General features: G+C 27.5%; 1 protein-coding gene and 3 long non-coding RNA genes across 4 annotated transcripts; 3 read left to right on the forward strand and 1 right to left on the reverse strand.

Annotated features, from left to right (window-relative positions):
* The first annotated feature begins 10,912 nt into the window (after nucleotides 1–10,912).
* On the forward strand, nucleotides 10,913–14,432 carry LOC136086521 (uncharacterized). The gene is made up of 3 exons (XR_010641391.1): nucleotides 10,913–11,174; nucleotides 11,384–11,537; nucleotides 12,360–14,432. It is a non-coding gene; the product is annotated as an uncharacterized LOC136086521 (long non-coding RNA).
* Nucleotides 14,433–35,928: 21,496 nt separating this feature from the next.
* LOC136085821 (uncharacterized) lies at nucleotides 35,929–39,860 on the forward strand. Its single transcript, XR_010641207.1, has 3 exons — nucleotides 35,929–37,453; nucleotides 37,725–37,821; nucleotides 39,663–39,860. It is a non-coding gene; the product is annotated as an uncharacterized LOC136085821 (long non-coding RNA).
* Nucleotides 39,861–52,957: 13,097 nt separating this feature from the next.
* LOC136086182 (THAP domain-containing protein 2-like) lies at nucleotides 52,958–53,269 on the forward strand. The gene has a single exon (XM_065808462.1). The coding sequence runs from the start codon at nucleotides 52,958–52,960 to the stop codon at nucleotides 53,267–53,269; it is 312 nt and encodes a 103-aa protein (XP_065664534.1).
* Nucleotides 53,270–62,107: 8,838 nt separating this feature from the next.
* Nucleotides 62,108–62,838, reverse strand: LOC136085823 (uncharacterized). The gene is made up of 2 exons (XR_010641208.1): nucleotides 62,727–62,838; nucleotides 62,108–62,464 (listed from the first exon to the last, which is right to left on the reverse strand). It is a non-coding gene; the product is annotated as an uncharacterized LOC136085823 (long non-coding RNA).
* Nucleotides 62,839–72,089: the final 9,251 nt, after the last annotated feature.

The raw sequence follows: 72,089 nt of genomic DNA on the forward strand, positions 1-72,089 counted from the left end.
AGGGAGGAGTAGATTTAGTAGATGCACAGCTCTATGTGTATCTGTCAGAGCGTAAGACAAAAAAGTGGACTACAAAAGTTGTCTTTTTTTATTTAGCAATTCTAAGCAGCTACTTGTTGTATAAGCTTAACACTAATGAACGTACCAATGTCTAGGATAAGTTTTATGATGGCAATTTCGGAAAGTTTAGTCGGAGAATATCTTAAAGTAGTTACAAAAAGACAAACATTTACATAAATGGAGATGGCTAGAAGTACAATTGTACCATATCCACTTCCTTAAAAAACAATTGTTAAAAAGGATTGTTAATCCTTTATATGGTCACGTTGTGACCATATAAAGGATTAACAATCCTTTATATGGTCACAACGTTGTCAAAATTGATGCAAAAAAAAAAAAATGTGTCGCTGGGCACTAAACCTGTGTCCGCACCAGTTGGCAGTGTCAATCATGTTTTGTTTGACTTTGTCCTGGATGCTTTTCTAATTATCACACAACAATTACGAATTAAACTCATTGAATTTCTAACCAATAAGTTAACCAATTATTTTTTATTACCAGGTTATAATTCTCCTTACCGTCTTGAAATTTCTAATCTAAGTGAAGGTCTTTTTGTATATATTAATGAAAACATCCCTTCAAGAAGGTTGAATAAAGTAGTTATTCTTTATGGTGTGCAAATCATCACTTTTGAAATTTTATTAAAAAATCGAAAATGGCTAATATTAGCTATTTATAAGTCTCTATCTCAGATAAATGATCATTTCTTCATTCACCTTAAAGAAGTGCTTGACTTTTATTTGCAATTCTTTAATGATTTTATTATATTAGGATTTATTTATTATATTAGATTTTATTATATTTAGAACAGCATACTAGTTCAATGAATGAATTCTTAGAACTCTACCACTGCAGTAATTTTAAACAATCACCAACTTGTTTTAAATCGGTTATAAACCCATCTTGTATCGATTTATGCATATGATTAGTATGTTGGAAACAAACAGAAAGTTTTGTTTCCAACATACTAATGCCGTTTGTATAGGTGTGAGCGATCATCATCAGCTTGTCTATACTATATTAAGATCTACTTTTTACAAGTTACCACCCAAAAACTATTATATAAATCCTTCAAAAACTTCTTAAGAGATATTTTTTCTGAAAAACTTAATAATTATTCAAAATCTTGTCAAGGTATTTGTAAATTTAATGAGATATTTATAAAAATTTTGAACTTACATGCATCATTAAAGACTAACATCCTCAGAGGCAATGAGAAGCCATTTGTCACTAAACTATTTAGAAAAACAGTAATGCTTCGTTCATACTTAAAAAATAAATACCAGGCTGATAAATCTAAAATTTCTTCTTCATTATGTAAAAAACAAAGAAATATTGTAGCTAACCTTATTCGGAAAATTAAGCGAACGTATTTTGGATGCATCAATTTGCACGCGACAAACAATATCTCACTTTGGATATTACGTAAACCATTTCTTTCAAGTAAGTCTGGTAATTCCAATGAACGCATAACTTTGGTGGAAAATGGTGAAGTGATTTTTGACAACAGTTCAATTTCAAATATTTTTAACGATTTTTTCATAAACGTCTCTTCCTCTGTTAATAATGAAGGCGAGATCTCTCAACATTTGATAATTTCGCAACACTCTGTTATAACGGCTGTTGAGAGATATTTAAAGCATCCGAGTATCGAAATCATAAAGAACAAATTTAAAATGATATCTCCGAGTTTTAAATTTCATAAAATTACACCGAACGATATTTCCAAAATTATCGATTCAATGAAAATTAATAAGAAAACTAGCGGCGACATAAGTTTTTTAGAGAAAGTCTCGCAAAATATATAAATAAAAGCATTTCTGATGGGATATTACCTTCAAAAGTATTTGAGTTTATTATATTTGAGAAAATACGGGCATTTATTAAGCTTAGATTGAACATTCTGTTGTGTGGTTTTCGTAGAGGTTATGACACTCAGCATAAGCTTTTTATTTTACTGAAAAAATGGCAGAAATGCTTGCATAAAGGAAATATTATTGGGTCCTTATGGATTTTTTAAAAGCTTACAACCTGATCCCTCATGATTTATTAATAGCTAAATTGGAAACATATGGTTTTTCTCATGAAAGCCTTAAACTTTCACTATCATATCTAAGCGACGGTAAACAAAAAGTTAAATTGGGTTCATTATTTTCTGAGTGGTTAGGAGTTTCATTAGGAGTGTCTCAAGGTTCAATCCTTGGGCCAATATTCTTTAATATATTTATAAATGACCTTTTTCGATTTATTAAAGTCTCTGAAATTTGCAATTTTGCCGACGATAATACTCTCTATGATTTTGATTATAACTTAGAGAGTGTTGTTGTTCGATTGCAAAAAGATACACTAAACGCCATAAAATGGTTTAATTTTAACTATATGATCGTAAATCCCAAAATATTTCAATTTCTTACAGTTGGTATAAAAATATTCAAGCAGTCAATTTATAATGGTTGGCGACGGCAAGATTTTTGCTTCAGATAAAGTTCAGCTACTTGGGGTTACAATTTATAAGGATTTAAAATTTGGTGATCACATTAATGCTCTATGCGGTAAAGCTAATAGTAAGTGCTTTGCACTTTCTCGAATAAGAAGTTTTCTACCTTAAAAACAACCAACTCTATTATTTAACGCTTATATTTTATCAAATTTTTCATACTGCCCTTTGATTTGGATGTTTTGCTCAAAATACAATTACAACCTTATTAATAAAATTCATAAAAAAGCACTCCACATAGTCCAAAAAAGATTTGATTTGTCTTTGGATGAAATGTTAAAATTAGATAACCCAAGAATCCATCTTTGAAATTTGCGATTAATGATTGAAGTTTTTAAATCCCTTTATGGTCTAAACCCTAAATATATGAAGGGCTTATTTATATTGAAAACTTTACCATTTCAACTTAGATGTTGCAATAAATTGATGCTACCGCCCAAAGGCTCTAATCATAAAAATACCAATGTCTTATACCTTGCTCTGGAACTTCCTTGACAACAAAACCATGTGCTCAAAAAGTCTCCAGGTGTTCAAAAATAATATTTTACATTGGAATAGATAAAAAAAATTTTTGCACAATTTCTAAAACTTAAATTTATGTATTATTATTACTAATCATAAGTCATTTTTTTCTGTTTAATATTTTTTATGCATGATATTTTATTTAAGCACGTTGCTACGCTTGTTGCTGCTGATATTTAATGGATATTTTACAATATTTTAATATTTTTGTATTGTCAATACAGTTTATTGTGTTGATTTTAATTAGTTTATTTATAAAAATTACTGTATGCAATCAACTATAAATAAAGTTTCAAGATAAAATAAAATATTCCTTTACACAGTGGTTAATTACGAAAATTATATTAGTTAACACTTACCGTTTATGGAAAAAAATTTTCGGACGAGTTTTATTTTGTGAAGTTTTCTCTCTAAAAAACATTTAAGTTAAACTAAATTACCAATTAAAGGTAATTTAACCCTAGGGAGTATTTATTTGTATAATCTTTTTTATACTTTATTTATTATGTGAAATGAATTCGATTAGAAAGATGCAAGGTTCAAAAAAGAAAAAAATACTCGAAAAAAGCTATTGTGTTCCGAAGAACAACTGCATGCAGCACTTTTTTTTTTTTTTTGGTTTACATTTGTTAATCGTTGCACAGCTTTAGATAACCCATAATAAAAATGATAATTTAAACTTACAATGATAGAAAATATAACAAAGATAAACAAGATACTTTGAGCTTTAAATAAATGTGAAAAAATTTTGTGTCAGCAAAAAGTTTAATGTCCCTGAAAGTACGTTACGCGATAAATTATCTGGTGAAAGCTAACCAAAACGGTAATATTCTGGCTTTAAATCGTATCTTGGAGAAGAAATAGAGAATGAATTGGTTGCTTGGTTAATGCCGTGCACAAACATGGGTTTTGCGATAACAAAAAATTTACTAAGACATTACAAAAAATAGTTAAAGGGCGAGGTATAAAAACATTATTTAAAGATGATATCCTAAGTAAAAACTGGTTTTATAAATTTATCCGCTGTCATAAGGATTTATCGCAAAAACGAGCAGAGCATATTAGTAGAGCCAGAGTTCTTATAACTGAAGCATCGATAAGAAAATGGTTTAATATGGTGTATGAATTATTAGGCGATGATATGTAATACCTTAATGTTAATGATAGTGCAAATGGTGAATTTGCACTATCATTAACATTGAGCAAATATGCTCGAATGCCAAAAACTGTTGCTGCTGCTTCACCACCAGGTTAGGGTCTTATTGCCTTGCAATACAATACATATAAAAGTTTAAGGTAAGCGAACGGTTAAACTTCTACAATCCTTTTAATTTGATGCTTGCATGAACTAACGTTTGGTATTATTCGATATCCATATTTTTCTTTTTGTCAAGCTAATAGATTTAGCAATTACAACCAAGTCATCCAAAATTAGCCAAAAGTAAAGAAATTGAAAAATAAGTAAAAAATTGTAACCAAAATAGCTAAAAGTAAAGTAGATGTAAAATAAACTACAAAAGTTAGTTATAAGATTAAATAAGAAAGTAATAGATTTATCTCTTCTGGATTAATTAAGTAATACATATTTTTATAAGGAATACAAAAAAAAAAGAAGTATGATAAATAAAAGAAAGTAACAGCAAAAAACTCATTAAGTGCATATATATATATATACACTTGATGAGTTTTTTGTTGCTGTTTTCTTTTATTTTATATATTAATTTCTATATCAACAAAATTTTTTGCGATTCAATATAAAAAGAATATCTTATGTTGTTTATCCAATAAAACAGAACTCCTTGACTCCATGATAACATTTGATGATCGTGTTGTTTTTGAAAAATTACTCTCAATGAAATATTACATATAAAAATTATAAAAAATATTCCAATTATCTTAAAACTATAAATACATTGTGATCTTCACAAATGTAACTATAAATATTCTTTATTTCAATAAAAGATTTCAATACATTAAACACGTTTAACTTGCAAAGAAATAAAGCAATAGCATAAAGGAAGATCACCATTACTATTTGATGTCTTTATGTGCTAACGCTTGATACTACTCGACCTCTGATTTTACTGCAATCTTTTTCTCCTGACGATGTGCCAGGTGATTTAAAAGTCATTTAAACAGTTTTGCACCTAATTTCTAATAATAAACAGATATTCAAGCAACAAACTTACATTAAAAAGTAGCGATATATTTATATATTATAACTTATCTATAGATTAAAAAACTAATTTACCCACAATATTGTGTTATCTTCATTTTACCTTTTTACATTATTAGTTTTCATCATTCTTGAATACATGGTTAAGCTAACATCATTATTCAATATAATTCTAACAATTAACTCAGTCTCGTTGCTTTTTTTGTATGTAAAAATATTTTAAAAAACCGAACAAATGATAATAATGATGATGAGAACAAGTATGATTCTACACTTATTGGCATAATTAAAAGGAAATGTTTAATCTACATATGATTTAAACACAGCCACGCAAAATAAATGTCAGGTTATTAAATAAAAACAAGCAAAGTAAACAAAGAAATAAAATCTAAAATAAACTGTAAAAATGAGTATAAACTATAAAAATTAGTATATAACTATAAAATCCAATACTCTGACTAATACAATAAAAGCATTATATTTCAAGAAAAATATATAAAATATCAAAGAAAAGTTAAAACAAATAAAAAAACCATCAAGTATTTTTAGCTTACACTTTTAAGGCACAACCACCATTTTTGCACAACCATCGTTTCTGTCAGGAGCTTGCATTAGCCATCGCTTTATGGATCTCTTGACATCTGTATTACATGCTCCTTTTTTATGTTTTTGAATTGCAACTGTTAAATTTAAAACAAGGTATTTAGATGTGATCCACTTAATTACCATAAAATAATTGTCTATTAATAAACTTACAGTTGATTATGCCAGGAATTTGTTTCAACTACAAGGGAGTCCTGCTACATCGACTATCTTATAGGCTGCTGCTACAAGGACTGCTGCAACATCGACTGAGGGTTTGGTTGGGGCAGACAGTTTAATAAATTAAAAAAAATTAAAAGGATATTTAAATACTCCCTATGTTTATATTAAAAAGTCACCATTTTGGGCAAGTTTCACAATAATCGAAAAAATAAAAATATTTTTATGCCACTAAACTGCAGATTAACCCGTTTATATAAGCAAATGATATAAATATTTATCTATCTATTTACATATATACATTTATTATATATATATATATATATATATATATATATATATATATATATATATATATATATATATATATATATATATATATATATATATATATGTATATATATATATATATATGTATATATATATATATATATATATATATATATATATATATATATATATATATATATATATATATATATATATATATATATATATATATATATATATATATATATATATATATATATATATATATATGTATATTTATACAATTCGCTTTGCTATAAAAGATTTCTTATCATTCGCTAATGAATTCCAATTAAATTATAACAAACAGAAATCAATAAAAAGTAATAAGGAAACTGACATTTCCTTAAAAATTGAAGATTCTTATCTTTGTTTATTTTTTAATTCATTGCAAACTCTTGAAGATTTTATTTAAAAATTCTTTATAAAAATAACGCATGCGCAAACTCAATTTTTTTAAAATTACAAACATGGTTTAAGACTGGAACAAGATCGGCTTGATCGGCACAGTTGGCCGATCGTAAAACGAACATGGCAAACCATTGGAATATGAACGGCATCACCAGCGCAGTGGTACCGGTCATCAGCCAATGAATCCCATGCATGGACCAAGCATCTAGAGTTTGCTGGGGGTTGAGGGTTGAATTATTTAATTTTTGGAAAAAACTAATTTAACGATAGCTCCAAACAAACCAGTAACTTAATACAAGCCAACAACGAAATCGATAAAGAATCGTATTTAGATATTAGCAGTACACAAAATGAAAATGTATCTAATAATGTTAGCGAATTCGGAAAAAGCGTAATAATTGATGAATCCGGTGAAAGTAAATCAGCAACAGTTCCACCACATTCAAATACACAAATAACAAAATATGTAAATCCATTACACGACTTTTTTTATGGCCAAAACAATCAATCACAAAAAAAAGGTTGAAACAAGTTGAACAATTATCGAGCGTTGTTACTTCATCCAAATGGTTAGAGATTCAAATAATTAAAGAAAATGTGAAGGAAGAAGAAGATATCAAAAAAGTTGAACGTAAAAATAAAGCTGCTGAAAAAAAAGAATTGAAAGAAAAAGAAAAATAGGAAATATCTAAAAGAAAACAAGTTCTTACAAAAAAAAAAAAAAATTAAAAACAAAAAAAAAAAAACTTTTTAAAAAAGAATTTAAAAAAAAAAGCTTAAATTCAGAAAAAAGCTTTGGTGGATAATTTTAGAACCAATGTCTTCTTTGTTTTATTATCATATTAAATTTGTTTCTTGATTTAAATAAAACTAAAATTAAATATACGATTTTTTTCATACACGTTAAGAAGAGAATTGATTACGGTAGGTGGTGCTTTATCACGGTAGGTGAAGAAACGTACTAGATTTTACAAAAAATTAAAAATAACATTAAGAAAATAAATTTACTCAAATTTGAATAATATAAATTAGTTATTAATTGAGTATAAATTATTAATTCGAAAACCCTAAATAAAAATCTGTTACAGTTTTGGAGTTAAAAAGTTTTGAAAATATAAGTTTTCCAAAAATTGGGGTAGGGGAAGCCATGACCTTAGTTGATTTTGCAATCAATTTTTTTGATATTACTGTTTTATTTTATTAACATTCGGCTGATTGCGCGTGTAAAAAAACAAAAAAGTTCAGGAAGATTCGGATCTCGAACCTCAGACATTCCGCTTCCAAAGTCAACACCTTATCCAAATATGCTAAACGCACATATGTCAGAAGAAAATCCAAATATGCTAAACGCACAAGATGTCAGAAGAAAATCCACAGTCAGTTTTAAAAGACATTCCTGTAGAAGCAGTTGAATCTTTTTCTCTAAGAGAACGCTCACATTACCAACTAAGTACGAGTACGTCAAGTTCACCATCTTCATTTAAGGTTTGTGCTTGATTTTGAATTTGTTAGTTTATATGTATTTTGTTGAATAAAAAAAAAATTATATACAGATACAGTCAAAGGCCTTCGAAAGTACCAAGTCTTGTTTTAAAATATAAACTTTAACTTCGACTCCTCTCCAACAAAATCTATTTTGAATTTAGTTAAAAAAATCTGCTGCAAATTCCGCTTACAAAGTCAACACCTTATCCAAATATGCTAAACGCACATAAGTATGAAAAACAATTAACATACTTATTTTAAAAGTTATTACTCATTTTTCCATATCGAGGGTATACTGCCAAAATCCACTAAGTCATTTTTTGTTGGTTTTGAGTTAAGTCAACATAAACACTCGTATTCGTATAATTATTTTATATATAGGGGAGAGTGGGGTAATGGCGAACGCGGGGTAACTCCGAACATGGTCAAAACAGCATTGTAAAAAAATAAATTCGACAATTTTTTTTTACCTGCTGAGAAGGGATCCTATGCTCAGTTCCAGACGTGCAGTAGTGTAATGAAGCTGCGGATGTTGTTCACTATAATTTGATTTTAAATTTTTCTGATAATTTTATGCAACTTTTTTCTTGAGTAACACTCTGTTGTAGCTTCTATGGAAATAAAGTCACTCCTTTTTTTTGTTTTTGTTGCATAATATAGTTTTTAGACTTAGTTATTACAATTAGCTTTTTATTCGCTATTACACAACAGTGCTTGTGATTGCCCCCCAATGTGTTCGGAATTACCCCACGTAGGCAGGGTAATTCCGAACACCAATGGTTTTATTTCTGGCATAAATTTTTATTTTATAATAAGATTTTTAAAAATTCTTTTTGAGGGTTTGTGACTGAGTAGTTAAACTAATTGATAAGCAATAAATATGATCAATTTTGTATAACTGGTGTCTTTAATTCGCATTCCCGCTTAGGTGTTCGCCAATACCCCACTCTCCCCTATATATATATATATATATATATATATATATATATATATATATATATATATATATATATATATATATATATATATATATATATATATATATATATATATATATATATATATATATATATATATGTATATATATATATATATATATATATATATATATATATATATATATATATATATATATATATATATATATATATATATATATATATATATATATATATATATATTTAAAAACATTTTGACCAGATTATTTACTCATTTGCGCGGTGATATTCGTAATAGCGCAAATTGCGAAATGAACAAAAAGTTAATCAGGAAATGAGCAAAAAGTTGCGCATTTCGTAAAAAGCGCAACATCACGACCTAAGTCACGTGCTTAACATATACAAGATATACAACTGATTGTTTTTTTTTTACATTTGTACATTCATTTATTGATTCTTACATCTATGATTGATTGTTTTCAGTGCTTTGTTTTTTACATCAGTTTTTTGTTGTTTAGAAGATTTTTTCGTATTGCGGATGTTGCGTTTTTTTACATCTTTTATGCATTTCGAAGGTTGCAACTTTTCTTGGATGACGTAAAACGATGCTTTACAAATCAAGTTTTAAAAATTCGAAAGTAATCATAGGCCTATAACACTTAACATGTAATTACCATAGCTACATTAACATAATAACAAGTGCAAGAAAATTTGTGCTATCAAACTTAATAAATACTTTTAATTTTCGCCAAAATATTTAAATAAAAAGTTATTGCTAAACAAATATTGTACGCAGGTATAGTTCATAATATTTTTTTCGTATGTTTTTTTAAAAATGTTTCGGTTCAACAACTCATACTTTTAAGTTTGCAATGTATCACAAAAGTTTATCAGAGACTAAAATAAATTAAAATATTCTTTTTGTTTGTTTGTTCTATAATTACAATTCAACATTAAAATACACATACTTACTATTGAGTTATAAAATACATTTTCAAAATAAAAGAAATTAGTTTTAAAAACTTGCAATAAAAATAAGCGATAAAAAATGGTTCGAAGCTTCTTTTTGGGTACATAACGTGTGTCATGATTTTTTTGTTTATAATCATTACAGAAGTAAAGCCTGCATTTCGTGGGAAAAATCCATAGTCGTCTCTCTATCTGTCCACTCTCTCTCTCTCTCTATCTCTCTCTCTCTCTCTCTCTCTCTCTCTCTCTCTCTCTCTCTCTCTCTCTCTCTCTCTCTCTCTCTCGCTCTCTCTCTCTGTATATATATATATATATATATATATATATATATATATATATATATATATATATATATATATATATATATATATATATATATATATACAGGGCCGGTGCAAGGGCTATACGAAATATGTGGTCGCATAGGGCGCCGGCTTTTCTCGGGCGCCGCGCTGGCGTAGCTAACGTTTTTTTTTCGTTTTTTTTTTTAAGTTATAATTTGGATTTAAAAAAGTAAAAGTTAAAAATAATATTTGGCGTCTTTAATGTGTACAAGTAGTGAGTTGTTTACATATTAGGGGCGCCAAAGTTGATATGCTAGACAATTGATTTTGTAAATATTTGCTCAGCACTTCAATGAAAAAAACAATTTAATCAAAATGTAGTCGTTAGGTGATTGTTTGAAAGAATAAGTTTGTTAGTTTATTGTTTATTTAAATCGTGTTTTTGTGTGTTAAATATTTATTGTAAATGTATATTTATATATTACGGGCGCCAAAGTTTATATTTTAAACTATTGATTTTGTAAGTATTTGCTCAGCACTTAAATTAAAAAAAATTGCTGCTAAAAGTAATCGTTAGTTAAATATTTGAAAAAATAAGTGGGTAAGTTATTATGGAAGAAAAAAAGAAACCTTCGGGTTTCTTTTATAGAAAACACAAATCAGATATGGAGAGAGAAGACAAAAAACAAGCAAAGTCATTGAGTAAATTTTTCTCTATATTAGAAAAACAAGATGTAAACAATAATCAGCATCAATTTCAGGTAAGAAATAATACAAGAGTGCATTTATTATTATCAAGTTAGTTAATAAATACAGTAATGATAATGTAGAGAGATAACAGACCGTTATTTAAGGCTTAATAACCATTGTGTGCTATTTTCGCAACATTTTTTTTTATTGATATTGGGTGTTGGGTGTACTTTCAACCATATTTGTAAGTCAAAAAAAAAAAAATTAACTTGTACTCTAGGAGCAGAAAATGTCACAGTCAGAAGATGTCAGAAGAAAATCCACAGTCAGTTTTAAAAGACATTCCTGTAGAAGCAGTTGAATCTTTTTCTCTAAGAGAACGCTCACATTACCAACTAAGTACGAGTACGTCAAGTTCACCATCTTCATTTAAGGTTTGTGCTTGATTTTGAATTTGTTAGTTTATATGTATTTTGTTGAATAAAAAAAAAAATTATATACAGATACAGTCAAAGGCCTTCGAAAGTACCAAGTCTTGTTTTAAAATATAAACTTTAATTTCGACTCCTCTCCAACAAAATCTATTTTGAATTTAGTTAAAAAAATCTGCTGCAAATTTAAAAATGTTCTCAAAAATATATGTAAATAATGCCAAGGTATTTTTTCTTTTTTTCCATTTATTTATGTTTATCGCTTAAACAAGCGTAAATTGTATAAGATTACAAAGAATTTAACCGGGCTTTTCCACCACGTTAGTCTTTATTTATTTAAAAACTTTATTTTTAGTTGAATGTTTACAATAGTTTTATAAAATATATAAAAGCTAAATAAAATCAACAAATTAAACTCTTCACACAAATAAGTGAGTTAAAAAAAACTAAATCAAAATACAGTTGTATATTTGTATGCATAAAAATATATATTACAATTCTGGAAATTAGTAAACAGAATAAAATAAATGATAATAAATACGGCAAATTAATTTTTTTTGGTGTAAAAATAAAAAACAAACAAAATAAATAAGAATACAAAAATAAAAGATAAAATATAAAAAAATACTTTTAACAAGTCTTACAAACAAAAAATTTTTATGCCATTTTAAAAAAGGGAAGAAAGCAGGGTTATGTAGTTGGAAAAAATCATCTAAAAACCTTTGAAATGAGCATCCTTTATCCACTATTAAAAATGAACTTTAAAAATAATGTTGTTTTTGTATAAAACCTTATTTAGTAAAATAATCATCGTTATTGTTTCAGAACTCTGGTGCCGAGGAAAATGCGGTCACTTCGTCACTATTATGGGACTCGCTTGAAGACTGCGGAATGTGGCCAGCCAAAATCACAGATGACATTCGTCAAGTGCTTGTTGTAAAAGGACCAGTGTAGGTTAAAATAATAATTTTCCTATTGAGTAGTTCAGGCAGACGATTCACAGTTGTCAATTACAAAACAAAGTTGCCAAATGGAGAAGACATTGACAGGGATTGGCTAGTGTATTTAATGTCTAAAAATTAAGTATTTTGTTTTTTTTGCAAGCTATTTAGTACTGATAAACTATATCTTTCTGGAACAGAGAGGTAATCTGATTGGCAAAACATGTCAAATGTTTTACGTATACATGAAAGGTCAACCTCTCACGGAAATGCGACCATTTCTTATCGAGAACTTGCCACGATATTGCAATTAGGCAACACTATTGATTCCCAACATCAACGTATGATTCAAGCTGAAACTGACCATTGGTATGCAGTTTTAAAACAACTTGTTTGTATTGTGCAATTCTTTGGCACTCAAGTATCAGGTTTTTGTAGAACAAGTGAAACAGTTTTCAAAGAAAACAATGGAAACTTTTCAAAACTTGTTGAACACATTTCAAAACTTGACACTGTCTTTTCTGAACATCTTCGTCGGATAACTGCCAAATAAACTCACGAGCATTATTTAAGCAAACAAATTCAAAATGAGTTATTGTACTTCTTTCCTGTAAAGTTACAGAGCATATCGTGTGAAGAAGTAAACGTAAGGGAACATTTTTTTGGATTTGTTCAGGTCTTAGATACATCTGGGCAAGGGTTGACAGCTTGCTTGTTAGACGAGTTTTCAAAAAAAGGAATATCTTTACAGAATATGTGTGGCCAAGGTTATGATAATGGATCAAATATGAAGGGAAGAATGTAGAAGTACAAAAAAGGATCCTTGAGCTTAACCCACGAGCTTTTTTTGTTCCTTGTGGAAGTCATTCATTAAACCTTGTTGTCAATGATGCAGCACTTTCCTGCACTTTAGGTGTTAACTTTTTCAACAATATACAGAAACTTTATAACTTTTTTCTGGATCAAACCATAGATGGAATATATTAACAAACCACATAACTAAATTGACAGTAAAACCTTTAAGTGAAATCCGTTGGGAAAGCAGGATAGACGCCCTCGAACCTTTGCGATACCACATTGATGAGATTTATAACGCTGTCTATGAATCAACGTTAGATTTTAAGATTAATGCTTTTGGAAAATGTACCGCTATGGGAATTGCCAAAAAAATTACAGATTTCAAATTCCTCTGCTGTTTGGTCACTGGGTATGATGTTTTGTTCAAAATTAATTTAGTAAGCAAAACACTTCAGATGAAAACTGTTGATTTGCAGAGTGCTTTGAAACTAATTGAAAGTGTTAAGTATTTTTTGGAGAACTTGAGATCAGAAAATGAACTGAATAACTTTATTACAGATGCAAAGGAACTAGCCGAAAAACTGGACATCGATCCAAATTTCTCTGATGAAGTAGTGGTTAGGCCAAGAAAGGTCAAAAGGCAATTTTCCTATGAAAGCAAAGAAATACCTGTGAAGTCGGCAAAAGAGTCTTTCAAAGTATATTTACTTTTTGTAGTTTTAGACACTGCAATTAATTCATTGTCAGAAAGATTTGAACTGATGGAAAATCACAGCAAACATTTCGAATTCCTCTATAACTTGAAAAAAATAGAAAAATGTGAAACATATGCAATTAAAGAAAACTGCAAAAACCTGCAATCCATTTTGACAGCTGATGGCAAGAGTGACATCAATGGGAATGAACTGTTTTGTGAAATTGTAAATTTAGCTTTAATCTTGCTAAACGATAGCTGCCCCAAAACAACACTGTCTTATATTACAAAAAAACGCTTGATTGACATCATGATTGACTAGGGGTTTTAATAAGTATGCGCAATTTACCGAAAATACATTTTATGATAAGTTAATGATACGCATACCATTGTTTTTTGATTTTTTTATTTCAACTGTCATGAAAAATAATTGGTTTATTTATATAACCTACTCACATAAAAATATACTCATCTTATTATTTAAAAACTTAAAAAAATATTAAACCCTAAAAATACTTTTCAGAGTGACTACACTTTTTTTTATTACAAGGGGCACCAAACCTTCATCTCGCATATACAAATAAAAATCGTTAAACCGGCCCTGTATATATATATATATATATATATATATATATATATATATATATATATATATATATATATATATATATATATATATATATATATATATATATATATATATATATATATTTAATAAAACTACATAGTTTTTACAAATAAAAAGGGGCACAAAACCTTCATCTCGCATATACAAATAAAAATCGTTAAACCGGCCCTGTATATATATATATATATATATATATATATATATATATATATATATATATATATATATATATATATATATATATATATATATATATATATATATTTAATAAATAGTTTTTACAAATAAAAAGGGTAGTTATTAATAATCAACTTTAAAATATTTTGAAAAATTCAGCTCCATTACCTAAATGGTTTCCAGAAGGCATTGTTGGTAAATTGACCAGTGCCAGTATGCTTGTTAATTTATTATTTTTAAATTAAATTTTTTCTGATGCTATCAGAAGAAAACTTGAAACTTTGCTATTTGAAGAGTTTCTACTTCTTTTGTTGTTTTATTTAGAATCACTTTCAAAGATGACATTATTACTTATGGAAAATGGGAGTGTTAGTGCAGACTGTGTTGTTTTAATTGATGAAATGTATTTACAAAAAGGTGTCCAATACCACGGAGGAAGTTTGATTGGTGCTGATAATGATGGTAATTTGCCTATAACTACTTCGCGCTCATGCCAATTCGCACTTATGCCAATTTTTTCAAATTCTATTGGCGCAATTATGCCAATTCGTACTAATGACAGTTCGCACTTGTGCCAGTTTTTGCAACTGCCTCGCACTTATGCCAGTTCACACTAATGCCAATACGCACTTTTGCGGGCTCACACTTACGCCATTTGCACTTATGAAATTCGCGCTTATTCAGTTGTCGTTATTATATAATTGTTGTTGTTATTATACAGATCAGCGGTTAATGCGCGTATTGCAAATTTTTTATTTTATACTAATTATATACAATATATAATCAAAATATATAATCAAAAGTTACTTAAATAGGAAATTGCGCAGTGGAGTGTGCATACATCGAATGACTACATATATTAAAATACGCAAAATATATATTAAAAAAATAAAAAATATAAATATTATTTAAACTTAATAAAGATAAATTTAATAAAAAAAGATATATATATTATTTAAACTTAATATAAATATTATTTATCAAGCAGAATACAGAGGGGCCTTGCAGGAAAAGATAAGTCTCAAAAAAAAAAAAGTTTTTGTGACAACCATATCTGAAAAGAAAAAAGAAAAATCTACAAAATAAAAATAAAAATCACATTAAATTCTCCATAATGGCGGATTTAAAGAGTTTTTAGCAAACTTTTGGTTGAAACATGTTTCATTTACCGAATAAAAAAATATCGCCGTTCATTTAAACTTTTTTCTGTCTTTTGGTATATTGTTTGTGTATATTTTGAATTGAAGATGAGCGAAGAAAGTTTTATAGAAGAAGAAAGATGTACAAGCAAAGAATTTTTAATTAGCAGCTAATATAGCTTATTTGATTAAGGAACGATATTTTTTATTGAAAAATTCTATGCAATATTATTTAATTTAAATGAGTGACAGGAATAGTGTCGAAAAATGAACTTCTTTTTTTTCTGTAAAAGCCGTAAGCTATAAAGATAGGCAAAACGAGTATGCAATTGCTGAAATTTACTATTTGCGACACTGAACTGTTTCTACTATTTGCGACACTATTCCTTTTTTTTGTTTTCGACACTATTCATTAAATTTATTTGCAACACTATTCCTTCTTTTGTTTGTTTTCGACATTATTTATTAAACTTCTTTGCGAAATTATTCCTTTTTTTATTTTTTGATACTACAGTGGAGAAAATTAGTCTCACCATGTACTGATCCAATATTTTGTAAATCTGTAAGCAAGTTTGGTGCATCTTTTGTATCCACACACATATAATTATTGTTACAAACAACAACTTTTTAAATGATAATATAGCATAATCAAGTTGCGATACATTTGATAAAACCATAAAATGTATAATACTTGATATTTGCGGTAACAGATGGAATTAACCTCATCAGTAATTATTTTCAGTTAACTTGTATATTTTGATCTGGTGATACGCATTTGTGAGTTTGTTTTTTATTATTATCTGTAAGTTAACAAAGACTGTGAAATCAGTGCTCATAAAGTTTTTAACATTTGGTTTTTGATACCTTAATTTGAAATGGGATATGGAAAGCGTTTAACGAATGAAGAATTAGCAGTAATCAAAGCATACAAAGATGCAGGCTCATCTAATCGGTAAATTGCAAAGAAAATTAAAAGATCTCCAAAAGTGATTAATAATTACTTCAAGATCGGCGTTATATATATTATTATGGAGATTAAAAGGACAGTGGTGGCAAACGTATAATCGTACTAAACGAGTTATTGTACGTCGTGCTGCTGCTCAGCACATGACTGCATCTCAAATTCGTGCTGATTTACAATTACATGTATCATTTGTACAATGTGTGAGACAAAACTTACATGAAGATCTAAACACAGTTTTGAAAAAGCGTAAACCAAAACTTACTGCTCGTCATAAAAAAGTTTAATAACAATTCGCAAAAGAACACGTGTCTTTGCAGGAACAGTGGCATCAAGTTCTCTTTAGTGATGAAAAAAATTTCAATCTATATGGTCCTGGTGGCTATCAATATTACTGGCACGATCTTCGAAAAGAGAAAGAAACTCGGATGAGTCGTAACTTTTATGGTGAAACTACTATGGTTTTGGGGGCTTTTTCCTTTGCTGGAAAACCTCCACAGGCACGGATTTCAACAAAATTAAATTCACAGGACTACATCGATTTATTAGAAATAAGTTTGCTTGAACATGGCGAGGAATTGATGGGTGAAAAATTCACTTTCCAACAAGATAATGATGCTATCCATAACTCAAAGCTTACAAAAGCTTGGTTTAGAGAAAAAAATATTTACGTAAAGGAATGGCCTGCATCTAGTCCAGATTTTAACCCAATTGAAAATCTATGAAGAAGACTTTCTAGAAAAGTTTATGAAAATAGAAAGCAGTTTTAATCCACCAAGGAGCTAAAAACTCGTATCAGAGAAGCTTGGAATGAAATATCTATAGAAACTATCCAAAATCTTGTGACTAGTATGTCAAACCGCATATTTGAAGTCATTTAAAATTTAGGAAGCAATACTAAATATTAAATGAGCGTAAAAACAAAATTTTTTGTGTATTTTCTTGTATATAACGTAAATGAGGCTAATTCTATTTTCTCCACAAATTGAATACTTTTAATTTTTTTCCATTTGTAATTAATTAAACATACCAATTTATAAACTTTTTAGTTGTAGTAGAAGATAATAAGAAAAAAAGTAGACTAATTTAGCACGAAAAATAAAGGTGAGGCTAATTCTATTTTCTCCGCTGTATTTATTAAATTCATTTGAGACATTATTCCTTATTCCGTTATTTGACAATCGAAAAATGCGACAATTTGCAATGCTATCTTATTTTTTACATTGTTACAATCAAATTTGCGACAAGAAAAATTGCGATAATCAAAATTTTGCGACACTATTCCGCCACACCATTCAAATAAATCACCAAATCTAAGCATTTAAAATTTTTATTTTTATGTAGACTCCGGTTCTAATAGTGATGCTGGTGTTGATGATGTTTTAGCTTTTTGGCTCCTTGTTGTAGGAGATGTACCGTGGTCCTTATCTATATAATAAATTAATATCAAAAAATACTCAACTGGAAAAATCGAATAACTTAAATACCCTGAAAACGTTATTAAAAGGTCTCATTTTAAACACTAACAACTTAATGAACTTTTATTAACCCAAAAACATTTAAAATTATGTATAAAACGAACTTTGTTCCGAAACTAATGTAAACTCTAATAACTCAAAAAACTCTAAATAACTCAAAAACAACAGCAATAACAAAAACACAAAAGCAAATAATAGGCTTATTTATCAACACTCGAACAACTATATATTACCTATTTAGCAATTTACCTATTTAGCAAATCGTGTACCTACTTATATTAATGTGTATTGAAATAAAATTAAAAACTTCTTTTTGCCTGCATTCTTTGTTTTTTGCATTTTGGATTTTTATTCTCATTCTGCCGAAAACCGATAACATTTTTTTGTTTTTTTTAAAAATATATATATATATATATATATATATATATATATATATATATATATATATATATATATATATATATATATATATATATATATATATAAACTTATTTTAAATAAAAGCATCCAAAAAAATTAGTAACGCATAGCGGTTTCTTGATGACAAGACCGTCGGTCTTCTGCAAGTTTTCCGCGTTCTTTGAAGTAATTTCTAATACTTTACAGTTTTTACTTTATATATTTTTTTGTACAACGTAACTTTGTAAATTATTATTATTTTTTTTTTAAATTTTACTTACTCTGTAAAGATTCTATTACATTTTACGAATTTGTGAGGATTAAAGAACAAAAAAAATTGAATAAAAAAAAATAAAATAAAAAAAAAGATGAAAATAGCCCTGATCTTTTTCTTTTAATGGTGTACCCAAACACTATTTACCAGAGTCAAAGCCCATTATGCTTACTTATTTTTTAAAACATAATTTTTGTAACTTAGTAATTATACCAACCAGTATGTTGATGCATGGATACAAAGTAATTAACAATATTTGAGGTCCTATCTATTGTCAATAGGTCATGTATGGGTAAAACATAGAAAAACAAATCTTTTAGAAATAATGGCATGGTCAACGCCAAGTTGTTGACCCATATTGGTAACAACTTGGCGTTGTTACCAATATGAGTCTCATCGAGAAGGCTAATATTAAACTTTAATATTAGTCTAACTTAGCCATCCTTGTGCTTTCACTACCCGCACAGTAGTTAAAAATGCTTGAAAAAGCGAAGTAATTCAAAAATACTAATTTTTAAGAGCAAACTCACTTTTAAGACTCAATAGTTTTCAAACCTTCAAGAAATTATGCTTGGAGTAATTTTTTTCTAGTGCGCTGAATTATTGCACTTTGTCCCATTAAAGTAACCACGGTAGATATTTCCAATTCTGTAAAAACTTCAAAGTATTGATTAAAAATCACTTAACCATTTATGCTTAAAATCATACCCCCACGTCCCCCTTTCAAAGTTAAAACAATTCGTTGTCAATCCTGACAACCCTGCGGCAAATCCTTTGTTCCAAATTCGTTGTCAATCCTGAAACCATCCTGACATCCTGACGCGAATCCTGACAAAAATGACGTCAAACCGTTAACTCGTTGTCAATCCTGACAATCCTGTCAACCCTGCGGCAAATTTACGTACATTGCTGCATTTTTTTCGCGGCTAAATTTTCACGAAAAAATTAAAAACCAAGATAAAAATTTGCAAGGACATAACTTTTGATTAGGATATTGCACAAAAAGAGTTGGGTATACAAAAAAAGTTGGGTACTCTTGTCCAAAATTGTTTTTAAAAATGCAAAATTTTGGAAAACATTTTGTAAAAATGAGCATGTTAATTGCATAGCTAAAGGGTATATCTTCCAGAGAAAGTAGTTACAAAAAGAATTCGAAACAAGGTTCAAAAAAGAAAAAAAAAATTCGAAAAAAGCTATTGTCTTCTGAACAACAACTGCATGCAGCACTTTTTTTTTCTTTTTTTTTTTGGAATACATTTGTTAATCGTTGTACAGCTTTAAATAACCCATAATAAGAATAATATAAACTTACAATGATAGAAAATATAACAAATATAAACTAAGTAAAATATAAACTAGATACTTTGAGCTTTAAATAAATGTGAAAAATTTTATGTGTCAGCAAAAAGTTTAATGTTCCTGAAAGTACCTTACGGGACAATGATTCATCTCGTGTTTTTAATTTAGACGAAACTGGTTTTGAGTTAGCGCCAAAAACTGGAAAACTAATTGGCATTAGAGGAAGAAATGTTTATGAAGAATACAATAACAACTCTATTTTGCGTAAATGCAAATGGTGAATTTGCACCATCATTAACATTGTACAAGTATGCTCGAATGCCAAAAACTGTTGCTGCTGCACCACCAGGTTAGGGTCTCGGTAAAAGCGACAGCGGCTGGATGACCGGCGAATGCTTATATGAGTACTTAAAAAATGTATTAATACCATATTTGAAATCACTTAATACACAATTATCAATATATATGTTCATGGATAGACATCGCTCGCATCTGTCTTGAGAGCTCAGCATGTATTGCTCTTCGGAAAGAATTCATTTAATTTCGTTGTTTCCTAATGCTACACACATCTTACAACCATTAGACGTGTCAGTTTTAGGACTAATGAAAAAAAAATAGCAGAACCCAGCTAGCACACTTACGTTGGGCCAACGTATGTAAAACCATTGCAAACGTCGGCTGTTTTTTCCAATGCAAAACCAACGTTGATCCAATGTCATTTGTTTAATAATGAAATTAATACCGACGGAACTAAAACAGCTAGCACATTGACATTGATCCAAAGTAAAAATTTCGCAAAATGTTGTTTTTATTTATTTATTTTTTTTTTATTTTTTTTTTTTTACGTTAAATTTTAACATATTATTTATTTCGTCATTATTTCGTCATTTTACACATTTTACAATGTTATCTATAAATTTAAACAAATATATATAATTACAAGCTGACTGGGGCAAGTAGAAGTCAAAATGACTTATCATCAAGCCCCTTTGTGAAATACAAAAAAAAAAATACAATTAAATTTTACATTTTCCAATATTACATAAAAGAGTGAAATTATTAAGTTTAAAAAAAAAAAAATTGGTTAGAAATTTTAGAAGGTTAAAGAAGAACTTAAAGTTAAAAAAAAGAACTTAAAGTTAAAAAAAGAAGAAATTTAAGATAAAGTTAAAATATGAAATAACAAATAAAAAATTACAAATCTGTACATATTCGTATACATATTAAAGACAATAAATAAAAAAAAAAAAATTCAATTCGCTTCATATGCATATACATATTCAATACAATATTAAAATTAAATAAAGTACACAAAAAATTAAAAATACAAAACTATTTCGATTTTTTTTTTCAAAAAAATGAGAGAATGTACGTAATGTTTAAATTTAGTAAGTGTTTTTTTATGGTTCTTTTAAATGTAGCAATAGATTTTATTTTTTTCATATTTTCGTCAAGAACCGAATTCCACAAGCGTGGTCCCCGGCATATAGTCGAGAAGTCAGATTTTTTGAGTGATGTTAGTGGGATGTAGTAATTACTCATTGAATGTCTTGTTTCATATTTATGATTAATTCGAGTGAAACTTTTAAAAAAATATTTTGGAATCATTTCATTTTGAAGTTTAAACATAAATAACAAGTTATGGTATATATTTAGTTTGTATACATTTAGAGCATTTATTTCCTTGAGTAACGGCTCGGCACTTTCGTATCTACTTGCGCCCAAAACTAATCTACTTGCTTGCTTTTGTTTAGTATAAATAATTTTTAGGAAAGATAAATGATTGTTTGCCCAGGCAATATTACAATAGTTAATATGACTATGTATAAATGAAAAGTATAAATTTTTTAAACATAAATTATTTAAAAGATGTTTTGTCTTGTACATAATCCCCAGGGTCTTTGAAACTTTGTTCTCGACTAGCTTTATTTGGCTTTTCCAATTTAAATTCTCATCGAAAATTATTCCTAGTATTTTCATTGAAAAAACTCTTTTTATTTTAATATTGTTAATTGTTAGTTCAGGTAATTTGAGTGGAAGGTTCTCGGATTTAGATGACTTAGCAAACAAAATATATTTCGTTTTTTCAATATTTAATGAAAGTTTATTTGCTTCAAACCACTCATTAAGATATATTAATTCTGTGTTTACAATATAAAAAATATTTTTTAAATTTGAGTCAGAAAAGAAAACATTTGTGTCATCAGCAAAAATAATATAATTAAGTATTTTTGAGGACAAATAAATATCATTAATATAAATTAAAAACAGCAGGGGTCCAAGTATTGATCCTTGGGGAACTCCGCAATTTATTGATTCAAATGGGGAACATGTTAAGTCATATGGTACTCCTTGTTTACGATTTTGTAAATAACATTGAAGCCATTTTAAATTGGAGTGAACTACTCCATAATTGTGTAGTTTATAAATTAGAATCTTGTGGTTGACAGTATCAAATGCTTTTGATAGATCTAGAAAAATTCCGAGTGTGTAACTGTCGTTATCAAAACCATTTAAAATTTGGTTGGCAAGATCAATTACTGCATGTTCCGTGGAATGGTTGTTGCGAAATCCAAACTGTTTATGATAAAGAATGTTGTTTTTTTCAAGATAATTGTACAGTCTGTTGTGCATAATACGCTCTAGTATTTTGGAAAAACAAGAAAGTATGGAAATTGGTCTGTAGTTAGATTTTATTGAGTCATCACCGCCTTTGTATATCGGAATTATTTTTGCTAATTTTAGTTGGTCAGGAAAAATGCCGTTTTTTAGAGAAAGATTAAAAATTTTAATTAGAGGTTTCTCTATAATATCTGAGACCGCTTTTACAACATCAGGGTTAACTTCATCCAGACCCGCACTTTTATTTGTTTTCAGCATACTAATTGCTAGTCGAAGTTCATCAATTAAAAGCTCCGACTCCTCCATGAAGGAATCAGATTTTTTCAAAAAAAATTTAAATGATTTTTTTCCCTCAGGAATTGCACCGGCAAGCTTTTTTCCTATATTTATAAAAAAGCTATTAAATGTTTCAGCAATTTCTTTATTAACAAAAGCATCTCCTCTATTATCATCTCTTTGCAATCTTTTTGGAAGATTATCACTTTTCACAATTCCCACTCCTGTTATTTCTTTAATTACATTCCATGTTTTCCTTGCATTTCCAAATGTTTTATTAAGTAACGAAGAGTAGTAATTTTTTTTGGATTGCTTTTTTAATTTTTCAAAAGAATTTTATATTTTTTGTATTTGATTTCATTTTTGTAGTTCTTTTTTTTTAAAAATTTTTGGTAAAGTTTTTGTTTCCTTTTTGACGACTTAATGAGTCCTCTCGTCATCCACGGACTTAACAAATTTTTAGAATTAACAATTTTTTTTATTTTTGGAAAGGCCTTTTCGTATTGTCTTGTAAACATGCGAATAAAAAAATTGTAGCCATCATTAACGTCATTGCAATCAGTTAAAAGTTCCCAGTTTACTTCATGTAAGAGATCACGAAACGTGGCGATTGATTCATTATTTATTTTCCTTACGTATACCGTTTTTGTTTTTATTTTATTCTCAAGGGTTGCAGAATTTATTATCAGAAAAACTGGAAAGTGATCAGTTAAATCTGTTTTAATAATACCACTTTGGATTTTAGTCCTTGTGTAATTATTAGTAATAATATTATCGATAATAGATGCAGTTGTTTTAGTCACACGTGTTGGCTTATTAATCATGGGAAAAACGCTGTATTGCAAAAGTGTATTTATAAAATTCACGACTTGGTTATTAGCTTTATTATTCAATAAATTTAAATTAAAATCACCTAATAAGTACACATTTTTTTTAATAAGCTTTGGTAGCAAATAGTTTAAGTGGTTTTCAAATTGATTGTAATTACCGTTTGGCGGTCTATATATTGCAGTTATAAATGTATTTTTATTTGTTTTATTAATTATTTCAATAGTTAATGACTCACAATTAGCGTCATTTACTTTGAGGTTTTCAACATGTTTAAAAACCAATGAGTTTTGGACGAAAATAGATACGCCCCCGCCATTGCCGTTTTCTCTCGGTTGATGAATAGGTTTATACCCTGATAATTGAAAGTTAGAATTTATCGCGTCTCGATGACACCAAGTTTCTGTCAGACAGATAATACTAAACTTGTTACTTATATTATTTAACATCAATTTTAAATTATCAAAGTTTTTATTTATGCTTCTGATGTTTATATGTAATAATGAAAAATAAGATGATGAAGAATTAAGAACATGTTTAACATCGTCAACATTGTAATAAGTCGTATCTACTGAAATTTCGTCAAAAAAGTTCATGTTTTTATCATCGTCATTAATTCGGTTTAGTGCGTTTTTCATTTCTGATATGTCAAAAACATTAAAACTGTTGGCTTCAGTCATTTTAACAATAAAAACTAAGAATATTATTTAAGACATAAAAATATAATAAATAAATATACTTTAAGCATTCTTATGTGATTTTTTAAAATCTTTAACTACTAATTTATCATAAATAACAACAGAATATTTACCGTTGTTCCTGTGAGTTCGCATTTCTTCAAAGAGATTTTTCCGTAAGGTTAGGGTATCCAAGGAGTAGTCCTCATTTATAAATATTCCTGTTCCTTTTAACTTTTTTGAATTCTTTAATATGCTAATTTTATCTTTATAGTTCAGGAGTTTTATCACGATTGATCTTGATTTGCTTAGCCCAGTTTCTCCGGTTCTATGTGCCCTTTCAATAACTACGCCACTTACATTTAGATTGTTTTCAAAGATATTAAGAACTTTTTCTTCAGATACATTCCAACTTTCATTTTTATTTATATTATTTAAATTTATATATATATATATATATATATATATATATATATATATATATATATATATATATATATATATATATATATATAATATTTATTCACTTTATACAGTGGATCAACGTTGCGTTTGCATTGAGAAATAGCAGATATACAATTATACATTAGTATAATTTATGAGAATTATTTTTCATTCAAATATTTCAGTCTTACAAAGAATTAAAAATAGCATTGAAAAATAATTTTACTCAAATTTGAATTATATAAATTAATTAATAATTGACTATAAAATATTAATTCGAAAACCCTAAAAAAAAATCTATCACATTTTTGGAGTTAAAAGGTTTTGAAATTAAAAGTTTTCTTAAAGTCGCGGTAGGGGAAGACCTTAGCTGATTTCGACTTTTTTTTTCTTTTTTTTTTTTCAAGTTTAATTACTGTTTACGACGTTTAAATTTTATCACGCGCTGTTAAAGTGAAAATATTCATTTTTAAACAACCTCCTAATATTTACTGATTTGAAAAAACAAGTAAAATTAAAAACGAATTTTTAAAACGTAATGCTTCTACGTTATTAAAACACAAATTTTAAAATTAATTTTTTCTAATATTACTGTTTTATTTTATTAACATTCGGCTGTATACATGTATAAAAAAACAAAAATGTTCAGGAAGATATGGATCTCGAACCTCAGACATTCCGCTTACGAAGTCAACGCTTTATCCAAACGCCTTATCTAAACGCGCATAAGTATGAAAACAATCAACATATTTATTTTAAAAGTTATTACTCTTTTTTCCATATAAAAAATAAACTTAATTAAAATTAACTAAATTATTATTGAATATTGTATTCAAGTAAGAGTGTGTATGCAAAACTTGAAGAAAATCTGAATCTAGATTTGATGCTCGCAGACAAACAGACAGAGACGACGAGTTAATAATACATATAAATATATATATATATATATATATATATATATATATATATATATATATATATATATATATATATATATATATATATATATATGTATATATATATATATATATATATACATACATACATATATATATATACAGTATCGGACAAAACATGGTGGACAAACTTAAATTTAGAACAAAAGTTGATCAATAACTAAAAAAAACTAGTAAAACAATTAAACATATTATCTTTTAAATAGTTTATTATGTTCTCAACAAAATTTAAAATGTTTGAGTTATACTAAGAATCAAAAAAAAAAAATTTATAACACATTTTTCTCAACAAACTACATTTTTCCTTGGACAAAACAAGGTGGACAAATCAAAACGACGCTTTATTTATAAGATTTCATTGTCTTTATTCAATTTACCATATTCTTTTGTTTTCACTTTTATCATAACATTACTCTAAAATAATAAAATAGATTTTGGAACATCTGACCAATTATTTTTTCAATTTAACTAAAAATAGATTTAACTCGTGATATATGGCGTATATTGCAACTTAAAATGGCTTACGACAAATTAGGAAGTGTTTTACCTGAAAATATTATTAAAGATTTGAAAAGCGGAAAACGTCAAGCTGAAATTTGTAGAAAATATAATATACCTTAATTGACTGTAAACAAAAATGTCAAATCATTTGGATCTTGCTATAAAACAAACCATCGGGGCAGACGAAGCTATAAAACAAACCATCGGGGCGGACCTCTAAGAAAAACATCACAAAGACTAGATCGAATAATTGTTAAAAAGCTTTAAAAAGATCCATTTTTGTCATCCACAAAATTAACCGAAAAACTTGAACTACAAATCTCTAATCGCATTGTGCGACAAAGAGTAAACGAAGCAAAGTTGTTTTCTCGAATGCCTGACAAGAAACCACTAACTTCTTTTAAAAAAAGAAAGCTAAGACTTGCGTTTGCCAAAGCACACCAAAATTGGACTGCAGACCAGTGGAAAAACAAACTTTTTAGTGATGAATTAAAATATAACCTTTTTGGAAGCGACGGTCAGAAGCGAGTCAGGAGACCAAAGAACACCAGATTCAATACTAAATATACCAAGAAGAGTGTTAAGCATGGAACGTCTGCTATGGTTTGTGGATGTTTCTTATCACTAGGAACTAGTTCTATTTACAAAATTAATGGTATTGTGGACCGTTTTGTCTACAAAGATATAATGGAAGATAATGTTTTCACATGCTGAATAGGAGATGCCTCTAAAATGGATTTTTTTTAACATTGTAAAACAACGGTTCAAGGACAAGAATATCACCATAATGAAGTGACCTGCGCAAAGCCCAGACTGAATCTCATAAAAAATATCTAGGAAATAATTGGCAAAAAGATTGAGCGTACAAATGTGAAGACCAGTGAGGACTTATTTGAACAAGTCGAGAAGGCCTGGCGAGAGATTGATATGAGAATTGTTGACTCATTAATTGAGTCTATGCCTCAAAGAATGAAAGCAGTAAATAAAAGTCGAGGAGGTCTAACCAAATATTAAGTTAATTTTTTGAAGTTTTTCGAAAAATAATAAGTTAAGTTTTAAAATTATTTGATTTTTCAGTCGATTTTTTGAATGTCCATCTTGTTTTGTCCAAAGAAAAATGTAGTTTGTTAGGGAAAATGTGTTATAAAACTTTTTTAGTGATTTTTAGTATGATTCAAAAGATTTTAATTTTGCTAACAACATAATAAACTATATAAAAAATAATATGTTCAATTGTTTTACTAGTTTTTTTTAGTTTATGATCAACTTTTGTTCTAAATTTGAGTTTGTCCACCATGTTTTGTCCGATACTGTATATATATATAACGTAAAACGATGCTTTACTAATCACGTTTTAAAATTTCTGAAGTAATCATAGGCCTATAACACTTAAGATGTAATCGCCAAAGCTACAATAACATATATTCGCTATAGCTACAATAGCATAATAAAAAATGCGAGAAAATTTGTGTTATCAAACGTAGTAAATGCTTTTAATTTTTGTCTAAATATTTAAATAAAAAGTGATTGCTAAGCAAATATTGTAAGAATGTATAATTCATAAAAAAAAAAAATTCGTATGGTTTTTCAAAAATGTTTCGTTTCAACAACAAATACTTATAAGTTTGCAATATATCACAAAAGTTTAACAGAGACTAAAATAAATTAAAATATTCTTTTTGTTTGTTTGTTCTATAATTATAATTCAACATTAAAATACACATACTTACTATTTAGTTATGAAATATATTTTCAAAGTAAAAGAAATTAGTTTTAAAAACTTGCAGTAAAAATAAGCGATAAAAAATGGTTCAAAGCTTCTTTTGGAGTATATAACATGTGTCATGATTTTTTTGTTTATAATCATTACAGAAGAATAGCCTGCATTTCGTGGGAAAAATCCATAGTCGTCTCTCTATCTGTCCACTCTCTCTCTCTCTCTCTCTCTCTTTCTCTCTCTCTCTCTCTCTCTCTCTCTCTCTCTTTCTCTCTCTCTCTCTCTCTCTCTCTCTTTATATATATATATATATATATATATATATATATATATATATATATATATATATATATATATATATATATATATATATATATATATATATATATATATATATATATATATAAGTCAGTAGAAAATCACTTAGCAAAATTTTTTCTCATTTAACTCTGTGTTTCATTTATAAAGACTCATCAGAAATGTATATATATATATATATATATATATATATATATATATATATATATATATATATATATATATATATATATATATAAATTAAACAAAACTACATACTTTTTACAAATAAAAAAGGGTAGCAACTACTAATCAACTTTAAAATATTTTGAAAAATTTATTTGTTCTCTTATCGCTTAATTGCTGTCTCTCCTTTGAAAAGATTAGAAGGCTTGTTATTTTGACCATGTGGCCATGTATACTAAAACTTTAAGTTTGATTTTGCTTAACTTGTCTAACTAAACTGTGTTAGATTATGTCGTTTCTTTTATTAACTTTCATCACTTTTTCGTTACATTGTGATAAATGAAATGATGAATAAATAAATTTTATTGTAGCATGTTTTTGTGCTTTTTTTTAGGCTGAGTACAAAAAGCCTTTACATTTCATCCACCCCATCCCCACCCCAAACACGAGGGGAACAAGTTGATAAAATATTTTTTGTACTATTCTCAACTAGACTTATATTTATCAATAAATGTTAAGTTTCATAGTATTATCTCTTAGCGTTTAAAATTGACTATGACTATATAAATTTTTAACTCTCCTCAATATGAGGGGGTTACAAAATTTATATGGTCATAATTTTTGAACGCTGAAACTTTAGGGTTTTTTTGCTTACAGCTTCCAGCCATCGCAATTTTTGCAAAGCATCATTATTTGACATAATTAAAAAAATACAAATGTTTGGAGTTTGCTCGATGTCTGATAGTTAGCTATCTTAACACCAAAAAATACTGGATCCATCACTGGAGAAAACTTATTTTAATCAGTTTAAAATTAGTGTATAATATCCAAATATATCCGTCGAATACATTTTGAATAATTGAGCATTAATTTAGAACTCGATATTCAAATACTTCTAATCATTATTCGTCAAACATATAATATTAATTCATATAACTTTTTATTTGTTGTTAATTCTTACATAAAGTTTAATGTTAATTCATGATAAGCTTGGACGAATTTCTGTTTCGAATTGATAAAATTTGGTTAAAAGTCAATTTCGAATTTTTTAAAATTAAAGATCTAAATTTGAATTTGGTTTTTAAACTCGAGTTCTAGTTAATGGGAAACAAATTTGACAGACTTTGAAACTCAAATTTGAGTTGTTTTCTTTAAGGCCGTATGGGGTTAAAAAGGATTAGATGACACTAAGAAGCTAGAACTTACAACCAAGTAAAGAAGGGAATCTATAAGAAACAAATCCAATCTGAATACGATAAGAAACAAATCCAATCTGAATACTCAGATTCATTTTATTCAAACCAGATTCAACTTATTCAACTCAGATTCAATTCGGATTTCAAGATCATGCTCAATATATACCAACAACAATATCTAAACTAATTTTGGATCATGAACCGTGGATGACAACTGATGTAAAAGCTACTATTCGTCTAAAACAAGACCTTTGGACTAAATATAAATCTGCTGGGAGATAAGTTCACGCCAAATTAAAATTAGAGCATAAAGCTGCTAGCATATCAATAAAAAAAGTTATAAAAAATGCAGTCCTGGAATATGAAGAGACTATTGTTCAAAAAGCAAAGATGATTCCAAAAATACTCCATTCCTATGTGCAAAAAAAAGAAGTGCAAAAGACTCTATACAAGCTCTGAAAAATACTGATGGAATAATCATAACTGAAGGCGAATTTATTTGTAGTGCTTTTAGTAAATTCTTTCATTCTGTTTTTGTTGTAGAATCATCAGATGAGCTGCCTTATTTTAAAAATCAAACTGAAATTCAATGCAGTGAAATTCCTGACCATATTTTTAATTACAAGCATATTAAAAATAATAGCAATTGATCCAAATAAGTCCACTGGATTCGATTGCATCTACCCATGAGTTCTCTTAAATTGTTGTTCAAGTATAATCAATAATCATTCCTTTAGTTCTGATAGATGGAAAAAAACAAATGTGACTCCAATTTTCAATTAAGGTTCTAGACTTTTGGCCCCAAACTGCAGACCAGTCTCCTTAACATCAGTTCCTGGAAAAATTATGGAAGCAATTATCCGAGAGGTTATCATGCACCACTGTGAAGCTACAGGTGTCATCTCAAATACACAGCATGGATTTGTATTTAAAAAATCATGCGTGACTAACTTGTTAGAAACTCTTTTGACATCATCACAGAAGCTTTACACCAAGGATACCCTGTTGACGTTATTTTTACCGACTTTGAAAAAGCCTTCGATACAGTGCCTCACAAAAGACTACTTCGTAAACTTTATGCATATGGTATTCGTGGTCAGACTCTTGCATGGATTAAAGCATGGCTAAATAAAAAGCAGCAACGGGTCAAAATAGGACCAAATATATCAGAATGAAAAGATATAGTTAGTGGAGTCCCACAGGGATCAGTCCTTGGTCACCTTCTTTTTATGTTGTATATTAATGGGCCAAAAACAAATTCTATGTTTATGAAGCAATTCTCTACCCATTTTACAAATAACTCACACTTATCCAACATGAAAAACAATTTATTGAGAAGTGATTGATCAAGGAGAATGAAATTGGGCTAGTCTAATAAATGAATCAAGGAGTTCTTGAGGGTGTTGATGAGGAGGACTACTGCATGGAATCAAAGAAAAGGTTAGAAAAGATTGGGGTGAGATAGGACAATATTATTTCTTTGTGCATTTTTCCACAAAACCATAACAAATAGGGTTAAATTTATATATCACTGAATCGTCTTAAATTATTGCAAAACTCATTACTCATCCATTAAATAAGATTCTAGACATTTTTTTTTAATGTGACACTGAAATAGGTTTTAATGTGGGGTGAAATGGGACAACGGTTGGGGTGAAATGGGACAAATTAGAAACAAATAGTTTTGAGAATTATTCTATCCTGTCTATTCTACTCCTTATATAACATACAAATACACAAAATATATTAATGTTTAAACAGACTAAAATAGTACCATAAATTTGAAATAAAAAAGCAATTAAGTGTAGTAAATAATAATTATGAAAGTCTTTTTATTGAAGTAATTATTGCAAAAACAAAAACATTATAATTGGATGTGTGTACAGACCACCTTGTGGTAAAATTAGATCATTTCAAGATTTTATCGAAAAAAGTATTTTAATAACAAACAAGAAAAAAAAAAGATTGCTTATTTTTGGTAACACAAATTTAAACGCCCTAACATATCAGAAATTTCTGAAAACAAAATCTTTTTTGACATGTTATATAAGTACAATGTTTTGTCAGTAATTAATCTCTTACTCGGGTAAATAGAACTTCTGCAACTGCAATAGATAATATTTTTTATTAACAATTACATAGAAACATCATTTGAGGCAGGAATATTTAAGACTGATATTAGAGATTATTTCTCAACATACATTAACATAAAATTATAAAAGTTGTTCCAATGATCAACCCAAAATTTGAAATTTAAGTAAACGCAAACTTTCAACTATTAGTAAAATCTAACGAACAAATTATATATTGAGAACTAGAATGATGTTTATAAGAGTCTAAATGCAAATGTAGCATGTAATTTATTTTTAAACAAATTTAAAGAGATTTTTAATAAAGCTTGTTCAAATAAAGTGATAAAAATAAAAACAAAAACAATTGGTAATCACTGGATGGATAAAACACTTATAAAATGTTCTAAAATCAAACAAAAATTGTATAATAAATTTCTTAAAAATAAAAGCACAACTAATGAATAATGAAACATATAAATACTTTTAATCTTCTAAAAAAACTAAATTAAATTATTACAGTAAACAATTTACTAAATGTAAGCTTGATACTAAAAAAACATGTGCAGTAATCAATGATAGACGAGGAAAAAATAAAAATAAAACTTCGGTACAAAAACGAATCAGTATAAATAATAGTGATATATCTTTGATGGGCGGACATAACAGTATAACTGCATTTTTGACCATTTAACGATTTATATGAGAAAATGTATCTTGTGTATGCCGGCATGGTATTAACAGTATAGTTACACCATTCGGTTCAAACAGAATAAAATTAATAACCCGTTTCTCAAAATATGACTTCTGTAGTAAAATAATTTGGTTCATAATAATGTTTTTTTGCTCTCCTGAAAAGTTACACTTTTGGAGTTATACTCTTATGTCCGCCCATCAAAGATATTACGTTTAAAAAAAATATCTTATAAAACCTATCTATAACCGTCAAATGACAAAAAGTTGTATAATTTTGTCTTGACATTAAAAGAATTAAAAAAAAAACAAATAATCAGGATTTGAAAATATACCCACCAATATACTAAATAAATAAAAAAAGAATTAGTAGTCCGTTGTTCTATATAGTCAAGTTTACCTTGGACCAAGTAATATTTCCTGATGTACTTAAACTCGCAAAATTAATTCCAATTTAAAAAAATAATGATCACTCGAATGTTTCCAACTACAGGACTATACCAATGCTTTCTGTATTTCAAAGATATTCCAAAGTGTAATTTATAAAAGAATCTTTAATCTTTTATAAAAAAAAATTTTTTTATATACAACATTTGGATTTTAGAAAAATCATTCAACTGAACATGCAATTATTGAATTAGTTGATTAAACAAATAATGGCTTCAAGGAAAACAAATTTATCTAACTAAAGCTTTTGACACCGTTGATCACTGCATTATGTTTGAAAAGTTGAAGTATTAATGGGGTAATTAATAAGAATTACAATTGCATTAAAAGTTAATTTACTGATAGAAAACAATATGTTCAAAGCAAGGAATCTGAAATACTTAAAGTTTGAAGTGTGAAGTATCACAAAGACAATTATTAGGCCCTCTATTATTCTTAGTGTATATGAACGGCATAAGTATTGCATCAGTCAAATTAAATCCAATTTTGTTTGAAAATGATACAAATTTTTTTTTTCTATAGTATCTAGCAACTTGCGGGTATGAACATGAAATAAATAAAAAAAATGATTGGTTTACAGCCAATAAACTTTCATTAAACATTAAAATAAAAATACGTTGTTTCATAAAAAGTTGCAAGAAGTACCCCTTAAATTACCAAATCTATTTTTAAATAATAAATAAATAAAACAGGAAAACTCTATAAAGTTCTTAGGAATACTTGATGTCAAGCATTTATTTTGACTTTCCCATATTAATTATTTACAATAAAAAGTTTGTAAAACCATCGGTATGATGTACCGTGTTCTAAACACACTAAACCCTTAACAAAAGACATGAAAATGATGAATGTTTATATAATAAATATTTATCAACATCTAATTTTCATGAATAAATATACAAATAACCTCACTCAAGGTAATTTTATTTGTAAGTTTGAAAAAAATATAAATGAAAAGTCTCCTAAGAACAAATCAATCAAGTTTCTTTAAATTACCAAAGAAATAAAATAAATATACAGAGTTTTCAATAGCACTTTGAGAACCTAAGATATGGAATTATTTTCAAAAAAAATGCTAGAAAAAATAATATGGTAAAATCATTAAACTCATTAAAATTTCAAGCAAAAAAACAGTTTTAATTCTGATGGATAAAAACCCCGACGAACTTTTTTCTAAATAATTTTACTTTTTATTCTTTAAAGGAAGAAGTTGTACACTTATTCTTTTAGTTATTTTTGTATTGGTTTATATATTGTAAATTTTTGAGTATTAAAATTGTAAGTTTTACATCTTCTAATAACTGCAGTTTATTAAAACTTTTTGACGATATTTATTTTTTTAAAGGACTCTATGAAAAGATTGAGGTGGTATTGCATCACCCAAATTTTCTTTGAGTCCCGGTCTGTTTTTTAAATTGTCTTATTTATTTATATTTTTTACGTGAAACTCTTATGTGACTTATTTTATTAAAAGAGAAATGTAGGAAAATTAAGCAAAATATAAACTTATAAATACTACGAAAAAAAAAGTTGTTGAAATCACATAGATTATTACTAGGGATTGCGTCTCGAAATTCGAAACTCGAGAATACCCGAATTCGTTTTCACAATATAGGTTTAAATTCCGAAAGCTTCTGAGCGAATTCCAAAATTAAAATTGATTTTTTCGTGCTTTCTACAATTTTTAAGTTGTATTTTCGTTTCTGTACATATAAATATTCAGCATTTTAATTCTATAAGAAGGCATAAAAAAAATAATGCTAAATTAAAGTTATTCTGTTTAATATCAGTAGAAATAGAGAAAACATCGTCGCTGCAAAACAAGACTATTTTAAGTCCATTTTTGCTGTTCTGAGAAAAAGACATTTAAAGTTTTTAATTCATTACTGCATTTGATCTTCATAATTAAAATAAATTGTTTTTAAAATACTTATAGAATATGTTTAAAATATATATGTTTAAAATGATTAAATCTACTAGTTTTCAAAAAAAAAAGTTTTTTTGCCAAAAAATGGACTTAAGTTTTGTTTTGCAGCAACGATGTCTCTTACTTATTTTTTTTAGGACATAAGATATTTGAATTTTACTCATAGTTGCAAAAGTTGAATTAATTTTGGTTCCATACTTTGTGAGATAACTTTTGTGTACCTAAGGAGCATTTTAAACCAAAAAAATCAATTTTGCCGAAAATGGACTTGAGATTGAGTTTTTCTTTGCCTATTTAGAATTATTGAGCTAAATATCTGTTGAACAGAAATAGCTAGAGGGCAAATAATTGTAACAAAGATACAGAAACTTTATGTACTTGGCCTAAAAATGAACTTGAAGCCAAACATATATCTTTATAAACTTTCATTGAGTTGCATTTAGAAATAATAATTGAACCTATTTTGTTTCACATCTGTGAAACAAAATAGGTTCAATTGCATATTGTATTGTCGATTATTGTCGATTATTGTATAGTCGATTATTGTATTGTATAGTCGATTATTGTATTGTATAGTCGATTGTTGTATTGTATAGTCGATTATTGTATAGTCGGCTAGTATTGTAAATACTCGGAGTATTGATCACGTATAACATACCGCCGTTGATACCAGAAAAATACGCATTTAGTTTTAAGTTTCGACTTCGAGTTCAATACCACTTATTTATCAAAAATACGTATTATTTAATATTTGATCAAAATCGGATACGATATCGTACCCGATTTTGATCAAATATCAACATATAACGGAAAAACGAAAATCTTTGCTTTAAAGTGCATGCTTAAACTGAAATTGTGAAAGCAAAATTTAAATTAAAAAGTTTTCTCTTAAGAAATTTAGTAAAAAGTTTGTCTGGAATGAAAAGGAATAGTCAGGAATACATGAAAAGTTGTATGAAGAGATATCGTTCTGCTAAAGCAGTATCGCATATCTCCAATACAGTTACAGTACTTTTTTGTACTAAAAAAGTTATTAAAACTTTATCATAAAAAATATTTATTACTACTTTAAAAGTAGTAATAATAAAATAATAATATAAAATAATAAAATAAGCAAGGTATGAAATTATAGGATTTGTAATATATTTGAATTATATTAATTTAGGACTTCATAAAACTAAATAAATTTAAAAGTAACTTTTAAATTTATTTAGTTTTAATTTAAGTCCTAAATTAATATAACTCAAATATATTATAAATCCTATCATTTCATACCTTTCTTATTTTATTATGTTGATTATTATTTTATTAACATTTCTGTTATGCTATTACCTTTTTTTTGTACTGTTTTAAAAAATTTAGAAAAATAAATTAAAATTTCGAGCCAATACTGACATTTTATTGTTGCTAAACGTTCAATTTTGTTATAGGGATTGCAGTTCTTCTATCTGTTTTTTGCTCTTTATTCAATAAGTATTTGATTTAAATCAAATATAATTATAATTTGATATTTTATTACGAGATATATGTTTTTATATATGAATATATATGAATCTTTTTAGATTTTTTCATGTTATTTTTAAATTTTTTGTTCACGCAATTCAAGTTATATATGTTTATAGTTTGCATATATGTTTATTTATGTTCAAAGTTAAAATTTTTTTGATAAATATATGTATGTGGTAATATGTGTTATGTAATTGTTTCATTAATGTGTCATTAAAATAGTATAAAATGTATCTAGTGTGTATATAAACATTGTATGAGGTGTTTATATGTGTAATATAAAGTTAAATAAATGTATTGTGTTTTATAGTTATTATATATGTTTATATTATGTTGTTTCCTTGTTTTCAAAGTGTGCGACTTGGCAAACGTGTTGAGCAAGATTTTGCGTAAAGTTGTTATTTATGTTACTGATGTTGTTACATTTGGCTTACCTTTATGATGGTGTCTATAGTTAAAAATTATAAGTGGTTTTATTATTGAAACTCACTGCTTTTGTTCATTCACTAAAAGCCACTCAAGAAAAATCATTTTGCCGTATATACATTTTGTTTATATCTCAATTTGAATTTTTAGAACCATGAAGTACCAACATGATTTGTTTTCTAAAAGCTAACATAAAATAACAATATTTAACAACTACTACTCTCTTATCATGACATCTTATCTCTATCAGATATAATGATTTTCAATTCATGTTTGATATTTTTCTTTGTATTTACTTATCAATTACATTTTTTAATTTCAGATTTATCATATGATGGATTTATGCGATATAAAAGAACAAATGTATGTAAATTTTTTTGAATTTTTTCTAGGCTTTTCTAAATGTGTTTCTTATTCACATTTTATTTTACAAGCAAGGTCTGCAAGCAAATTTGAGTTGAAAATTTTTTTTAGCTTTTAAGGAGAATTGGCGTTATTCTTTGTTTTATTTAATTTGTTTAAATATAGTAGTTCTAACAAATAAATGTTTGTTTGTTCTTGGTTTTTTACTTATCTGTTTTCAGATTCTTATAAACTAGGCAACTCAGCTAAGCAAGTTTTGTTTTATTTTTAGTGCTACTGGAAAGAGCTGAAAGTTATTTTTTAGAGTGATTGAAAAGAACTGAAGTGTTTTTTAGTTACTTCACACGGTGAAACTGATACTGGTTTGAGTAAGTTTACTATTTGTTTTATTTTATATTTGATATATATTATATTAGATATATATTTTGTGTATTTAAAACTGACTGTAATTTGTTGACACGAAAGTTTATAAACTTATATCTGCCTATATTTCAGTATATATATATATATATATATATATATATATATATATATATATATATATATATATATATATATATATATATATATATATATATATATATATATATAATTACTTTTGAGTAAAATATACTGATTGACATTGCTTCAATATTTTATACAAGATTGTGCATTTATTATTTTTGTTCATTAAGGTAAAAATAATTTTGTGCATTGTAGATTCTTTGTTAAATTAAAAATAATTGATGTAAATATTGTTTAATATTTTTGATAAACAACTTATGTATATAAACATATAAAAAGATATGGATTTCAATAAATCTTAAGTTTAAATAAAGTCTTTGATTAGAAAAGATCACAATTTGTAAGATTCTTTTGCGTTCATTTATTCAATTGTAACAATAGTAAGATTACTGGTAATATGTTTAATGATAACAGTGAAATTGAAATAGATAGTTTTAGGCTCAACGAAGTTAATAATGTAAAATGCTAATAGGCAACTTGAAAATAGTTATCAAATGAAAAAAATAGATCTAGACAGGATGAAATTGATCGTTGTTGAAATGTAAGAAATGCAACTTGGCGTGCAGAAAACTTACTTGACAGAATTCCGTGTCAAGCAGTGTTAATGTCTGTTAGTTTGATTTTACTTTAGACACTTCAGAACAAAGCAAAGTATGAGTTTAACTATTTATAGTAACAATCAACACTTTTAAATTCTAAATAATTTCTATCATAATTATGTTCTTTTTTTCATTTTTTTTTTGAGTTTGTCTTCCTTTTGTCATCTTTTGATTAGTTAGCTAACTGTTGAAACATGGTTTTAATTTTGTAAATTTAGTATGATGTGAAATTTACTCTATTAATCATTAGTCAACAGTTAGAGAGAAGCTGGAGCTTAATTAAGAAATGCTGGATATTAGCTTTTAATCAAGGTAAAAATAATTTTGTTTACTGGTAACATAATAAAACCAGTTACTACTATTTATTCCGTGCTTTTTTACATTTGTTAACATGCTGCTTTGGAAACACTTTCTTTCTCTCTCTCTCTCTTAGATGAGATTTAATAAAACTTATGTAATTACTGAGCTCTTATGTATTTCTTAATACCACTAATGGTAATGACCATTTATAAGAAATATTTTTTACGAGTTGTTTGCTATTTTATGATATAGTTGCTCAAATTGTTTAACTATAATTGTCCCTTGATTGTTCAAATATTGTAATAAATAAAATCTTTTTAGTCCAAGTATTTAAGTTAATAAAATATCTTATTAAGTTGTGGTGTTATTTGTCAGCGTTACTATAGTAGCAATGTATACATTGTGTTTAGCCTTTTTATAATCTTTTTTAATTATTCTGTAGCCAGAATATATGAACCTGTCATTTCGAAAAGGACATAAGTCCAAAACTTTTAGCAGTTAGTTTATAAGTTTGAATTAAAAATTTTTGTATGATTTATGTTTTTTTTGATAAAAAATAAAAAAATACATAAGTTGTATATGTTCTTTATTTATCTACTTCTGTTTAATTTCTTTAGCAACCTAGACATTATTTTAATAAAAATCATATTTTTGTTGATTTTGAAAAGTTTTAGTAAATAGAGTTGTGCCCTTTTCGACAGGTTCATATATTTTCTGTTATTATTATCCTAATTCTACTAACAATAAAATGCAAATAGTACTTTTGTAATTGAAAATTGTAATTTTTTTTTTATGTCTTTTTTTAGGTATTTGCAGGCTTTACTTGACTTTCCTTTTCTGGTACTTGTGTTGTGACAGATTTTAAAAAGAACTCAACTGATGTTAATGCGATCTTTATGTCGTTACCTATAAGCAATGACGTTGCTGATACGGAGTCAAAGTTAAAATATTTATAGATAAATTTGTATTTAATATTTTAGATAATATATCAAGTTATTAATGTGTTTTTATTGTTATTAATGATTTAATAACTCATAACCCGTATTACGGGTTGCTTACTGCTAGTCATTATCATTATGTTATGAATTCATATTAGTTAATAAAATTGTATTGAATATTCTCTGGTTATCGTGTTTTATACGTGTTTAAATCCGAGTTTGATACTCAGTAGGCGTCGTATTCGATACCTGTCTTTATACGCATCTAATGCGTGTTCGACACGATATAATGGCTAACATACATACCATATCGATACGTATTTAAACGAGTTTCTAATGCGCATTTAAAACTAAATCTGCCGACTGGGTATTGTCCCGGAAAAATTAAAAATTGCACGAAATACACCGGTTTTCAAAACTGGCGGTGACTATTATTTCTAATTATAGACCTATATCTATGTTACCGTGTTTCTCAAAATTGCTTGAAAGAATAATGTACAACCGGCTATTTAAATATTTATCAGAGAACGATATGTTGAATTCAAAACAGTTTGGTTTCAAAAAGAAATGTTCCACTGAACATGCAGTGCTTGAAATAGTCAATCAAATAACAAACGCATTATGTACTAACTACTTTACATTAGGAGTTTTCATTGATCTGTCAAAGGCTTTTGATACAGCAAACCATAACACACTAATAAAAAAACTTGAATATTATGGAGTAAAAAATAATAAATTACTTTGGTTCAAAAGTTATTTGACCAATAGAAAGCAATTTATACAATATGAGCAAAAACAAACAATTCCACATGCTGTAACTTGTGGTGTCCTACACAAGTACAGGGCTCTATTTTAGGACCCTTATTATTCCTAGTAAATATAAATGATTTACATTTAGCAACAGACTTCTTAAATTGTATTCCTTTTTGCAAATGACTCCAATCTTTTTTATGGGGTGATCATATAAAAAGCATTGAGAAAAAAATATCAACAAATATTGCCATGATATATAGGGCTGAACCATTCCTACATAATAAATCTTTAAAAAGTTTATATTTTTCTTTTATTTATTGTTATTTGATTTATTGTAATATTTCATGGGTAAGTACAACTCATACAAAATTAAAAATATTGTACAGTAAACAAAAACATGCTTGCAGAATATTATTTGGAGCTGATAAAATTGTACCATGCGTGCCTCTTCTGGGTATACTTGGTGCATTAAACGTTTATAAAATCAACTTACGCCAAGTTTTAACGTTCATGTATAAAATAAAGATGAGACCATCTCCTAAAATATTTTAGCCCTATTTTGAAAAGGTAGTGCATAAATACCCGACAAAACTTTCAGATAATAACTACATTGTCCATAAATATAATTCAAAACAAATTATATATTTAATTCAATACCGTGGACCTTTTTTGTGGAAAAAGTTTCCTAATATTGCAAATACGAAAAAAGTTAGAATACGACAGTTTAAAAATGAATCGAAACAAGTGTTATTACTTATGGATTTTAACATATCCAATTTTAAATGCTTCTTTTAAACTAAATATAAGATATGTCTCAGAATTTATCAACTTTTTTTTTCATTAATTCAGTTATGGTGTTTTCTCAAATCTTAAAAGTTATTGTTGAAATCTAGTTTGAGTTCTTAAATATTTTTATTTTTTTTAACTGTCGATGAATTGTTATTTATTATACTTTTATACAAATTGGTTTTAAAATATACATAAATTTTACTGGTTTTATAAATTAAGTACTCTCTTATTTTTAATGTTTCGTTCTTTATTTGAATATTACTTTATTACAAATTGTTATGTATTTTATTTTGATATTCTAGATTTTTAAACATATGTGAAAGAGAAAATCTACTGTATTAAAGTCCGTAAGTACTAAATAACGTCTTAATTTAGATTTAATATCTAAATTAAGACGTTATTTAGTACTTACGAATCTTTAATATTAACAGTATGCTGAAAGTTTTTCTACAAAATTGGTTCCCGGTTCTGAATAGAATAAGAACATAACTTTAGATTATATTTTTGAGAAACAAAATTATTTTCTGAGAACTTGGTTGGGTATTTATGGTTTACTTCTTTAAAATAAGGATAGAATACCGTTGGAGACAGTCCAGGCTTTATTTTCTACATGAACTGTATGACTAGGAATATGTTTATATTAAACATATTTAATGCATTGAGTTTACGTATAAGTGGCTCACAAGGCACAGTACTTGTTGCTCCAAATACGATTCTACATGCATGTTTTTGTTGAGTACACATTTTTTTTAAGCTAGAGTAGTTGGTGCTTGCCTATACAATGTTGCCGTAAGTTAAATAGCTATGTATAAAGGAAAATTATGAACTTTTTAAAGATCTAATATCTAAAAATGGTTTTGTCTTTACATCTTTGCAATGTTTATTAAAAGTTTTCTTTCAAGATTATATGATTTCATGCTTATATGATTTCACCATTATAAATTTTCGTCTAAAATAACACCTAAAAAGTTTACAGTTGTTTGTGTAGCAATATTTATATTATTAATTTTAAAATTGGATAACTTTAAAGGAAGGTATCCAGTTTTGGTTGATTTGTGAAATAGAATAAACTTAGTTTTGTTAACGTTAAGTGTAAGTTTATTACAAATAGACCGTTCGTTTATTTTGTTTACTTCTTTATTAACTAATTTAAAGAGGGTTTTAACATTCCTATGAGAATAAAACAGATTGGAGTTATCCGCAAACAAAATAAAATTTAATAAGTTTGAGGTAAGAAATCGATTATTTTAAGAGAAAACAGTATCGATCCTATAATTGGGCCTTAAGGAACTCCACATTTTATTATACCTTTCGTCGTTTTAAAATTTCAATATTGAATGTATTGCTGTCTGTTTTATAAGTATTCTTTAAACCATAATTAATTATTGTTTTATTTTCTAAAGTGTGATCAGTTGAATGATATTTTTAAAAGCCAAGTTGCTTGTTGTACAACATGTTATTTACTGTTCAGTAGTTGTTTAGTCTATTATACATTATACTTAGAAACGCAAGGTAAAACTGATATTGGTCTGTAGTATGAAGAATCCGTATCATCACCAGACTTATAAATAGTCAAGACTCGTGTAATTTTTAATTTTTCTGAAACTGTGTCAGATTAAAGAGAAAGATTGAAAATGTGAGCTAAAGAGATTTTTGTTATATGAAAACTGATTTTACAACATTTATGCTAATATTATCAAAACCTACACTTGTGTTGTTTTTAAGATTATCTAGAGCAGATCTCAACTCATTAATATTTAGTTTAGATTCGTCCGTGACCTTATCATACGTTTTTAAATAAGAATTATACGATGATGAGCTTGATAGAATTTTTTCAGCTAAATTGGGACCAATATTAAGAAATAAGCTGTTTAGATTTTCAGCTACTATTGATTTGCCATATATTATTTTACTATCTACTGAGAGTTTTTTTGGCTGAATATTTATTATATCATTTTTTTTTTGCCAATAATTTCGCTCCACGTCTTTTTAGCATTTCCGTTTGTTTTTTCTAACAACTTTGAATAAAAGTAAATTTCTTTAACTATTGTTAAGTTTTTTAAAATATATTTTTATAAAGTTTGTTGTTTGTTTCATTTTTATAAGTTATTTTTAAAGCACTTTTCAAACATTTTTTTTTTCTTTGAAGATTTTTAGACATCCAAGCAGCTTGATGTGACTTGGTATTTATAAAAATTTTTTCTCAAGAAATCATATTGCACAAAAAAAACTTTAAAAACACATTATTGACATTATTTACCTCTACCGATTGCATTTTAAGATCCCAATCAACGTTATATTTTAAAAAGTGTTGAAATTTTTATAAGGAAAAAAAAGGATAGATGACTCATTGAGTACATTACCGTTCATAAATATAGGAAGTTCTAGATTGTTGTCTTTCCAGCAGGCTGGAAAAGAAGACTCTGATAAGCACTTGTTAAATAGATTTGAAAGTACAGGCGGCAGCTATGGAGAACACCTCTGCAAGACTATAACAGGTATGTTGTCCGGCTTTAGAAGTGTCTAAGTAGGATATCATTTTAGATAAAGAATCTGAAGTGATACGAATGTCAAGCAATGAATAAACCTGTTTGTCAGCTATATCAGCTAGGATATGATCAGTGGAATCAAGAGATGAGATGTATGAAAAGTTCTTAGTAAACAATTCAGCTTTGTCTTTCGGTAAGGTAACAAAATCTGAGCCATTTAAGAGAGGAGGAATAACAGATTTACCCTTATTATAGACACTGTTTCTGTGAGATGAAATGCGAGATTTTTATGACCTGAGAATAGCGTTTATTTTTTGGAGAATTGTTCTAGCGATAGACAAAGAAGTAATGGTTACGATTCAAAATTGCAGCAGGACAATAAGAGTAAAACCATGGAGAAGAGTGAAGCTTGACTTAAAATTATTATGAGGGAGTAAAAAATTACATGCGAGCCTGAATCCAAGAAGTTACATTAAAAGCAAATTTATCTGCAGGAAGACGAAAGATTTGTACCCAAGGGCCATCATGAAGAATATTACGGAAAGAGTCCTAGTCAGCTTTAAGGTAGTTGTAAGAGGTACGATGATAGGTGTATTTTGATGGTGAAGAAGAATGAGATAATAGTTTTAGAGAAGTAAAACCGTGATCAGAAGCACCAAAGGGTGAATGTGGAGAAACTGAGCACTGACTAGGATCAGAAACAAAACATAAGTCAAGTAGAGAAAGTAAGTGATTTGGATAGTCAGGAAAAGAAGTTAGAAAATTGACAATTTGTGTTAAAGATTGAGAAAGACAAATGTTGCGGGCCTTGCAGAGTCAATGACACGGGAGCCAAGCCATTCAGTGTGATGAGCATTAAAGTCATTAACAACAACGATATTGGTTGATGGATAATGAGAAAGTGCTCGGTCAATTTAATCAGAAATAACATCAAAAAGAATGCAGTCTCAAGATGAAATAGATGCGATATAGAAAAAAGAAAAAGGTAATAGAGTGAAGTGGTGCAAAATGAAAGCATTTAAAAGAATAGTCTGTGGATTCAAACCTTGTTTCCCGACAAATATAAAAACTTTTGTGTGTAAATTCCCAAGCCAAGCATGTGACTATTGAAGTCTTTAAGAATTAAAGGAAGATAACCATCAACACTAAGATCACAAGATGAGATAGTTGAATTGAAATTAGTCTCACAAGGAGCAAGAAGGTCTGGTGAACTTTGGAATAGATAAGGCTCAACAAAAGAAAAGTTACTTTGAAGACCACAAATATTAGTGAATGATAGATTTAAAGAACTTGGTAATAACGATGGCTTTTTGTGCTATATAGTTTTTGACAATTTAGCAATTTTTTAAACTGGTTAAAGAACTTGACTCGAAGCACAGGTAGTACTCAATACACTATCTAATAGTCCTAGCTCATTACCTCATTACCATTAATAAACCCTAAGCCGTAACAAAGGGCTTCAAATGTGGTCTCGACAATGCACACCAAAAGTACGAACAGGGACACTATCCATGGGCAACATTGCACTGCTAGAACTCTGATATTTTAAAGCTGTAGATGAAATTAGCCTCTCTTAGAGCTGCCGCAGAGTTCGGGCAACCTGAATACCAGCCGGTCTCAGAACAACAAAGCTGAGTTTCAGAGCTGTACCCTCATTAGGAGATAATAGAATGAGTTGCCTAGTCATTTTAATTGAGACACAAACTAAACCCATGCAACGAGTCAAGAAGATGTAACACCAGTTTTTAAAATAACAAAAAAAGTCGCAGATTTAAGTTTGTAGAAGAAAAGTCCAGTAATTTGCCAAAATCCGATTTTCTCTAAAATCTTAGTAATTTATTGCCGGAAAATAAAATTAATTTAATGAATGCAAAGAACTTTAAAATAAACTGAGTACACTATTATATACAACGATAATACGCGAGGTTAGAATTACTTTATTCTATCTCCACTTTTTGAAAAATTTGATCTATTAATTGTGTATTGTACCTCAAAACACTGTTTTTCTACTATATTAAAACCTAAGTTATAATCAAAAAAGTTGCGGAGATAACTTAAGTAATAAAAATCTTTTTATATGTCATCTCCTTAAATTTTTTATTTTAATTAACTTAAAATACTTTTATATGGAATCATTTAAAACTCATTAAATTAGAAAATAAAAGCATTAAATAAAAAAAGAAAATTCAATTTCTAATGCAGTCAAGAAGGTGAAAACTCAATTTCTAATGCAATCAAGAAGGTGAAAACTCAATTTCTAATGCAGTCAAGAAGGTGAAAACTCAATTTCTAATGTAGTCAAGAAGGTGAAAACTCAATTTCTAATGCAGTCAAGAAGGTGAAAACTCAATTTCTAATGCAGTCAAGAAGGTGAAAACTCAATTTCTAATGTAGTCAAGAAGGTGAAAACTCAATTTCTAATGCAGTCAAGAAGGTGAAAACTCAATTTCTAATGCAGTCAAGAAGGTGAAAACTCAATTTCTAATGTAGTCAAGAAGGTGAAAACTCAATTTCTAATGCAGTCAAGAAGGTGAAAACTCAATTTCTAATGCAGTCAAGAAGGTGAAAACTCAATTTCTAATGTAGTCAAGAAGGTGAAAACTCAATTTCTAATGCAGTCAAGAAGGTGAAAACTCAATTTCTAATGCAGTCAAGAAGGTGAAAACTCAATTTTTAATGCAGTCAAGAAGGTGAAAACTCAATTTCTAATGCAGTCAAGAAGGTGAAAACTCAATTTCTAATGCAGTCAAGAAGGTGAAAACTCAATTTCTAATGCAGTCAAGAAGGTGAAAACTCAATTTCTAATGCAGTCAAGAAGGTGAAAACTCAATTTCTAATGCAGTCAAGAAGGTGAAAACTCAATTTCTAATGCAGTCAACAAGGTGAAAACTCAATTTCTAATGCAGTCAAGAAGAATTACAATTGAATAATAAGCTAAACAAAGCTCATGTTTTTATTTGTTGCTACCTGTGTATTTTATTATAGTGATAACATGTTCTAATATGATGGTGTATTTTATTATGGTCACCTGATAGTGTAATTATTCAAGATCTAATTATTTACATCAAATCTTTATTAAAAATAACATTGATCAAAAGTTTTTGTTTGAAGAATGGTAACCATAAAAATAAACATAAAAAAAAATCTCATCCTAATTAGCATAATTTTTGTAGATGATATTTGTTTCATACTTCTAGTTGTACCAGCGACATTTTCAAGTGTAAAATTAGAATCGAAAAATTTAACGCATGTTTCAGAGCTAATAAATCTTGGTTAAACTCAAATAAAACTAAGTAAATTTTGTTTTTACTCCAGCCAAAATGAATATGCATTACTGCTCTATTGTTTCTTAGCATAGAAAGTACAATTAAAGAACCCAATTATCTAAATTTCTTAATATGTTTATTGATTAGAATTTATCTTGAAAGTTTGACATTATTGCAATATATAATTACATAATTAGTGCTATTAATGTTAAAAAATTTAAAAACATCATTCAATATTTTTAAAGCTTCATTTTTAAAGCATGGGCAAGTACCCCAAAAAAAACACCCCAAAAAGATATGCTACGTTCCCTCCATTGACAGCAGAATATTTAAATTTAAAATTTATACTTTATAAAATCAAAATTTACAATAGCAAACTTAATTCTTAAATAAATAATTGCATTAAACATATTCAAAACCAACAAAGTTGATAAAAAAAATTTTTCACATTCTTTAAAACAATATGTTTTAACATTATATCTTCTTCGTTTATAAAAAATAATATAAAATATTTTTTGATGATTGTGATTATTGTGTTTTTGCTCTTTATCTTTTAACTTTGTTTGATCTAGATTTTCGCGTTTAAACAGATGGCTTTTAGTTTTGATGCAATATATTTTTTTGGATTCATATTGGAAAGTATATTTAAAGCCAAAGATTTATAAGTATGGACTATTAGTGACACAAAAATAGAAAGTATTTTTAAAAATTTATTTTAGCAATTTTAGTTTTTAGTCTAGCTAGTACTTTCATAATATAAATTTTTGTTAAAAGTACTTTCAGTTGTAATTAATAACACATTTAAAAAGTTGTTTTCCTCATTCCGGATGATAAGAGCAGTGCTTTTACCATTCTGAATAAACAATAAATTTTGAGTGCAATGTTTCAGTTGCTACTTCATTAAAATTTTGCCACATTGTAAAAAGCAGCACGGTTGAAAAGCTGACAGCTAAAAGTTAAACAAAATTCTCAAACGTTTTTCTGCGAATATTTTTGATGGAAACATTTTTCAATCAGTCTAGTTCCTGTTGCTTTTTTGAAAACTGAAGTAAGTTATCTTATTTCAGTTTTAGAGTTCAGTGTTTAATTGTACATTTAACAACATTTCAGAATGCAGGCTTAATAAAACAAAATCAGATATAGTGAAAAGCTAATTGTGTTTTGTTTTTTTTTAACTTTTATTTGATAATAATATAAAGTAAAATTTAAATATAAAATCTGAATAGATTTTAATCAGCAACTTCTCACCGCCTGACTTTGTTAATCATACTTCAAAAGTTTTTAAACTAAAAAAAAATTTTTTTTTTTTTTCTAAATTTATGTATATATCCGGTGTTACCGAAAATAATCCTATTTTTTTATCACTTAAATGCAATTTTCTCAGCTCCAATTTGATCTCCTTTAACAAAATCATTCAAATTTTGGCGTCGTATTTCAATGGTACAAGAATTATTCTTTAATTACTATAATCTAAAAATTGATGTTAAATTTATTTGCGGATTAAAACTTGTTGTTAAAACTGGTTTATGAATCAAATTATAGTATGATCAGGTTTCGCAAAACAAAAAAAAATAATTTAGGGCAACCTAATATTAGTATTAATTTTTTATTTACACTTAAGGTTGATAAACTAAAGGGTTATAGATCAGCCTTAAGTGTTCATTAGATTTTTGGGTAAAATTTTAATTTTACCAAAAAAATTTGATCTACCCTTAATCTCGCCGTATCTAAAGGACAAGGGTATTGGGTCATCTATCACAAAAAAAAAAATTCAAAATTTGAAACACAAAAAGTTACCTTGAACAATATTAAAAGATTTTAAAAATACTTCTAAAACTTATAAATTCAAATATATATATATATATATATATATATATATATATATATATATATATATATATATATATATATATATATATATATATATATATATATATATATATATACACTATTGGACAAAACATTTGCAACCAACATCGAACAATGCTAAAAAGTGTTCCTAATTTTACATGTCTTAAAAACGAAACGAACTATACTAACACAGCAAACAGCTTAGGAGTCTGGAATCATAGTATGCCATGACATGAGCAATCAGCTGACAGGTGACAGCACACAGGCAGAATTTCGTTGACAAGTGCAATTTTGCAGCGGACAAAACAGGTGCAACTTTTTTGGTTTGTTTCATTTTCTTAAGTCTGGTCCGTGTCAACGTCACGGAAGTTTTTTAATAATTAAAGGAAGTATCCAGAAGTTACCAGAAGTTTCCAGAAGCATGCAGAAACTTCCAGAAGTTTCCAGAAAAAGCATCTGGAAGCATCCAGTAGCATCCAGAAATATCCGGAAACATTCAGAAGCATCCAGACGCATCCAGAAGCTTCCAGAAGCATCGAAAAGAAGCATCTAGAATCTTCCAGAACAGGTTCACACAGGTTCATTTTACTATATAAGAGACATGTAAATCGACATGTAATTCAGTCAGTATATGGAAGTCAATCAGTCAGTATTATCAAGACAGTTTATCGAAGTGAGTTTTATGAAAGTGTTTTATAGAAGAACATCAATACAAGAAGGGAAATACAACAAGTGTTTCACTACATTAATACAGTCCAACCAAGACGTTGTTTTTCACAGAGCATTATTGTATCATAGCATTATTGTATCATAAATGTAACACGGTAGGCCTTGAGAAGCGTGATTGTTTATTTTTATTATTTTCATGACTTCAAGTGAAAAAATGGCTCCCGATAGTCTTGGATTGGAACTAAGAAAGAAAATTATTGGCGATTACGTAAGTGGAATGTCACAAAAAAGTATTTGTGATAAATATTGCGTGAAAAAATGGACCGTATCAAGACTATGTTTCAAATATCGTTCTACGGGGAAGTTGGCAGCAGATAACAAAGGTGGAAGACCGCGTTCCACCACTTCTAGAGAGGATTCTATGATCGTCAGACCCGGCAAAAAGGATCCCTGGATATCATCAGTTGAGATGCAAAAGCAATTAGAGCTGCCTGTATCGGACCAAACAATCAGACGACGCGCTGTTGAAGCCGGATTGTTTTCTCGACGCCCTGCAAAGAAACCGCTGATTTCACTAAAAAACCAGAAGAAAAGACTCCTGTTTGCTACATCTCATATTGAATGGAATGTGCAGAAATGGCGAACTGTCCTGTTCAGTGATGAATTGAAGTTCAACATCATTGGGAGCAATGGCATTTGCCATGTACGTCGACCGGCCGGAAAACGCCTCAATATACGTTACTGCCACAAGACCGTGAGGCACGGTGGAGGCAATGTAATGGTCCGGCGGTGTTTTTCTGCTAACGGTCTAGGTCCAATACATCGAAGCAATGGAATAATGGACCGTTTCACGTATAACAATATCCTGAAAGATATTATATTACCTCATGCTGAATGGAATATGCAAATAAAATGGGTTTTTCAGCAAGACAACGATCCGAAACACACTGCAAAAGTAGTCAAGCAGTGGTTTCAAGACAACCACCTATCGGTGATGGATTGGCCGCCTCAATCTCCGGATCTCAACCCTATCGAGAACCTGTGGGAGATTGTCAACCGCAGAATTAATCGTGAAGGTGTTCGTAATAAGGATCAACTGTTTGAACAAATCCAAAAGGCCTTGGCAGTGATTCCACAAAGTTTCATTGATCACCTGATCGAATCTATGCCTCAAAGATGCAAGACTGTGATCGACAACAAAGGATTCGCCGCGAAATGTTGATAGCGAAATACAGCTTGATCAACATTTTGTCGAGTTGCACTTGTTTTGTCCAGAAGGAAATCAACTTTTTTTAATACTTTTGATTAATTTATTATTTTTCGTGTGCAAATAATGAACTTTGTGATGAATAAAACTTGAAGAACTTTGTCTCTAAACAGTTACATAGTTATTTCTCTAAATTGAAAAAATGCAGCACTTTTATATAAAGAAACTAAATTAGCATTATTTGGTTGCACTCGTTTTGTCCGATACTATATATATATATATATATATATATATATATATATATATATATATATATATATATATATATATATATATATATATATATATATATATATATATATATATATATATATATATATATATATATATGTATATATAAATATATTTGTATAACATATATGCATATGTATATATGAACATTTTTTTTAAACTTATACTTTTTAACATAAGAAAATATATTTATATTTATTATTATTTTATTAAACACCCTCTGTAAATGTGTTTACTAGGTAAAAATACATAAAAATAGTTTAAGATATATAAAGAGAGAATAAAGTAGATCACTTGGGAATGTTTTCTTCAAGAGTATTTTTGAAAATTGTTCGCTGTTGCTTTGCATTCCAACATTGAATTGCCTGTACTAAAATTTGATAAGTATCTTCAGGAATTACATTTTATGAAATATTAATTTTTCACTTTCATTTTATCCTGAATTAGGTTTTTCATATTTATTTTATGGATCTTACATAATTCCTTTATATTATCTAAAAATGAATATTTTAATGAACAATAGTTAAGTTGAGAATTGATGATTTCAAAAGTTACTTTATTATTTAATAGACGGATAAATAGGTTTATTCTATTTTGTTGTATGTAAGTCGATACCTCCCGAACTTTAAATAGAGAGTTTATATAGTTTTTGCTATATTTGGAGAACATATATGTTGAAAATATAACATGAGAAAAAATATATTGAAAAATATAGCAATATAAATCAAAAATAATGTGAGTATTTGATGAAATTAATAATAAAGATTCTCAATGGCTTTAAAAAGTTTTCCCTGATTAAAGCGTTTTTTTTATTATTATTATATATATGTATTTTTTTTTTTAATATCGATAATAATATTTTAGTTCTTTATTTTTAAAGTATATATTAAATATATTTTAATATTTCTCTTTTCATTAGAAGTTTTAGTTTTACATTAAAAATGCTAAATACTTTTAAAACTTAGTTTTACTGTTAAAACTTAGTTTTACTGTTAAAACATAGTTTTACCGTTAAAACATAGTTTTACTGTTAAAACATAGTTTTACTGTTAAAACATAGTTTTACTGTTAAAACATAGTTTTACTGTTAAAACATAGTTTTACTGTTAAAACATGGTTGTCACTTGAGCAAAGGTAGTTGTAAAAACATAAAGTAATAAAAAACGTTTTTACATTATTCAATCCATTTGAATAATTTGAAAACGTTTCAATCCAAATAAAACGTAGAAATGTTTTGAAAATAAGGTCCACGTCAATTACTGCTTGTTTGCAACTGATTAGGGTTTACACTATTTTTGCATTTTGTTTCACAAAAACTATGGACTTACCGTTTCTTTTCTTAATTTAAAATTTTCAATGTAAAATATTGCATATACTGCTTTTTTACTGCGACAAATGGTACGAAATTACATTGTTAAACCCCAGGTAGCAATAATTATGACCAAAATTAGAAATAATGCTTTTTCGTTTTGCACGACCATGGCCTACTTAAATACACGGCCTTCTATTCTGCTTAAATCGAGAATAAATAGAAGACCAATTGAAAAAACGTATATTCCATTATATGGACAAACTTTCTCAAAATATTTTAAATATTAAGTAAATGTTATAAATGTTAAGTAAATTATAAATGTTAAGTAAATGTTATAAATGTTAATTAAATGTTATAAATGTTAAGTAAATGTTATAAATGTTAAGTAAATGTTATAAATGTTAAGTAAATGCTATAAATGTTAAGTAAATCTGGAAGATGATAAATATTTCGCGTTAGATTAATTGACATCTCTACTAAACTTCAACAGCTTTGTATTGTTATTTGTAGCTACTTTTTAATTACTAATAATAATAATGGTTAATAAATGCTGTGTTGTCGGTTGTACCTCAAGTTATAATGGTGGGGAAGTAATGCCAGTCTTTAGTTTTCCAAAAGATGATGACTTGAGAAAGTTATGGGTTAGATTTGTAAATAGAAATTGTTGGACTGTTACTAAATCATCTATGATATGCTTAAAACATTTTGATGAAAGTTTAGTACACAAAGGAGCATCAGAAAAACGATTTCGTTTGTTGTATAATTTGAAGCCTGTTCCTACAATGTACCCGGCCAGCATTGCAACAGCTTCACTTCAAGCTATGTTTACACCAAGAAAATCTAAATGAATTTTTTAAGAAGATGAATATCAGAAGTTTTTATCAAATGATATTATTGAAGATCTTAATTCTCTTACAGTTGCTGATTCACCAACAGGATCTTCATTTTCCAAATTCGATGATTGTGTCGTGTTCCATAAAATTATTCAAAATGAACTACACATACCTGAAGTTGCTGAATGTATCGTGTTGACAAAAATCTTCATGTCAAATTTTTTTATAAAAATTTGACATGAAGGTGGCAAAGAATCCAGTTTCTTTGCCACCTTGGCTCAGAGTAACCCATTAATGTATGTTAAAGAGAAGGAGTATGCTGGAAAACTTCGATTCATATTTTAGCATCGAAAAAGAAAAGTTGTCTTACATTCTTGAAGAACTTAAAAGTCACCAAATAAAAAAAATCAAATTTATTCTTCAAATATGCTTCAATTTGCCTTGATGTTGCGTTACGCATCATTGCAAACTTATCATTTACTGCTGAAGGAATTCCCTCTTTCATCTATATTACTGTTAGGCAAGCTTAAAGCAGGTGAAATTGATTCTATGAAAGTTTTGAATTTGTTACATAAAAATGGGAGCTTATCAAATGATCTTATAATAATTTTTGATAAAATGTATTTGCAAAAATGTGCGGAATATTCTGGTGGAGATGTAATTGGGATTAGTGAAGAAAATAAATGTTATAGAAGCATTGTTTCTTTCATGGTAGTTGGTTCCAATTATAAAATTAAACAGTGATTGGTTGAAAACTGAAATTCTTAGCTTGATTCAATCTTTAACAAAATATAGTTTTAATGTTCGAGGTGTTGTTTGTGACAATCAAGCTTCAAATGTTTCCTCTTTTACAAAATTGCTTGATGCACATGGTAAAAAACCAGATGATTTTTTTATTAATGTACAATCACAAAAAACTTACCTATTCTTTGACGCAGTGCATCTGAATAAAAACACTCGAAATAACTAACTAAATAAAAAAAGGTTTATTTTTCCAGAATTTCATTTTTCAGCTTTTAAAGATGAAACTCATGTTTAACCAGGAGAAATATCGTAGAAAATATTTCATGATTTATTAGAAAAGGACAGCCTGCTGGATGCAAGTTTGAAAAAAGCACGAAAAATAAATAGCAAATTTTTGCATCCTGGAAACTACAAGCAAAATGTTACTGTTGCTTTAAGTATCTTCCATGAAACTACAGCAGCAGCAATAAAATTATATTTTCCCAACCGTTTAGATATTACATCTTTCCTAACTCTTTTTAATAAATGGTGGACAATTAAAAATTCAAAAAATCAGTTTTCTAATAACTGTCTTGGAATTGCTGCTATTATTAATGATAAAAAACCTGGGTTTTTAAGAGCTTTCGCTGAATGGTTAAATAACTGGAACACCAAAATTACAAATTTTGAGATAATTATTATCTCCTCAAACATCATCAGCACTACAAAGAACTTTATTAATTATAATTTTCTTGACATAATTAATAAACTTTATAATTATGTCAAGATTCTTTAATAAAGATCTATTGAAAGATAATTATAAATTTATATTGACTGCTCGTTTTCAAAGTGATCCGTTGGAAAGAAGATTTGGACAATACCGCCAAATGAGTGGTGGCAGGTTTCTTGTCAGTTTGAAAGATGTTATCTATAGTGAGAAGATAATCCAAATAAAAAGTTTAATAAAGGAAGAAATTAAAATATTTGAAAATGATATTTGAAAATGATGTGATGTTCAAGATACACAACATGCTAGATCCTTGATGGATCAGATCAAAGAAATAGATTACGATTTTGTAATTTTATCAGATGATTCGCGTAATGTTGCTAGTTATATTGCTGGTTTTATTGGCAAAAAACTGATTAAGAAGTTTAAAATGTGTTGCAAGTTGCTTTGTAGTCAACATTGTCAACAGGAGTCGAATGACTATAGTTATTTAAATAAATTGTCTAGAGGGGGGCTAACAACTCCATCACTAGCCCTTTTAGAATATGTTTGTGATAGTTTTGCTATGTTAGATCATGTATTTGATGTTATTTATCAATTTTTATGATGATATTATCGAATTTTATGTTTAAATCACCAATATTGTGGATGGGAAATTATACACACTGTTTTTTCAAATATTTATTTTAATAACATCAGAAAGAGATTCAGTGATTCCATTGTTGCAGATAACATTGTTGCCTTTAAAAAAAGACAGAGAAAAAAATAAGAATCTTTTGTTTCACATTTTTAAACAGTTTGTGTAAAAAAATTTTAAATACTTTCAAAGCTTACTTTTCAGAATTTGTGTATTCTTATTTCTTGTACAGTCCATGAGTATCTTAAAAATTCTACTGACAAATATAACCCATGTCTTTCTATAATCATTTAAGTAATATATAACTATGAAGGTTAATAAATGTTGTGTTGTTTTCAATAAAGACATTTAATAATCATGATTTCTATTTCTTACTGAAAAGAAACTTAAAAAAAAAGCCTAGAATTTTACAAAGTTTAGTGAATTATAGTACATACTTCTATAAAGCCAACGCAAAATTTTTTATCCTGTCCCAGATTTACTTACTTGAAATTTATAGCTCAATTAATAAAATATTTTGAGAAAGATTGTCTATCCGACAAAATTTGCGTTTTTTTAACTGGCCTTCTATTTTTCTCCGGTTTAAGCAGAATAGAAGGCGGTGTATTTAAGTAGGCCGTGGCACGACAGTATTTGCCTCTTTTTATTTCCAACCTTTGAAATAAAGAATCAAGGAAATTATTACCCTGTATAAAACTATATAGATAGGCGTAAAAAAAAATCAAACAAGTTCATATACCATATTTATATTATATTTATATATTTACAAAAGTTTATGCGTTATTCAAACATATTAAAAATGTCAATTACAATAATGCAAACAATAATGATAATAAATTATACAATAATTATTAATATTTCATTTTATTTTAAATAAGTTAAAAATTATAGTTGAATGAATTTTATTACAAATAGTTTTTATATTATTAAAATTTTGATTGGTAATTAAAATTAATTAAAGTTTATTAAAATTAGTTTTATGGACGATTAGCAACGTATTTGAATACAAAGTTCATTTAATACTTGATTTTTATGAGTTCTTTCAAATCTATGATTTTACGTTTGCAAATAATTATGTACCCTAAAGTCTATTGAAGGCCATCGTGCATAAGCCGAGAAAATGTTTTCTTCAGGTAACCCCCATGAATAATTGATCGGCACTTCTTGGGTTAAAAATGCGTTTTGAGATTTAGAATAACAAAAGTCCATTAACGCATTGATTTTTTTTAACTTTGTTCTTCGGTTTTGAAACCATACTTTAACTTTAGTTTCGGATAACCCAAGGTTCAAAGCTAAATTTAATCTTTCGTGCGAAGTAAGATATTGCGAGTCATTAAATTTATTTTCCAGTTCAGACAATTGCTCAAACGTAAAAGAAGTGCGCATTCGACGATCTGCAGATCTTGGCATTCGACGATTTTTGCTGCTTGGGTATTTTTTTGGCCAATCATTTTGCGAGACCTTTTTTTCGTTTTCTGGATTATCTGATGGTTTATCTAACAGTATAAGTAAGTTATAATAAAAAACTGCCTAGTTATGATAATATCTCAGGCGATTACTTAAGACGTCTTATTGACGTTTCGCAACGTTAGAATTATCTTGTTCTATCTCCATATTTTTGAGTTTAGAATTCCGGCCGGAATTTTTGACTTTTAGGTCGTTCCGGTTCCGGCTGGAGGTACAATATTTCAGGCCGGAATGCCGGAATTTATTTTTTACCTTTTTTTAAAAACATCTGACACAGGGTGTGTAAATTAAATTAAAAAATCATCTTCCTACAAGGCAATGAAGAACTATAGGTAAACCTAGGTAAAAATGCAAAGTTTTCAACAAATACAATGTAATTTTATTTGCAGAAATTAATTATGTAAGAATTTCTAGAAGTTTAGGAATATTGTGGTGCAAAAAGAGCTGCTATCCAGTTTTGGGCAACAAACTAGCTATTTTTTCATCAAAAATGTTGCCTGCCTTTGAGAATAGTCTCATTTTAAATGTTACTTAAATCTTAAATAATGAAAAAATATAGAATGCCTTATATTGTAAATATTTAAATTTTAACCTTAATGGAAAAATAGAAAACAAAGAAATAATTTTAAACATAAATATTATGCAGGTTATAACTTTTAAGAAATAAAATTAACAGAAATAAACAAAAACAACATATTAGATTTAAATGAAACAAGAATCATATATATATATATATATATATATATATATATATATATATATATATATATATATATATATATATATATATATATATATATATATATATATATATATATATATATATATATACATATAGATATATATATATATATACATATATATATATATATATATATATATATATATATATATATATATATATATATATATATATATATATATATACATATATATATATATATATATATATATATATATATATATATATATATATAATAGGTTATAAATATTTATTATGTAGCCACGATGCTGAGGTGCAGGCTTTAATTTTCAATTTTGAAGGTAAATATTTACATAAATATAATTCTCGTTCCGGCCGGAATTTTATTAACTATTCCGGCAAATCCGGTTCCGCCCGGAATTTAAAATAGGTTATAGAACCAGATAATTCTAACGTCGCAGTTTCTATCCGGAGGGCATTAAACAAGCATTTATTTATTTATTTTTTATTTACTAAATAACAAATCAATAAAATGTTAAATGATAGTAGTCGAGGCGCAGTGATAGCGCTTTTGCCTCAGAAAGGATCCGTGGTTCAAACCTCGCCTTTAGGCAAGTTTTGCGACATCGGTTAGAAAGGAGGCCAACCTTATCCAATAATTAACAAATCGTATGCCGTGCAACTCTAACAATAACACTTCTTTAGCCAAACATTAAACAAATGCGTCAAACCAGTACTACTGTTCGGGTATTAATTTTACTGAACATAAAATATAAAAAAAGTAATTTATTCGTATTCAGTAAAGCTATTTTGTAAAGTATATTTTTTAGTTATGTTGAATAATTTAAATTAACAACAAGTCGGCGCGAGTAGGTGTCAAGTTAGAAGGGGCTTAGGAGTTGTTCCTTTTTTAAAAAAAAAAGGTCCTCTAATTTCACAATTTGTTGACTAGAGGTATACAGTCCGAGTCCAATTTTGACAATTGAATCTAAAAAAGGTTTTAATTGGCCAAAAAAACGTCTCCTTTCTTACCAATGTTACTTATTGGGCTAGAGCCGGCATTGAACCTCGCACCTCTTGGTTCTGAGCCAGAACTAACCACTGCTCCGCGGCTCTAGAAAAAAATTAAGCTAAGTTACTCCATAATAACAAAATAATTTAATAAATATCGAAAACAGTAATATAACTTTTTAAAAAAACTAGCACATGTACCAGCCAAAAAATGAATAAAATACAATTATTTGTTACATAATTCACGTCAATACGAATCGCCAACAAAACTTTTTTAACTTAATTATATACTCATATACTAAAATTGATGGCTTATAATCAAGTATGAAATTTATACTAAATCGTGACTTATCTTACTATTTCCATAGTAAGATAAGTCACAAAAGTTTATTAAATGGCTACACAACCATTAAAAACCTTTAATCACAAAATAAATAACTCTTTTATTCTAAGAGAAAAAAATAGTCTTTTTTTCCCTTAGAATAAAAACTGAAATATTAAATAAAACTGAAGGTATAAATAAATTCATATTCTAGAAGACTCTTTGTACCGAATATTAAAAATGGGTGTACATTTTTTATTACTTTTGAAATCTTTAAAAACCTTTTGCTTGAAAATAGCTTATAAAATTGTTTGCGGAAAACGTTAAAAAATTATGCCAAATACTTTTTGATATTTGATTACTTCAAAGTTAACAAAAAACTAAATAATTAATAATTACAATTTAAAAGGACTCGTTAAACCAGTTTTCTGGCTTCGCTAGCATAGGCCATTATTTTCAATCGGTGTTGAAATACTTTTTAACGTTGAAGTAATATTTTTTGAAAGTCTTCTTCTTTTATTATGTCAAACTAATATAGAGTTGTAAATTAAAAAAAAATTTATTTTAACTTAATTAGTGTCTTGTCTTCAAATTACCTAAAACAGAAGTTGAGAAACAGAAAAGGATCAATGCGCTTCCACGGCGGAAAATTTTATTTTCTAAATTATTTATATGTGAAAAACTTTGGTATAAAAATAAAGAAATGATTAAGCTATCTAGCTTAATTTTCTACACACTGTTTTCGAAGCTAGTAATTTAATTCATAATTGAAATATAGATGTAAATGATATTTCTAAAAATGTTACAATCATTCTTTTAAAAGATCGATTCAAATTATATGATACTATTACCAATATCACTATATTTTATCACTAGACAATTCAAACCTTTGGAAAACAAAAGTTTCTTTATGCTTCTTCTTACTGCTTTGTCATTGATTTTTTTTATTGTTTGCATTTATCGTTTACTTGGTAGCACAAAAAAATCACGAGGTGATTTTTAACCAAGTAAACGATAGATGCAGTAAATTTAATATCTGCCACAAACATTAATTGTATATTACAAAAAAAATTTTAAAGCTTAAAGATTAACTAGCAGAAAAACGCTTTTTTAATAGATGACAAGGTAAAAAAATAAGCCAACAGTTGCTTATTTGGGTGGAGTTTTAATAGGATGCCAAAAAAAAATTAGTCAGATTCCGAAGCAAACTATACAGTTTGCTATGTTTCATGATAGAACGCTTACATAGTAGACCTAGTTTAATGATTTTTTTTTAACCCAGTAACATTTGTGTATAAATTGATTGTTGTGAAATAAGCACTTCCAAAGATAGTCATACAACTACTGACTGTTAGGTTGTAGTTCTATGACTATCTTTGTTGAAATGCGTTAAATATTCAAATATTCGACTAAATTAAAATCAGCAGATTTTAATTAAGTAGAATACTGTTTATATCTTTACAAATGGCCAAGTTATTAGACCGAGAAAACAAAACCGATTTGTACAATCAGGACATGGATCCAAACAATTTTAGTGTGTTACTTTAGCAACTTGTTACAATGATACTAAAAAAGCAAACCACTACAGATTTTAATTATGCTTCGTGAGCTACAAAGTGACAGATTTGAAGGAGAATTAATTATTTATAGACAATCAACCTGTAAAAATGGTTAATGACAGCTGATCATGTTACTCTGCATTTAAAAAGTGTTGAGCCCAATATGCTGCATTATTTCTAAAATTAGTTGAAGTAGGACAACCCAATAAAACAAGTCATACACGTAAAGGACAATTTAGAAAAGACATCAAATCAAAAGATATCCTTTGCTGAGTAACGTGTGTTTCAAAATAGATTACGAAGTCTATTATATTTTTTTTTTCATGTTTTTTTAAATAGGTTTTTACATTTTTTAAAAGTCTTTTGGAGGATTTTTTAATATATATAAACTATTTCCAAAATATGCTCTTCATTATTATAGAGGTCATTTAATGAGTTTTGACTTCTTATGCTTTTTAAATAAACTTTTCCTTTTTTATTTAGTCTTTACTTTGTTAATAAGTTTTTATTAATGCTAACTTATTTTTAATGTAAAGCTATTTTAATAATGTTTGATTTTACAAAACATAGTTTTTAGTCCAATTTAATTATTCCTTGCGAAGCCAGAAAATCGACTGTGGGCGTCTTTCTATATAGTTACCTTGTTGAGTTAGTAAATGTTCTTATTAATAATTTGAAATACTTTGATAACAGGATTTTGTTTTTGAAATTTAACTTTTATAGAATGTAGATATCGCACTAAAAAGAGTTTGTGATAGTCAGTATAAATTAGAATAAATTAGTATAAATAGCAAAAACGTGTACTTGTTGCAGGTTGGGGGATAGTTGAACATTGTTTGTAGACGCAAACTTTTTTTGTTTGATGAATTAAACTTTGTCTCCATTCGAGCATTGTTTGAACAAAACGCGCGAAAAATAAAAGGCGCGCAAATTTAAATTTTATTTAAAAAATATTTTTATATTTAACTTTTCCCGTCTAATATATGAAATATATTTATAAAATATCTTTATCGATACATTATTTTTTATTTTAATTTTATATATTAAGAAATGTATTATTTGCAAATTATGTGACTTAAAAAATTGCGCATTAGTTTTCGAAATCTTCTCAAAGTTTTGGCGTCTGTTCGCTTCGCTGTTTCAAATACCTTAAAACAAATTTTTAGGAATGTTTGATTTTAAAAACTGAAAAAAATGTCTCGCCTTTAAAAACTAAGTAAGCAACTTTTTTTGTAATTATACTGTTATGTAAACAACGAGCTAATTATGTGTTAACAATTTCTTTTAACAAATAAACAAAATTTAGAAAAATAGAGCTGGAGACGCTCTGTTCCCGTCCCCTTTATAAAGTCACTGTTAATGTTGATTTTTTAAATATATATTGCCTACTTTTTGTCATTTGATAATAAATTATATAAACTTTTTCTTTTTAATAGTGCTTTCCTTTATAAAGAGTTATTCTCCCTTGCGGGATCTTTTTCCAAAGGCAAGAAGCTTGTCTAGGATTTGAACCTTACTAAAAGATGTTAAAAATAAAGTTTAATTTTGTTTATTTAATAATAATAAATAAAAATAAACAATTTAAAGTATTTGTTAAAAAGATGGTTAACAGATGCCTAAAGAATAACATATTAATACCTGTCTGCAGAGTATTTGTAAACTCGTTTTCTTTTGCATCTAAATTAGATAAATGGCTTTCAAATATTTTCCATGAAAAACAATTTATTGTTGTCTGTGTATTATTGTTTAGTTTTGTATTTAGCTTGTTTTTCTTTAAATCCAATAATGCCTCTATAGAAAAATCCATCTTTTTTATAAAGTTTCTTGCATCAGCGAAAGTCTTTTTTGGTTTTAGTTTACGACTTTTTACTTGAGTGAACTCCCTGTTAAAAATAAATTTGTTATGCCGATCTAAACTTTTTGTAAAATAATTTGGCAACCCTTCAGCCTTTTTTCGTTTACTAATTTGCTTCTTTTTATTGACTATGGTAGCTAACCAATCTGTATGCTTTTACGTGATAAACTCCATCTTGTTGATGGTTGATGAGCATGCTCGAAAAACTGTAAAATAATTTGTGAAAATTTTTAAATATTAAGATTAGTAATAAATAATAGTTTCTATTATTAAGATAATAATACCAATATTAATAGTAAAAATGGTAATAATTATAAAAATAATAACAAAAATAATAATTTAATACCAAAGAATCTATCAACCTATATGTCTATAAAAATCCGTTAATATTTTAGAATTACACTTTTTTTAAAGATTTTACTACCTTAAAAACAAAAAATAAGTATACGCTACAAAATGATAACTTACTCTATGAACCCATTTGTCCAACAAAATTCAATCAGTTCTGTATAGCTTATCGTGCACCTAATCTCTGGAACAAAAATGTTTTACCTAATTTTGATTTATCAATTACCTTCCTAGTGTTTAAAAAAAATTAAAATAATTTATTCTCTTTAATGACATTTATATGAACACGTTCTTTTATTTTTGTATTTCGTCATTTTTATTTATTTTTATATTTATTAATGGCTTAAGTTATAACGTAATAATATAAGTTATATTATAACGTTATATGGTTTTGGCAATAAGATCATTAGATCTTTTATCAGATATCAAGTTTTTATATAAACTAGTCTACTTGTTTGTTTTTTGTTCTTGTTATTTTTATATTTTATTCTTGTTGATATGGTGATAATATTCTTTATAATAATTTATTAAATAAAAATTCGCATCTTTGTAAATGTAAAACTTTATATTACAAAAAAAAAAAAAAAAAAAAAATTTATACAAAATGTATGTATGTATGTGTATATATATTTCTGTGCGTAAGTTTGTGTAATTATATATGTATGTGTATACATATAAATAAAAGTAAATTAAAGAAATTATCAAACCGGAACACATTGGTCAAAACAGCAATTTTTCAGTATCTACGTCTTTATTGTTTGTCAAGAATTTGAGACGATTTAAAGGAAGAAAAGAGCGTTAATTTATTAAAACTGAAGAACGAACTTTGAGATGATTTAAAAGAAGAAAAAGAGTATTTAGTTTTTTAAAAACTGAAGATTTGGATAAATGTTTAGCAGCCGAAAAAAACTGAGAATTTGAACAAATTTATAACCGGATATAAAATCCAAAGTGAAACCCAGTTGATAGACGTTAATGATGCTGTAGAAGTCGTTAATGATGCTTATGATGCGGATGTTTAACAAATATTTTTTAAATTTAAAATTACACGCAATACTCAAAAAAAGTAAAAGAAGCTATTTAACACGCAATATTCGAAACGCGAGAAGTTATTAACACAATTCTCGAAACATACAAAAATTCGAATACAGTAGTCGAATAAAAAGGAATAGAAAGTTGATTAAATGGATCCTCCTACCAAAATACTTATCGATTAAACAATTTCGTTAATAACAATGATGAACTCTACTTTAGCCAAGTAAGTCACTAAATTTCTACTAGTAAAGTCACTCAATTTCTGCGAGTAAATATTTTATAAATACAACAAATTTTAGAGGTTGTAAACATTATGTAAACGCAACGGTAATCACCATTAACAGTAACCATCATAAACAAGTTATAAAGATAAAAATGTAAACTATATTATTGGAATGTATGTTCAATAAAAACTAAAAAAATATAAAAGAAAATAAAAGAATTTAAAATAGGATACATTTTTTGATTATAAATATTTATAAACTATGCATATGCAGTATTCAAACACCGCATAAGCATAGATTTTAAATATTTTATATTCAAAAAAAGTATCCTATTTTAAATTCTTTTTTTTTTTGGTTGTTTTTTTAACATTTTTCATTTATATTTCTGAATTTCGTTGACGCAATTCAGAAAATGTAAATATTTACAGTAACGTAAAACGGAGAGAATAGGGATAGTAAAATGAATAGGGACAGAAAATTTTTTTGAATGTCTACAAAATGACAAGAACAGCTGATATACCAGTAAAACCTTTTTTCATAGCAAATATGACTCTGGCCCATATAATTGGTTATATATTAGTTTAGTTACATTTAAATTTCCTTATTTACCCCGTTTTACCCCATTTAACGGTAAATTTGATTTAATTAGTTTATCAACTTGCTCCATTTTTGTTGACATACGAACAAAAAAGACCAAAATAATTTTAAAAGATATAGTTTAAGCGTTCAATACAAAAGTTATTGTATGTTTAGCTAAAAAATATATTTTTTTAGCTAAAATATACAATAAACTTTATATTTTTTTACAAAAAAAATTACAAATAAATAAATAAGGCGCCTAAAATGTCTTTATATCAAATAGGGTGTTTAATTAAAAGTGAGCTGTTATGGCGCAGTGGTCAGAGCGTTGGTTTCAAAATCAAAAGTTCCTAAGTTTGATGATTGTTCTAAATAATCTTTTTTCATTAAATGACTTCCACAGTACTCCACGATGATCTAAGGGTTTGAGACCAGACCCTTAGATTATCTTGAAGCACCTTAATAACCACACAAAAAAATTCAGTTGCAAGAAAGGGTCTCATCTTTTGGATATTTTCATTCCTATAATAGCAGGGACCCTAAATTCTACTTTTTTTAAAGTATTGGTGTTGAAGTAGCCATTAAGTATTGAAATTTTTGTAAATTTTTTCTAGTAAAAGAGTGTCCTAATAGAGGCATTTAATTGGTATTTAAAATAAAAGTGTTTTTAAAACAGAAACACTTTATTCCCTTTAACGGACAGTCCCTGAGTATCCCTAAAAGATTTTGGAAAAATAAGGTGCTAAAACAGCCGTTTTCAGAGCCCTTTGGGCAAAGATAATTATTATTCTTTTAATCTAAAAACCTGTACCTGATTTTAATCTACAAAATGACGTGGTACCTGATTTTGATCTAAAAAACGACAATGACCTAATTTCAATCTAAGAAATGACATATTACTGGATTTTGTTCTAAGAAATGACATGGTACCTGTCATTAAACATGTTCTATTAAATCAAAATAATAAAATCGTTTACCTCATACATTTACTTATTACTTTGATAATATTCTTACTTCTTTAAAAAAAAATCTTATTAGGTTGCAACAGTGAAAGCCTCTGTTTTTTCTTCTTGCTCCTTCTGCTTCTAAGTCTACTACTTCTGAGCGTAATGCATTTACTAAGTAAACTACTTCATATCGTAATGCATTTTGATAGAAAATTTATATTTCAATTTAAAATCTTTATTTACCGTTGATAATGGATATGGATAAAGTCAATGCATAAAATCAAAACATAAAACTAAATGGACAGCACACACAAACACAAATATCGTTAATAAGTAAAAACTTACTTTAAAAAAGCTTGCAAACAAAAAGCTTGTACAAGTTTTAAATTACAATGTTTATAATTAACATCAAATTTACTAAATTTAACAAACAATTGAAGTTTTAACAAACAATTGAAGTTTTAACAAACAATTGAAGTTTTAACAAACAATTGAAGTTTTAACAAACAATTGAAGTTTTAACAAACAATTAAAGTTTGAATCTGCAAAATTAAATAAATAAACCTGCAAAATTAAATAAATAAACCTGCAAAATTAAATAAATAAACCTGCAAAGTTAAATAAATAAACCTGCAAAATTAAATAAATAAACCTGCAAAATTAAATAAATAAACCTGCAAAATTAAATAAATAAACCCGCAAAATTAAATAAATAAACCTGTAAAATTAAATAAATAAACCTGCAAAATTAAATAAATAAACCTGCAAAATTAAATAAATAAACCTGTAAAATTAAATAAATAAACCTGTAAAAGATCAATATTAAAATTTCTATGCTTTAAACCAAACTTACAATAAATAAAAAACAGAAAAATAATTTTAAACAAGAAAGTTGAAAAAAAAAAGAATTTAAAAATGACAAATTTTTTAATGAGTTTTTAAACCCTCTACACTTATACACGAAATGTTACCATTATCATTAAGTTCCAAAGCGAGGTGGCTCCATACAAACGCTGTTAGTATTTTTGTACTTACAACCTGTGAGAGGTAGCAAAAATTTTAAAGTTTCAAGTTTAAAATGTCAAGTGGAAAAGTAATAAAGAATAAACAATGGGTGGTTTTGTTTATGCTACTAAGGAATCTCATCTGGTTGGTGTACCAGTATAAAAGATTAATGGCTGTAGTCATAGCCTTAATTCATGAAAGTTATATGTTAGTGAGCTCTTTGATATTACATGGAGTATTATATATTTTTGATACTAGAGTAAAGAAAGATACTTTAACGGATACTGATTATAACCTGCTACAACTTGCATGTAAAGATGCAACAATGGTGAAATTTACTTCCCATCCCTTGATCACATTACATTGCCAAATACATGGTGATTACATAATACTAACAAACAACCTGTTTGGAATATCATCTTTTAGTAATATCATTATCTTCAAAATATTCTTTTGATCGTTTCTCAATTTAACCGCAACTGTTTTTATTATTATGAGAATTATAAAATTATGCACAAGGTTATCACATAATTTAGGTTTCGATGAATCCGATTATGCAAAGAATATTAAATTGAGGTAAAAAAATTTCTTTATTACCTTTTATGTGTGTGTATGTGGTTATTAAGGTGCTTCCAGAAGTCCTTACGGTCTTATCATTGAGTACCATGGAACAGCATTTAACTTGGAAGTTTATGCCTTCTTCCTTACCAATGTCACTTATTGGCTTGACCCAGGGTCGAACCCTGAACCACTTGGTTCGGAGCCTGAACTTCAACCACTGCACCATGGTTGCACTATTAAATAATTTCTTCAAAAAAATGGTTTCAGTTTTGTTGACAATCAAAATAAATTACCATTGATATCGTTAATGTCTGCTAAGCGAAGATTAGCAGCTAATTTGGGATTGAATGCAAAGAAAAATGCAAATGGTATTGAATTGAAGTAAGTAATTTTCTCAATAACAATATGCATAGCATTAAATAGGAAGTCTATTTTGATTTCTTTGAAAACATTCAGAAATATTTTAAATAAGATTTCACCAATGTTTATATTCTTAGATGTTGGACAAAAATTTGTGTTTTCATAATATTTTATTCTTCTTTTTATTCATAAATTCGCTTGAATTTAAGTTAAGATTTCACGTAGTTTTTATTTGTAAGTGGCAGTCTACCTTTTTATCGGCATATTTCAAGTTGAAATTTTTCAAACTTTCTGACTTAAAGTATTTACAGCAGTCAAAAGTTGGAACAATTTATTAAAAATGCATTTTACACGACTGATTTATTGAAATGGCAATGCGACCACATGCAGTTTGATTTTTTTTTTAATTAGGCCATAATTATCATTTTATTGTAAAAAAAAAAAATCGTTGTAAATTTTTGAAACTTGTAATTGAGAAACGTAAGATGTAGTTTAGAACATGAAAGTTGTAAATAAGAAATCGTAAGATGTAATTGAGAAGATAAAAGTTATAATTGAGAAAAGTAAAAAGAATACAAAGTTCTTAATATTTTGAATTTTTTTGTCCTAATACACTTTGTAATTTAAGGCTGGAAATAATAATATAATATCAATAAAATATAAAAGTTCATGAAAAAGTTATTTTAGGTTTAGGCGGTAACTGGAAAAATCCTATTGGGTCTCAATTAAAACTTTCTTTTACTTTCGTTTGTGAAAAATTTAATTGAGATTTCAGTTAAATAATAAATAAAACGCAAATAGTTTACTTGCATAAAAATTTAAAATTTAAATTTAAACAACGTCATTAAAAATCATTCAATATTCAGTTAAGCACCAACTTGGACGTCTTCCATCTTTAAAATCGTTGCGTAATGCGTGGTCGTATGTTGTACAGTGCGTATACAATCACCTCCCATTATTGTATTTTTTGCCGCAGTAACAATTCTTTCTAGATACTGCATTCGTTGCTCTATAATCCCAGCACCGATTATTTTTGTTTTGGACCAGATAGCTTCCACTGGGTTTAACATTGGGCTGTAGGGTCCTAATCGTAACAACTGAGCCGGTGAATTTTCAAACACCCATTCCAAACAAGCGTGACATGGAGCATTGTCTGTTACGACGACCAAATCTTCTAAACGATTCCCGGATTCCCACTGGTTAAATAAAGCCAACATCCATTTGTTACAAGAATCTGCTTTAAATGATTATCTGCGAGTTTCCATCATGACAACATTTGTTGTTGATATAGCTGCAATCAAATGTATGTTAGCACCTTTTGAATAAGGTATTTTCATTATTGCTCTTTTACCCTGTTTGGCACGTCCTTGCGTTTTTTTACAAAAAAGATTAAAATTTGTTTCATCCGACCAAACTATCTGATGACCATTTGTGATGTATTCATTGATGTTCCTAACATATTCAGCTCTTTTTTGTTTGTTTTCAATACTATTCATTGTAGTAGGCTCCTTGCGCACTTTATTAAATGAAAACTGTCTGCCTTCGAGGTAATTGGCAATGGTGGTTGTGCTGACGCTAATATTAAATTTTCTTAATATCCTTGTTTTAATGGCCACCGTTGTGAAGTGCCAGTCACTTTCAATCCATGTTAGTGTTTCTTCGATTTGATCATTAATATTTTTGGTTTAAAACCACCTCTTCCAATAAAATTTAAATTTCCACTGCGGACCCAATTGTATACTGTCTTATATTTGACACCTAAAGTTTGCGCCAGAGTCACCCAATTGTCGTTTGGCTCAGCACATTCAATTACTCTTCTTCTATAATTCGATGAAGATAAAACATAATGTTTTCTTTCAATTTGTTCAAATGTATGTATTACATACATTTGAACAAATTGAAAGAAAACATTTTGTCTACTAACTAGACAAGGTAGTTCCCGTTGTTCCAGAAGTGGTTGTAAACAAATTTGGTGAAATAAATACTTGCATGGATTCAATTTAATAACAAACTTTCTCTTCATAGTGTATTGACAAATAACAAAACGATCTTTCAATTCCATTAATGTATTACTGTATTGCTGGTGTATACAAATGCTAAATTTGATATTACTATCTTATTAAAATGCAAGTCCAAGAAGATCTTTAATAATAACTTTTAAGCTTACATTGAATTCACAATTAAAAATAATGTATGCTCATTTACATATTAAGATTTCTTAATTACAACTTTTGTTTTTCAAATTACATAATATAGCGATTTCTTATTTATATGTTGGGTTTCTCAATTGCATTTTAAAATTTCTTAATTACATGTTGTGTTTCTTAATTACATATTGCGACTTCTAAATTACATGTTCTATTTCTCAATTACATCTTTCTTTTCTTAAATACAACTTTCAAGTTCTCAATTACATCTTGAAAAGGTGTAAATTACCTTTAATTATTCATTTTTCTGGTAAAACTTGTAGCTGGGTCTCATGAACAAGTTAAAAAAATATTTGAAAGGGTTAGTACTCTAGTTATTGCTTCTTAAAGTATAAGTTAAAGCAAAACTAACTTGTTTGATAAAATACATACTCGCATCGTAAATCATATAATTTAACAGTAATTGATTTTTTGCAGGGCAAGAAAGACTTTTCTAAGATCTATCCTAACACGTCCACAACCACCTGTGAATTAAAGAAGATTAAAGTCTGTTTTATTGAGGTTCAGCCACGTTTAAGCAAAATGATCTTGAAAAAATTTTGACAATAAGTATGTGCTAGCTAACCCGTAAAAAATATTTTTCTAATGCACAATTTTATTCATAACCTCATGTACTTTATGATTTAATGAAAATTGAATTTCATCTAAAAAGAACAAACTGTGTTTTCTATTTAGTTCAAATCATACATAAATTTTGGGACATCTTATATGTTTATGTCTTGAAAAAAGACACCTCCGGTGGCATGGCTCTCATGATAGCATTTTGGTCAACTTTGCATAAATATTTGTTTAGGTGAAAAAGTGATTTGAATTATATCTGTATACTGCATTTACATAACTTTTGAAAAAAATACCTTTTCCTTAAATATTGTTTTTATAATAAAATAAACATCAGTTTACGGAAGTGGCTTGTAATTTTAGTCCCTCGATATATTGTTTTATTATAAATCGTACAGAAATGAACTTTTTATGCATTTCTCCTACAGTTGTTGTGCATTTATAGAATTATTTATTTTAACGTTATCTTTCAAACGAGACAGACACAACATATTTTAACGATAATGGTGACTTGTTCTTATGATGGTTGACGGGTTGTACATGTTGGCATAGGTATGCCATCATTAAACTTAATTGGTGAAAAAAATTAAATGGTGCTTTTATTTTTAATTTAGGATGCAATACAGTCTTTTTAGTTTTTAAGTTAATCTTAAATTTTTAAAATTATTTTTAAATATATATATATATATATATATATATATATATATATATATATATATATATATATATATATATATATATATATATATATATATATATATATATATATATATATATATATATATATATATATATATATATATATATATATATATATATATATATATACGGTGTGTGGCAGTATTTATTAGTTTCAGCATTTTTTTACAGAAACTACAGCTAAATATGAATTTTAACGGAATAAATCTACTTCTATATTTATCTCATATATAAAATAAATATATATACAATAAACAGATTATAGAAGTGCATTTTAAAAAAGTTATGCACGGAGAATCGTAGATGTTTTGTCTATTATTTTCATAATAATAAAACTAGCAAATTCCAATTTACTCTCATTTAATTCTAATCTATATAAATATTGTAAACGAATAATGGTATTTATAAGTAATGTTATCAAAGAATAAATAAGTTTAAAGTGGAACCACGCGCCGATAAATGCAAATTTTAGTTGCTAGATAAATAAACTTCAATTCTTCGGAAAATTTAAGTTTAGTTGAATACTTATTTTTTAGAAAGTTTCGCACTACGTTTCATAGAAAGTTACGCACTACGTATCATAGATAGTTACGCACTATGTATCATAGAAAGTTGTGCAGTACGTATCATAGAGTCACACTACTATTTTGAAATTCGAATAAATCAAAATTTATGCAAGTTAGTCAAGTTCATGTAGATATTTTTATGAAAACAGATTGCTAATTAGTATTTCAAGTGAAGTATTATATCACTACAATTCGTAACTAATATATTTTCATTGAGAAATAACAGTTATCAAATATTTCTTGCTGATGTAAAGCGTTTAGAAAACCATTGCATATTTTTCAAATTATTGCGACATTAAACACATCCAACACACACACAAAAATGATAAAAAAATTTAAACATTCAGGTAGTCTAAAAATGATAAACATATTTTTGTTGTAATTGTTCTTTAAGAAAATCATAAAATACGTATAGAGTAAGATGGGGTAATTTCGCCACTAATTCTTTTTTTATATAAATTTAAATAACATAAGAACTAAAAATGAAAATTAATTTGAACAGAAAAAATGGGGGAAAGGGTTAAATTACCCCAATAACATCTAATTTGGGGGAATTTTGCGACCTATTTTATTTACAATATAAATTTTTTATTTTAAATTAAAAGAGGTATTGGGGCATGTCCCACCCTCCACTTTTTTTACCTATTTTTTCTTTTTCTTTTTAGAAATGTAGGACATTTTGAAAGCCGTGAAGACAGTGCTGGGGTGGGTGGGGGTGGTGTGGGGGAATTTAGTTGACTAA

This window comes from Hydra vulgaris, chromosome 10 (genome assembly GCF_038396675.1).
Source record: "Hydra vulgaris chromosome 10, alternate assembly HydraT2T_AEP".
Taxonomy (NCBI): domain Eukaryota; kingdom Metazoa; phylum Cnidaria; class Hydrozoa; order Anthoathecata; family Hydridae; genus Hydra; species Hydra vulgaris.

Bases quoted from the DNA above. Each gene is read 5' to 3' on its own strand.
- LOC136086182 (XM_065808462.1), top strand. From the start codon at position 52,958: ATGGTTAATAAATGCTGTGTTGTCGGTTGTACCTCAAGTTATAATGGT.